The sequence below is a fragment of the Leptonychotes weddellii genome, chromosome 13 (assembly GCF_054177405.1).
Source record: "Leptonychotes weddellii isolate Sample4059 chromosome 13, ASM5417740v2, whole genome shotgun sequence".
NCBI classification, from domain to species: Eukaryota; Metazoa; Chordata; class Mammalia; order Carnivora; family Phocidae; genus Leptonychotes; species Leptonychotes weddellii.
In genome coordinates this window covers 49,818,644-49,890,732 of record NC_138381.1, presented here as the reverse complement: position 1 = coordinate 49,890,732, position 72,089 = coordinate 49,818,644, and the positions used below count along the sequence as shown (strand labels likewise).

The window sequence follows — 72,089 nt, the reverse complement described above, 5'->3', positions numbered from 1 at the left end:
GGCCAAAAAATGTTCTAAATTTTATAACTGTATCAAATGACAGATCTAAGAATCCCCACAAACCCCAAACAGAGTAAGTACAAAGAAAACACTATTCAGGCAAATGGTCAAACTACTAACATCCAAACATGAGGAGAAAATCTTGACAGCAGGCAGAGAAAAATGATAACGAGGGAACAATGATAAGAATCATACTGATTTATTATCAGCAACAATGGAGGTCAGAAATGATGGAAGGATACCTTTGAAGTATTGGAAGCAAAAAAAAGTCAACCCATAATTCTATATACAGCAAAACTATCTATCAAAAATGACTATGAAGTAGATATTTTTATATAAAAACTGAGAATTCATTACCAACGGACACCATTGCAAAACATACTGAAGAAATTTCTTCAGGCTACAGAAAAATGATACCAGATAGTGATGGAGATTTAAGGAAGGAATAAAGATCATTGTAAATTATCAATATGTGGGTAATAATAAAATACCATATCTCTATATATCTGTAGTGATACACACACATATACATTCTTATTTTTTGTTTCTTTAAAATACATATAAATATGTGCAGTAAGACTTGTGACATGACATGATTTGTTATTCTCTCAGTTGGCTAGATCCAAAGGCTCTTTCCATAAGGCTTTATAGCACATTAAATGGATGCCATGAAGTTTCTACCTCTAGGTGAGCATTTTGTACTTCCCAATTTGCCATTCATTTGATGTCCATATATATAGTAGGGTCTCTGAGAACTAATTCAATTTTTTGGCATAAAGAAATGATAGTAAATATTATAGTCTTGGTTCTACTTGGGAATTGGTAAAATTGTCAGAGAAATTCCTTATGTTTCCGGTCTTAATATAGAATTAGATGTTCCACATACCTAAGTTTTCAGTAACTGAAACTTCAATTACAAAACAGCAATGTTCCTAAAACATTTTTCTTATCATCCAGATAAGAATATAATGAACACATCTTAGTCTTTCCTTTATGACTTGTGTTCATCTTTAAGGACATCATGCCACTGAAGCTGATCAGGTATGTATGGTTTTTGATCCCTTCAAGTATGCCATCAGGCTGCTGTACTTTTTCAGTTTATAGATTTCATTCATTTATTCATCCCTTTATCTATCAATTCATTCACTGAACAAAAATCATTCACTCTGCTAGATGTTAAAAGATACAATAATTAATAAGACTTTCCTTGCCTTTGAAAAGCTCACAGTGGAATGAGGAAGATGAACAAGTGAAAAGACAGTTTTGCTAGACTTTGCATGATCTTCGCAATTAAAGAGTTGTGTTATTTTTAAATGTAGTTTTGTTCCTTCTTTGTTGTGTGGTCTTGGATAAGTTTCTTACCCTTTCTGAATCTAAGTTTCTTCCTCTCTGGAAACGGAGACTGATAGCTCCTTGTAGAATCCTTAGGAGGCAAAGGTTGGAGCCTGTAACATACAAGGCATTTAAAAATGTAGATATTATTATCAAGTATGATAATAACACAGAATACTATAAAAGTACTCATAAGAAACAGAAAATTTCTCAGAGATTGTGAAATTGTGTGTCTGTAGCATTAGATGAAATATCAGAATATTTTAATTTCTATTTCTGTGAAGCTTTAAGATGCACATTTACAATATCCATAAAGTAGTACATTTATGTAGTATATAAATCTACTTGCACAAATGTTTCACTGAGAGGGAACTTGTTCCCTAAGGTTGCGAGAACACTCCAGTTGCCACAAAAATAGAAATTAAAACATTCTGGTATTTCCTCCCTTCTCCTCAAAAGATCATCCTGAGGGGCCATAAGGTGCAAACCTGCCTCCCCTGTGGAGTCTCTAGGCCCTCCCTCATGTGGCCACTTCAGCTAACGCTGCCTGCTTTCTGTGTCAGTTTGTTGTGGGCCTCTAATTTGTCTTCTTAAAAAATATATTGTATGTTCTTAAGGGAAACAAACTCTGCTTTTGCTGGCTAAGATGGAATATCACAGAGTGAGTGCCCAATTCATTACTGATACAAGTTCATCGATGTTCACTGCACTCAGCTGACATGCTAAGCTTTCAAGGCTGCTGGTGATTGTTGGATCATAGCTCCTGGTCATTGTGTAAAACAAGATGGAAGTGGTTTAAGTTTCTCTAACTTCAAAGGAAAGCCTGACAGTTAATGGGTCTGGTGTCACTTGGCCAGTTCCTGCGAAACTAGAGATTTCCAAAAGAATAGTCCGACTTGCAGCCCAAGAGAGGATAAAATATTTCACCGAGTCTTGGCAAGTAGAAAATGGTGTGACTTTTTTGTTTCCTTCCCATCTTCCTTGCTTCTCTTCTTTTTAAATTTTTTTTCTCCCAGCTTTATTGAGATATAATTGACATATAACATTGTGTAAGTTTAAGACACATAAATATATGATACCATATTATAAGCTATAATCAGTCTGCTGTACCTTAGATCCCCAGATCTTGTTAATCTTATAACTAAAAGTTTGTGCCTTTTGACCAACAGCTCCCCATTTCCTCCATCCCCTAGCTCCTGGTAACCACCACTCTATTCTCTGTTTCTCTGAGCTCAGCTTTTTTAGATTCCATACATACGTGATATCATATAGTATTTGTCTTTTTCTGTCTGACTTGATTCACTTAGCATAATGCCCTCAAGATCCATCCAAGTTGTTGCAAAGGGCAGGATTTTTCTCTCTCTCGTGGCCGAATAATACTCCATTATGTATATATCACATCTTTATCCATTCATCCATCCATGAACACTTATGTCATTTCCATTTATTGACTATTGTGAATAATGCTGCAATGAACATAGGAATGCAGCTATCTTTAGAAGACTCTGATTTCAATTCCTTTGGATACATACTCAGGAGTAGGATTGTTGGATGATCATATGGTAGTTCTATTTTTAGGTTTTTGAGGAACCTCCATACTGTTTTCCATGGTGGCCACACTAACTTATACTCCTACCATCAGTGCATAAGTTCCTTTTTTCTCCACATCCTCATCAACACTGTTATCTCTTCCCTGCCTCTTTTTGAATCCTGTATAGATGTCCCTGGATTACTCAGAGGGCAGGCGGCATCCCCTGAAGCACCTAGCAAAGTGAAAGGTGACACCATGCACCCTGAGCAACAGTTAGTGAACAATACAATGTTTCAAAATCATTCTTTCTTTCTAATAAAAGTTTCAGTCTATCACTGCTCAGAATAATCACCTTGGTTGGGAAGGGTGGAGAATCCTATTACTAAGGTGTGGGTTTTTTTTTCTTAAATGTCAATTTCACAACTTTAAATGTAGTCTTATGTTATTAAAAACTTCTGAAACATGTCTCATCACCTTCTGTTCTCCCCTCATCTTTTACACCTTTGTTAATTATCTGAGAGATGGAGAAAGTAGCACATAAGTGAAATTTGCCAGTGCTGACAAATTAGATAGTTGCAAAGGGTTCAAAGAGAGGTAGGGAAGTTGGGTCGGACATAAAAAGTCACACCATTCTTAATAAATAATGAGAAAATGTCTAGCCATTGCCATGAGTGATTCATCTGAAGCATTAATACTCTAACTTACATATGCAATAATACTGGCAGGGAAGACAAAACTCATCAGCAAACCTATTTTCCATATTCCTTAGTATAAAATGCCAGCAGGATTGCCATGGTTCACTTTCAGTGGAAGGCAATGGATGCTTTTATTGACCTTTGATGAAAGAAATTTACCAACCACTACTGTGATCTTGCATATGATTTTGGAAAGCAGAGTCTGGCTAGGAAAGAACCATGCTCCTGGCCCCTGGGAAGCTGATCTTGGAGTAATTCCACAGTGTGAGCTCTCCCTGATGATCCTCCAGTCAGATGTCCGCTAAGCATGGAACTCAGCTGCACCTGCAGGATAATGGGAGGATCTCAGGAGGTCAAGGCCAAACTGGAGACTTAGCTGGCAGAAAAGTTGCTGATGTTCTCCTTTCCCTTAGACCTTGGGGGGTCCATGGGGCACAGAGTGTGCAATCATCCTCATTGTAGTTATCGTGATGTGACTTTTCGCTTCCTAACTATCTTCTCTGCTATCACTTATTAATCAACTACATGTGCAGAAACTACTATGTCACCTCCTCATGATCACCTGGCAAAGCAGGTATTAGAATACTGCTCCCCAGATGAGAAAATACATTCAGAGAGATGAAGTCATTTGCCCAGATTCGCACAATTAGTAGTAAGTAGACGTCAAGACTGCCCGACTTCTAAACCCAGCCTTTTCCACTTCATTGGGCTACTTCTTGCCTGCCTTGCAGGGTGACTACTAATTATTATATGCTCACTGTGTATAAATATAGCTCTATGCACATATCTCCCCAAATGCTAGCCCAACCCCTCTCATTCTTAAATCATGACCTTTCCTTTCCGTTTTGTTTTTGTTCCTGTGACAGTTCAGTCTCTTCTGGTTCCCTGTGGTTTCCCCTAGAATCTCCAGCAGCAAGTAGCTTTGATAGCATTTTCCAGAAATGTCATCAATGTCCCCCCACCCCCACCCCCACCCCCATACCCATTTCTTACAGAATGAGCGTCCGAGGGAGGCGTTTTTTTGTCCTTATTTTAATTGCATTTCAAACACAGGGCTCAAAGAGCCACAAAGTCCGTTAACTGAACTTCAACACAGTTGTTGAAAGTTTAGTTTTATATGCATTTTTATCTATTTCTATACTAGAATTCTTTAACTACAACTGTAGATTCTAGTCTTGACAGAGGACTAACTTTGTGAGATGTAGGAGGTGGGAAAAAATAGACTTAATCTAACTATGAGGAAAGTATCTCAGAGTTTAAAAAAAAATCTTTTTTTCCAAGTACCTTTCCCACCTACATTCCAAGTCAAGAAGAATGCTACCAAATATCTTTTCCTAAAATACGTCCTTTGGGTTCTGTGTAATAGTAATGTGTTAAAGATCTTCTTTAGAAGATCTTTAAGAAAGATTTCTTCTAGGACAATAGTTCTCAAGGTGTGGTCCTGGGAGCCCTGGACAGTACATGAGACCCTTGCAGGGGTGCTGCAAAGTGAAAAACTATTTTCACAACCAAATTAAGACACTATTGCCTTTTTACATCTTACTCTGTCATGAGAATACAGTGGAGTTTTCCAGAGGCTATGTAGCACGTAATGATATAATTGCTCTGACACTTTTATTCTGATATTTTAAAAATCTCGCTTTTACTTTTTAATACGATAAATATTAATATAATCTACATGAGCAAAAGCTCTATGCCCCAATAACTTTTCAGGATGTAAAAAAGATCATGAAATCAGAAAGTCTGAGAGCTTCTATTCCAAGAAATACTTGGTATTTAGTATCTCATGATTCATTAGTATCTCATGAAATATGCAGAAAGAAGGTCCCACATTACCATGATGGTGATGGTAATGGAGGAGGTAACAAGAGGAAAAAAAATGAGTTCCACTATCCCCAAAGACTGCTCTGAGGACATCAGTCTAGGGCACACATCTGCAAACTCTGCATGTACAGTAGCAAAACGAAGGGACAGTAAAAAAAGAGCAGTGGCCAAGCCATGCTTTGCGCACTCATTCAGGATGAACACAGCAAAACTGAGTGGATCTAGGTGGGGAATTCAAAAGAAAAATTCAAGCAGAATTGGTGTTCCCACATTGGGTTACCTGCTCGGGTTCGTCTGGCCAAGCACAAGTACATGGATGGCGATCTAAGACATGCTGGTCTAATCTACAATGTCTGCCTGCACTCCTTGAAGAGTACAGAAAGGAAATCAGAGGCAGATGCCATGTCTGCTTAGCATGGACTCTCCTTGGAGCCAAATGACAGAGGCAGAGGAATGTGGGCTTTACAGAGAGCACACCTGTTCAATCTTGTCAAGGATGGAACTCCTAGAACCAGTGACTGGGTGCAGTCTCAAAGCTGCCTCATTGTGGGCCTTGCAAAAGCAGTCTGATTAGTTATTCTTTGTGTAATCAAACCACACAAATACCATGTTGTGTGGTTTTCTCTGCATCCAAGGTTGCAATTATCTGATACAATAAGAAGTAGCACTGATATCCTTCAGAACTTTGGGAAGTTGAGAAGAATGAAGTGTCCACTTTCGAAGGCCAGGTTCTGAGAAAGTCATGTCCCGGTATTGATTACTATACTTAATACTAGCAGATTTATACAAAGCTCTGTACTTTTAAGTAACAGCTAAAAAAACTCGAAATCATTCTAAACAGTCATTCAAGACAATATCAGGAAGCACTTTATGTAGAATAAAATTTCAAGTACCCAGAAATTCCAGGTACTTCTGATTAGCTATAGGTTCTCATCATTCACTGCTGAACAGAGAAGGGCATCCAAAGAAAAGTATAGTCTATCTTGCTGTTTAGCTCCAAAGAGCTCAAGCAATGGTTGCCCAACAATGTGTATGTACTTAATGCCACTGACCTGTACATTTAAATATGGTTAAGATGGTAACTTTTATGTTATGTACAGGCATACTTTGGAGATATTGAGGGTTTGGTTCCAGACTACCATAATAAAGTAAATATCACAACACAGTGAGTCAAATGAATTTTTTGGTGTCCCAGTGCATATAAAAGTTATGTTTACACTATCCTGTAATCTAGTAAGTATGCAAGAGGATTATGCCTAAGAAATGTACATATCTTAATTTTAAAAATGCCTTATTGCTAAAAAATGCTAACCATCATCTGAACTTTTGGTGAGTTGTACTCTTTTTGCTGGGGGAGGGTCTTGCCTTAGTGGCTGCTGACTGATCGGGGTGGTGGTTGCTGAAGGCTAGGTGGCTGTGGCAATTTCTTAAGAGAAGACAACATCAAATTTGCCCCATCCATTGACTCTTCCTTTCACGAATGATTTCTCTGTAGCATGAATGCTGTTTGATAGCATTTTGCACACCATAGAACTTCTTTCAGTATTGGAGTCAATCCTCTCAAACCCTGCTGCTGCTTTCTCAACCAAGTTTAGGGAATCTTCTAAATACTTTGCTGTCATTTCAACAATGTCCATAGCATTTTCAGCAGGAGTAGCTTCCATCTCAAGAAACTGCTTTCTTTGCTCATCCATAAGAAGCAACTCCTCATCTGTTAAAGTTTTATCATGAAATTACTGCAATTCAGTCACATCTTCAGGCTCCACTTCTAATTCTAGTTCTTTTGCTATTCCCACCACATCTGCAGTGACTTCTTCCACTGAAGTCCTGAACCCCTCAAAGTCAACCGTAAGGGTTAGAACCAACTTCTTCTGAACTCCTCTTCATGGTGATATTTTGACCTCATCCCATGAATCATGAATGTTCTTAATAGCGTCTAGAATGGCAAATCCTTTCTGGAAGCTTTTCTTTTATTTTCTTTTTAAAGATTTATTTATTTGGGGTGCCTGGATGGCGCAATCAGTTAAGCCTCTGACTCTTGGTTTTGGCGCAGGTCATGATCTCAGGGTTCTGGGATTGAGCCCCTCATGGGGCTCTGTGCTTGGTGCAGAGTTTACTTGAGATTCTCTTTCCTTCTCCCTCTGCCCCTCCCGCTCATGCTCATCCTAGTTAGATCTGCATAATTTGTTGCACCTTCTACATCAACACTTGCTGCTTGACCTTGCACTTTGATGTCATGGAGACAGCTTCTTTCCTTAAAGCTTATGAAGCTTCATAGAGTTGAAGAGAGTTAGGGCTTTGCTCTGTATTAGGCGTTGGCTTAAGGGAATGTTGTGGCTGGTTTGATCTTGTATCCAAACCACTAAACTTTCTCCATACAGCAATGAGGCTGTTTTGCTTTCTTATCATTCATGTATTCACTGGAGTAGCACTTTTAATTTCTTTAGAACTTTTCCTTTGCATTCACAACTTGGCTATTTGGCGCAAGAGGCGTCGCTTTCAGCCTCTCTTGGCTTTCGACATGCCTTCCTTACTGAGCTTAATAATCATTTCTAGCTTTTTTTTTTTTTAGCTTTTGATTGAAAGTGAGAGACATGTGACTCTTCTTTTCGCTTGAACACTTAGAGGCCATTGTAAGGTTATTAACTGGACTAATTTCAATAGTCTTGCGTCTCAAGAGGGAAGGAGGCCTGTGGAGAGGGGAGATAGGAGAGCGGCTGGTTGGTAGAGCAGTCAGAACACACAGGTGTATCGATTAAGTTTGCAGTCTTATATGGGCAGTGCCACAAAATAACTACAATAGTGACATCCAAGATCACTGATCACAGATGACTTTAACAGGTGTAATAACGGAAACTTTTCAAATATTGCAAGAATTACCAAAATGTGACCCAGAGACAAGAAGTGAGTAAATGCTGTTGGAAAAATGGCACCTATAAACTTGCTCAATGCAGAGTTGCCTCAAATCTTCAATTTGTTAAAAAAATATATATATATATATATATTACACACACACATACAATATCTGTGAAGCACAATAACATGAAGCACAATAAAACAAGATATGCCTGTATATAATATCAGAATAAAAAAGTAGGGTTGGGAGGGTGTTCAAGCTGAAGTAAAGAAAAACCACTCCAACCTTGCTCTCCAAATCAAGATAATTTCCAGGGTTAGGCAGACAGAATGTGCCAAACTACATTTGATATGGCCTGATCTCAGCAAGTGGGAATCTATACTTGGGCAGTAAAATGAATATACATCTGTACTTTGAACACAAAGATTATTTTAATCACTATATGTGTAGGTGTTATAAAACTGATCAAATTATGAACAGACTTTTGCACCCTGGACTGCCCTTGGCTACTGGGGAGCTATTTGTAAAACCTAGCACTTTGCAAGACTAATACTTAATATCCATGTTTGACTGCCACATTTGTGCAGCTGTTTGAACTGTTTGGACTCATACCTAGATATTAATTTGCGGAGTCAGTATTTTAGCACTTGGGCCCTTGAGAAATATGACCTCAGAAACAGGGCTATAGTTTTAAAAAATAAGTAAAAATTGTACTTATTGAGTGGCACGATTTTCACGATACTTATTAAGTGAAAAGAACCAGGTTATCGAGCAGTGTATGCAATAAGACTCTATTTTTATATTTAAAAATATATATACAAGCATAAGCTTGTCAGAAATTTACAACAGTGAATTAGTAGGGTAACCTGGGAATGAGGAGTGGGAAGCTGTATAAAGATATACAGGCTTATTTTATTTTTTATTTTTTAAAAGATTTTATTTATTTATTAGAGAGAGAGAGAGAGAGAAACACAACTGGGGGTGGGAAGCACGCTGAGGAAGCAGAAGAAGCGGGCTCCCCGCTGAACAGGAAACTGCCCAAGGCTCCATCCCAGGACCCTGAGATCATGACCTGGCCCTGAGCCTAAGGAAGATGTTTAACTGACTGAGTCACCCAGGTGCCCCCAGGATATACAGGCTCATTTTAAATAAGAAATGGAACTTATCAAATAGCAAATAAAATGGCCTTTAGTATAAAATGGTTCTATGCACCTAAATTTAGTCTGCCAAGGATAAACCAGCCAACAACTCAAGACATTAATTATGTTCCAATCTTCTCACCAAAATAGGTATGGGTTTGATTCACTAAATTAAGGTGTAATTTTATGTACAAAAGCCTTTTTAAAACTCAGTAAAGCAGGCAACTAACTCATGCCCTGAGAGAATTTGTAAACTATTTGCATTCTAAACCAGAGGATATTTTTCTTCAATGTTCAGTGCAAAGTCTACACAGGTATGGTTTTTATAAAATAATAAAAAGAATCTAGGATATGGTATACTCGCATTTACAAAATTCTCTATTATTTTGTCCAATTCTAAGGTAATAATTAAATATCCAAATCATGGCTCAGTATATTATTAGAAAAGCCATTCTAACATAATAGGCTATATTAGCATCAGGGTCACAATTATTTTTCTAAACTTTGTGAAGCACAAAATGATAAATCTGTTGTGATGAATGTTAGGCTAGTATGGAAAATAACCATAAAGATGCAGTGAGCTTAAAAAAAGGTATTACAACCACAGAGAGGTAAGGTTTGAATAGAAACAAACATTATTTGTCACTGTTCTTTCAATTCATGTTATAGGTGTATTCATTTAAATAAAAAGAGAGACCAAACATATAGGTAGCTAATATTACTTGAGGCAAGTTTTCCTGACACCAGTCAAGATGTTGGCAACTCTTACATTTTCTCTATGGCCATATCCCTAATAAATACATTGTGATTACAACAAAAATTACTGGAAAATAGAACAAAATATCTCTTTATTAACAGAGATTTTCCAGATTTTTCTTCAATTATTCCTTCAAAAGAAGTGCCAAGTTTGGCTTACTGATTTCAAACTTGATTACAAATCTATAATTATCAAAACAACATGGTTATTATCATAAAAACAGACCATAGACCAATGGGGCAAAACTGAGAGCCCAGAAATAAACCTACACTTACATGGCCAACTAATATTTGACTAGGAATGCAAGAACACTCAATGGGGAAAGGGTAATCTCATCAATAAATGGTGGGGAAACTGGATATCCACATGCAAAAGAGTGAAACTGTACCCCTTAGACCACTCACAAAAATTAACTCGAAATAGATTAAGGACATGAATTTAAGACCTGAAACCAGAAAACTCCTAGAATAAAAAAAGGAAAAACTCTTCTTGACATCAGTCTTGGCAATGATTTTTTGGATTCTGATACTAAAAGCAAAGACAATAAGCAAAAATCAATAAGTGGGACCACATCAAACTAAAAAGCTTCTGCACAGAAAAAAAAAAAGTCAACAAAAATGAGAAAGCAACCTATGGAATGGGAGTATTTGCAAACCATACATCTTATAAAGGGTTAATATCCAAACTATACAAAGAACTCCTACAACTCAAAAGCAAAAAAAAAAATTCTGATTAAAATATGAGCAGAGGACTTGAATTGACCTTTCTACAAAGAAGACAACAAATGGCCAACAAGTACATAAAGAAGTGCTAAACATCACTCATCATCAGGGAAACTCACATGTTAAAATGGTTATTATCAAAAAGATGAGAGATAACAAATGTCAGCTGGGATGTGGAAAAAAGGGAGCCCTCGTACACTGCTAGTAAGAATGTAAGTTGGTGCAGCCACTGTGGAAAACAGTATGGAGGCTTCCCAAAAAATTTAAAAATAAAATCTACCATACTATCCAGCAATCTTACTTCAAGGTATATATTCAAAGAAAGTGAAATTATTATCTTGAAGAGCTATCTGCCCTCCCATGTTCATTGCAGTATTATTCACAATAACCAAAACGGAGAAACAACCTAAGTGTCCATTGACGGATGGATAAAGAAATAAATATATATAATATTATATATATAATATCTTATAAATATATGCACATTTCATTGTATTCCATATTTACTGACATTGAAATATTCTACTAATTTAAAAAGAAGGAAATCCTCTTATTTGTGACAACACGGATGGACTATGAGGGCATTATGCCAAGTGAAATAAATCAGACAGAAAGACAAATACTGTATGATCTCACTTATATGTGGACTCTTAAAAGATTGAACTAAGAGAATATAGAAACAGAGAGCAGAATGAGGGTTGCCAGGAGCTGAGGGGTGGGGGAAATGGGGAGATGTTGGACAAAGGTTAAAAACTTTCAGTTATAAGGTGAATAAGTTTCAGGGATTTAAGGCACTGCATGGTGACTATAGTTAGCTGTACTGTGTTGTATACTTGAAAGCGGCTATGAGGGTAGACTTTTAATGTTCTCACCATGACAACAACAAATGGTAATTCTGTGAGGTGAAGGATATGTTAACTAATCTTATTGTGGTAAGTATTTCACAGTATGTACATGTATCACACCATCACGTTATATACCCTAAATTTGCACAATGTAATATGTCAATTATATTTCGATAAAACTTGGGGGAGAAAAAAGAAGTGCCAAATTTGGGATCCTGCATGGGTCATCATTATGGGCCTGGATCGTGAAGGAAAGGCAAAGAAAGTATCAAAAAATATCCATTTCAACTTCTGAATATGCATATGTTGCAGATTTGGCACTTTCAATATTGTTTGTGATATCTTTCTTGATGAAGGGAAAGTTGTCATTCTTAATTATGTTAAGCGAGAGCATTTTATTTTCTCGGTATTGTTTTATATCATTTAAATCAAGGAAGAATTGTCCCAAAGTGAGAAGGAAATCTGTGACCAAAGCTTTATGAATGAATTAATTCTATCAAAAATATTAATCGAGTGCCTGCTAAAATAATTAACATTGTTTTTTAAAATTATTATTAATTTTTTAAGATCTTATTATTTGTCAGAGAGAGAGAGACAGAGTGAGCACAAGCAGGGGCAATGGCAGGCAGAGGGAGAAGCAAGCTGTCCACTAAGCAGGGAGCCACCCAGGCGTCCCTAACGTTGTTTATCATAGAATTTTTCTGGCACTTTACACATGTGAACTAAGTAAAGCCTCACGATTTCCCACTATGGAAAGAACCTACCAGAATTCCCATTTACAGATAAGGAAATCCAATGGAGTCGGTACTTCAGTGGCCCCTTTTTGCTGACAAGGAAGTTGACAAACGAGGGTGCTAGGTCACTTATCCCAGGTCAGAAGGACAGAGCTGGAATTCACCCCAGGCAATCTGGCTCCAGATCTGGGCAACAGAACCACACAGGATAGCTTCTTTCTAGGTTGTGGATAGAGTCAAGAAAACCCTCCCAGTCCTTGTCTTCAGGGACAGGGAGGAGTGTCCCGAAGATAGTGTGGAATCTAATTCGAATGGAGCGGTACAAAGAAAGGCAAGTCTTCTCAGAGAAAGTACATCTTAAGTTGGATCTTGCAGGATAAATAAACTTTAGCTAGATGAAGAGCTGGGAAAAACCCCTCTGGGAAGTAAAACAGCATGTGAGGAAGGCCTGGAGGTGGGAGCGCTCATGGCAATCCTGAAACGCAAAGCGAGGCCACCACTGGGGCAAAGCGAGGTGGGAGGGGGTGCAGTTGCTAGGTAGGCAGTGGCAATCCCAGATGGGGTTCCCTGAGGCATTTTAAAATTTTATCTGAGGTGAATGGAAGGTCATTGAAAAGTATTAAGCAAAGGAGAGATTCCTCAAGCTGGTATGAGAGGAATGTGCTGGAAGGCAGCAGGGCTGGAAACAAAGCAGGACAGCATTTAGGAGGCTCTGATAGCCTGGCAAGGGCAGATGGAGGTGTGGAAACTAGAGGTGATGGAAGAGGTGGGTGCATTCAAGGTGTATCTGGAAGTGGATCTGGTCACACCTGACAGGTCTCCAGGTGACTCAAGATCCCACAGGAATCCTTGCTGTATGTGCGGAATCCTTGCTGTATGTGCGTCAACACGGGTTTATAAAAGTTGAAACGCTGGAAGCAATGTCCTTTTCTTACACATTTTAAATCCTGGGTTACACTTTAAAATAAGCATGGTTCTTTTTATGGCTCAGTGACATGGGAAACGAGGTAACACTAACAAGTTTGCTTAAAAACTGATGATGGAGGGTGCCTGGGTGGCTCAGATGGTTAAGCGTCTGCCTTCGGCTCAGGTCATGATCCCAGGGTCCTGGGATCGAGTCCCGCATCGGGCTCTCTGCTCCTTGGGAGCCTGCTTCTCCCTCTGCCTCTCTCTCTCTCTGTCTCTCATGAATAAATAAATAAAATCTTTAAAAAAAAAAAAAACTGATGATGGAGCAAATCCTTCCTTTTGAAATATCACTTGTACAGTACCTATGTAGGAACTGCTCATAACTTAGGTCCTTACAGTTCCAAAGAATCCCTTCATATTTCAGAGATGTCTGAGCCATCCCTCTATCAGATCCCTTCTCGTGACAGCTCAGGTCTGGCAAAGTTCTGTGTGAGCCCGAGCCAGGGCTAGGCCAGAGACAGAGACTAGCAAGATCCTAGAGCCACAAGGTCAAGGTTATAGAATTCTGTCCTATCAACACTGGCCAGTCATTTGCCTTGGTTTGAATGGACCACAACTGATTCCATGAGAGTATTCTAGATATGCATTGAACGGGTAATAATTCTACCCGTAGAATATCTGTTTTTGATCTACACAAAGTCTATCCAACCACAAAGCCCTTTTCTAGCCCATTCTACTTTGCCAAGCTTTTCCTCTTCTCTCTCTTCCCTGAACATGACTTGAGGTAGAGGAAGTTCAAGCTGCTGCTACCACAGACGAACTCAGGGGCTATTAGCCAGGATGGAGTTCCTGAAGGCAATCAAAGCAGAGACCTGTCAAGCATAATTCATTTCTTTTAGATTTCAGTAGGACATGAACATACAGATACTAACCTTTCAAGCCCCGAGCAGCACAAGTTGGCCAGTGAGTGCTGGGATTCAGCCAAGTTCTTGCCCTGGTACAAGAGAGCTGTGTGCTTGCCAGGATGTGTTCTGCTGGAAGGATTGTCTTTTCCTAGATTTTAGGAAAGGCAGCCTTTGGGTTAGCAGTGGCCTTGCACTTAAACCTCAAATACAATAGACGATAAGATCATTACCCATCACCTTAACAAAATGGAGCCAATAGACTCCAAATTAATTGAAGAAAGGGTTACTTTCTTTAGAAACTAGGACTCTGCTCCTAGTGTTCAGCTGACTGAAAGATATTTAGTGATCTCTTATAGTAAAAATAAAAATTCACTAAATCTCAGTTAATGAAAATAAATATCACTAACCAGCCCCAATATATGCATCTTCATAGCAGAGAATGTGGCTCTGATTTTAAAGAAAAAATAGAAATCAGATTAATATTCAGTCCAGTTATCAGCATTGGCTTAAGGTGATATAGATGTTAACAGCCAACTTTAAATCAGTCTTATACTGTATTTTGAAAACTTCTTGCTTTATAAAATTTGGCAAAGAATTCACTTTTCAGATAATTAACTTCTGCTTATTGCTGAGTTTGCATGCTTCGCCCCAGATCAGAAAATAACCTAAACATTTTCTGCATCTAGAGTGTTCTTTTTCACGGGCTGGCATGCATCAAGCAAAGAACAAGGAAACATCAAGCCCTAAATCTTTACAATGAGTTTATGATCTGCAGTTATGTGGAAGGTTTATTGATCAGTCACTGTGGTTTGATATTTTGCTGCAAAGGGCAGAGCTTACTCTGGAACTTTCTGCTCTCAGCAACTTGGTTAAACTTTTATTATAATTTAGAGATACTTAAAAAAGAAGGAAAGAAAGAAAATCATTCTGGGGCTAGTTCATGCCATGGCAACTCTAACAAGTTCTGGAGTACCGAGAAATCACTGAAGATTCAATAGTTTTAAGTATTAGAATAGGGCTTCACTTAGGAGAAAGCTGGTTAGAAATATACGAGTATCTGAATATATATATAAAAAAAAGAAAAGAAAAAAGAAAAGGACAGGCTTCACATCAACACCATTTTTAAACTTCTGCCATCATGCTATGTAAGTAGCTTGATGAGGAGAAGGATGGTGGCCTTGTCGTTCTTATGGCTCTTTATCGTTTTTAAAGCCCTTCTGTCAAATTATTTCATTTAATCCGGCCTAGTCGATGCCATTCCCAATTTATATAAGGAAATTGAGATTCAGAGAGGTTAATGTTGAGATCACACAGCGAGTAAAGAAACAGCACTGGAGAGGAACTTGGAAGGCATTTCAAGAAATCATAACTTTCCTTGACTTTTTGCTTAACATTTTGAAGTTTTAGCTGCAGAAGAGCAGCATCAGGAAGAGAAAATTTATGCCTGCAAAGAGAAGTCTCCAGGTCGTGCATCAGTAGGCATGGGATGCCAGTGATGGGTTTTGTCAGCCATTGTGTTAGCAATGATGGCTCCTTCGAGAAAACATGGAAAGGTCTTCCTTTCAAAAGAAACTTAATGCATAAACCAGATAGCTATTTTTGCAGAGTCCAAAAATTCATTTTGAAAGCTACACACTAATGAGATAAATTTAAAAGAAATAACTCTCTTTCCAACTATCTCCTTTTTCCATTCAGGATGTGCTGAAAACTTTTAAAAATTAGAACACCTAACATTTCTATCAGAGTTATATATTTCATTCAACTCACTGAGTCTTATGGAAATATTTACCTAGAAATGTGGAGGGGAATTTATGGAAAATGAAAACAATTATTTCTGCAACTCCAAATATAAATCACTATATCTTTTTTTTTTTAAGATTTTATTTATTTATTTGAGAGAGGGAATAAGATAGAGCATGAGAGGGGGGAGGGTCAGAGAGAGAAGCAGACTCCCCGCTGAGCAGGGAACCTGATGCGGGACTCGATTCCGGGACTCCAGGATCATGACCTGAGCCAAAGGCAGTTGATTAACCAACTGAGCCACCCAGGCGCCCCTAAATCACTATATCTTATGTGTTGTCTCCAAGCTCAGTCATTAAATAATTGTAGGACTGGCCTTGGTGAAACTTGCTTCCTAAACAGTTCTCAAATGTGCACTGAGTCTTCTAAAGTATGCAGAACAAGGTACATTAAAAATACGATGACAAATCGATGCTGAAAGTTTGTCCCATGTGTATGGGATTCCATTTCATTTTGCATAAACGTTTTCTAAGGACTTTTGGCTTATCAAGGACCAAGCTGGACACAGGGTTTCAATAATACAAGAAGGGGATTAATTTCCCTTGTGAGCCAAATTGCCACCGTAAAAAAAAAAAAAAAAGGTGCTCTGTTTGAACTATTGTGAGCTCCTTTAACTAGTTCTTTTTGCTTCAAGAGGCTTCTGTTTCACAAGAGGAAGTGTCTAAAATCCTTTTACTAGACTAACTGATTTTAAAGAATATATTTGGAAATATTTGTAGGACTTTTAATTTTAAGGCCTAGTGGTATGTAATCTAGTCATTTGCTCAAGAAATGGTCAATTGAAACCTAACAACACTTTTTTTCCAGATTGCCTACTCTACTTCATATTCATCAAACCCAGAGTCTTTTCTCTGTCTTTATATTTTTGATAACCTCTTGCTACACTCCACCTTTAATGACTGTGAGACATTTTAAGTTAAGCTCCCTGGCTTCGATCTCATCAGTTACATTGGCAACCTTTTAGCATGTGGGCGTGTCTGTAGTTGGTCGTAAATATATTTATGTGTTTTTGTCATTTCATCCATTCATTTAACAAATATTTGTTGACACTCTGTTGTTTACCAGTTCTGATATAGGTACTGGAGACGGAGCATTAAACTAAAGAGGTGAACCCCCTTCCATGGAGCTTCTAGTCAAGGCAGCGGGAAGGGGAAGACTGTATACAAATAAAGACAACAAATATGATGTTGGATTGTATGTAATACATGCCATAGAGAAAAACCAAGCAGTGAGAGAGAGAATGTGGGTGGGAACAAGGAAGTGCAATTTTAACTATGGTACCCAAAGAAGTCCTAATGGAGGAAGACAGGTTTGAGCAGAGACCTGGAAGTGGTGGGTGTTACAGGGATACCTGAGGAAGACTGGCTCAGGTAGAGGGAGGGGGATGCCTGGCGTGTTCCAGGAGCAGCATGGAGTGGGGGCTGAAGGTAGAGAGCAGCAGATGAGGAAAGGGAGGTATCAAGGCCAACGGGGCAGATCTGTTAGGATTTGGGCTTTTTATTTCTACAAGGTAGAAACCATTGAGCAAGGAAACAAAATATGACTTATATTTTGAAAGTTATTATGGAGGCTGGTGGGCTGACAGTAGTCTTTGGGAAAGCCAGGACCAACGCAGGGGAGGCGGTTAGGGAGCTATTACAGTAATCAAGACAGAGATAAGGCTGACCTGAGCCAGGGTAGTCATGGCAGAGGTGGTGAAAAGGAGTTGGATTTTGGACCTAGCTGAAGGTAGAACCAATAGAATTTACCACAGATTAGATATGTGATGTGAGAGAAGGGGTATTATTAAGGCTGACTTTGGGGTTTGACCTGAACAACTGCGAGGAAAGAAATGTCATTGTCCTGGGGAGTTGTAGTCAGGAGCTGCCAGCAGCAGCAGGGACCTGGAGACCAAGAAAGCAGAGGCTGCTGTGGGTCCAGCAGCCCAGGTGGCAGCAAGTCCAGTGGGGCAGCAGCTAGGGCAGGGGCTGGAGGTGGCCGATGTGGCCAGAAGAGTGTTATAGAAGGCGAGCTGGAGCAAATAAGTCAATATTCTGAGGGTGCTGGGAGTCAGGTTTCTCTCTATCAGAGAAGAGATTTATAAATATAGAAAGGACAAGGGCTATAAAGAATCCTGATGTGTTGGGTTAGAATTGGAGGTATTGGTGTGAACTCATGATATAGATGTAGATATGGGTATAGACACAGATATAGAGATGAAGATATATCTCTGTGTGTTCACATGGATATATATTTATAGATGGATCCATAAAAAAAGAATACACAGAGGTACACAGATAAATAGACATAAGTGTGTGTGTGTGTGCTTGTGTGTGAACATGCATTATTTATTTCCTTGTTCTATCCACTGAGAGAGCCTAGAGGTTATGACAGGCTGGTAGCAGTGAGCATGTTGGGTGCCCAGATCTTGTTTCTAAATGTCATCCTCCATTAAAAGGAGCCCGGGCTCCTTGGAGATCGGGCTGATTCCAGGGCTGGGGCAGGGAGAGTACAAAATGAGCCTGGAACATTTGGATGTGCCAGAAAGTAAAAAGGTGCCCAAGAATAATGGGGACAGAGGGACCTAAGAGCCAGGCTATAGAGACACCCTCTGGCCAAATCAGGGACGCTTTGAACATCAATATAAATAATGAAAGTAGCTGAATACAACTCTGAATAAAATAGGATTGATGAGTCTGCACTGACATAACTAAATAAATGAAGAGAAGGGAAAGATTTCTACAGAAGAATGCCAATTCATAAATGCAGAGGGAATGATGCAAATGGAAGACTGTCATTTGACAATCATCATAGTGGAGGCTGATTCAGGTGGGAGTCATCAATGTCTCCTAAGACAGCTCAGTGAAGATTCGATGAGGAACAGAATATTGGTGTAGCCTTGGAGTATATTCCTACAAAATGCCAAGGACACTGATTGCCAAGGAGGAAAATGGTGGCTTGATACAGGAGAATTCCAGTGCCCACCAATCCAGGTGATCAAGGTTAACATTACAATGGTGGGATGGTTTGACATCATTTGCCTTTTAATGGAAATGTACTGTGAGCACAGCATCATTGTTTCTTTGATATTCCTGACAAGAATGCATGACCTGCTCTGGACATGAAGAACCATCAGGTGGATCGAGCTTGAGATCCATGAAATCTATAGAATGAAGGTCATATGGTGTTTAAAGCTGTCAAGGAAGGGCAAGGAAGACAGGGAAAGAGACATGTCAACTAAATGTAATGTGTGATCTTGGATTGCATTCTGAACCAGAAATGAAAAAGAAAGATCTTGGGGAAAGTTTGTGAAATCTGAATGGGTTCTACGGATTGGTTGCACACATTGTGCTTATGTGGGAGAGAATCCTGGTTTGGGAGAAATATATACACTGGAGTATTTAAAAATGATGGGAATCATGTCTACACTTGCTCCTAAATGGCTTAGTAAAAGAATATAGATCATGAGTATCTCTCTGTCTGTCTGTCTACTTATCGAGAGAAAGTGAGAGATGTCAAATGTAAAATGATAACAATTGGGGAAACTAGAAGAGAAGGACATAGGAGTTCTTTACACTGTTTTCCCATATATTTGTAGGTTTGGATTTATTTCAAGACAAACCATTAAAAAGTGACTTCATTGGTCATTGAGTCTAATCCTATCCTACAGAGAGGAAAAAGTGAACAGCAACACCATGACCCCAAAGTTCTGAACAAACAGTAACATCTGAAAAAGATTTATGAGTTTTAGTTAACAGGCATCTCAGTATGTCTCAAGAGTTAATCGCCCATTCAAAATGTGTACAACAATGTGGGCTGCACTACCAGCAGCACATGGAAAAAGAGGTTTTTTTGGTTGTTTTGTTTTTTTTTTTGCTGGAAGGACTGGGCTGGAGAGTGGTGTTCTTATTTTAAAGAGGTCACAGGCAATTTGTGGGGTAAGATGGTGAAAAATTGTGAAACCACAGCACTGTGGAGGGGCTGAAGAGCAGGACATGTTTGGCTCAGACAAAAGAAGTCACAGAGGGGATCTATTATTTGTCTTAAGCAATTTGGAGGGCTTTCTTATGAAATAGGTTTTAGACATTTGTATGACAACCCTGGATAAAAACAGAACCAACCAGTGGAAAAAAAAGGTAGTGTCACTCATCTCATCTTCAAGTAAGGAAAATGAAATGGACTTGGGGTTAGTGAGGTTCTTATCACAGGGAATGCACAAGCAGGAGGAGCACTTGATAGAAATATTCTATCAGAAACAAATATCAAAGGGATTAGAGGATCATTGAGCTCTTTTAAAACACTGTTTACAATAATAGCTACTATTTATTGAATGCTTACTACATGCAAAACATTGTGCCAAACATTACAGATGCATGATCTCAGTTCATCTTTACCATGGCTCTGTTGGGTAGGCATCCTTATCTCTTGGTTACAGATGAGGAAAATGAAGCTCAAACCATGTGTCCCACATGCAAAGCAGACACATCACACACAGAAGTGCTGGGACCAGGGTTCAGCCCTCTGTTTGCTGAAACCATAAAACTACTCCAGGATTCTCAGCTTCTACACTTACCACCTGTCAGTCTCAGCAATTCTCTTATCTCCCCCTTCAGAATCTTGAAGTATGCCCATTGATTTCTCTCACTGTCCATAGATGCTCCAATTTTCTCTTTCAATTCTTTCTAATTCCTCTCCTCTTTCCTACATAATGCTTTCTCATTCACTTGAGTCATAGCTCCTTCCCTACTCTTAGGAAAATGCACCTTGTCCAGTTGTTTGTGCTTCACCTGGCTGACAATACATCAGAAGCATATCTGGGTTAAGGACCACTACTGGTCCCGCTCTTCATCACCCCCCCCCAATCTTGATCAAGTACTCCTCCAGTTATTGAGTCAACCTGCATTCAAATCTGAGTGAGCCACACCTCCATTCTACTCCTTGTTTCACCCAGTCCAGGTCAAAGTACAATTCATTCAGCAAGCACTTAATCTGGAGTACTGAAATATCTCCGTGAATGCTTTGCCTCTGAACTGTGCTACCTGGCTACAAAGGGGGGGAAAAAAAAAGATTTGCTATTCGTCCCCAAAGTGGACTCAAGGTGTTAGGATCTGGACAGGTACTATAAAGCAGCATCCCAAGTTACTTAGCAACCATTGACAGGGAATGGCCTCTTTACTGGTTGCAACTGTCCCCAGTATGCTCTGTGAAGAGCCACCTTCAGACTTCCTTTAGGAAAGTCCCTTTCCTCCTGCCTTACCCTGCTGAGGATTCTACAAAGCACAGTAAGACGTTAAGTTTGCGTATGCATGCTTTGTCACACTTAACAGTGCCACCCCTGCACTCACAAAACATAGATGTTTCCCTAATGGGCTATAAAATGTGCTATTTGGGCAGTTAATCTTGAAATGTTGTCAAACAAATAGGTACTTGGCAATGTACCTCTTTCACATAGATTCACCAGGAGTGAGACGTTTCTGGGTGATTGGATGGCTTTCCAGACTGGTACTTTTCGTATTTTTATAGTTTTTCTCCTAAGGAAGACTTTGCCAAAGCTTTCAGAAAGCATGACTTCAGGTGGTACTCAGAGGCAGAGGGAAGAGTGCGCTTGAAAACGAGAGGAAGGAGAAAGAAAAATAATGTTTCCTTTGTTTACTTAAAAGGCCAAGAGTTGTGCAAAACAGAGGCTTCATATATGCTCCAGCGTGAGTTTTCATGGCCTGAACTCGCAACCTCAGGATCGTGCAAGCACGTCGCTGGCACACTGGCCCTTCAGGACTGCAGGCAACAGCAGGGGTAGATGGCTTCTTAGGTGCTGGAATCCGACGGGACTCCAGGACTTATCTCCACATTTTAGCGCTTCGGGTGAACTTTGTGTAAAGCTTATGCGAAAACAATCCCCAAGCCACTTTCTAGCTCACATCCCCGCACACTGATTGCCGCTATGAGGTTAACTCTTTTCGGAGATTGCACAAATTTCATACCAGCAAAAACCAAAACCAAAAAACAAACCACCAAGTAACCAGGTCCCCTTAAGGCACACAAAGGGCATTTCTCTTATCTTCTCTCTTTCCTCCAATACGCAACCTACACAAAATTGTGTGTGTGTGTTCGTTCGTGTGACGGATTCTTCCCCTGCTTGCAAAGCCTGAGCAGCTCCCCAAACTCGCTGGCTCTAAAGCCCGGTTAGGCCTGGAAGGAGACCCACTCAGCGAACTGGCCGCGCGGCGGCGGGGAGCGGGGCGGAGCCGAGCGCCGGGACCGCCCAGGAGCGGGGCGCAGCCAACCAGCGGGCGGGGAGGGCCGGCCGGAGCGGGCCGAGTGGCACGGGCTGTCACAGGCGCCGGACGCGCGCTGCAGGTGGCAACTTGGCGGTGCGGCCGCGGCCGCTGCGGGAGGAGCCCGGGTCTGGCGGCCCCTTCCAGCCTCCGACAGCCCTTTCCCGCCGCCGAACCCGAGACCGGACCCGTGAGATTCCGAAGGAAAAAGCCGCTGCGCAGGGACCTGTGAGCCGCACTACCTCTCTTCTGCCCTTGCGCTACTTTTTTTCTTCGAGGAAGGTTGTGCCTGGAGGCTGCGGGCAGGTTCCTGGAGGGGCTGGAGAGGAAGGCTTCGGGTGACCCAGGTGAGCGCTCCTCCTTTCCGGTGCCCCATCCCTCTTCGCAGCCGTACGAAGGCCGGGACACCGGCTCGCCCAGGGGGCAGGGGCCGGGGCGCGGGCGCCTGCCCTTGGCTCGAGGTCGATGAGGGAGAAAGCGGGGAAGGGGTGAGGCTGGCCCGGCCGGGGGGCTGCCTTCCCCGGGCCCGCCTAGATCTGCAGGGACTCTCGGGCGGGCACCCCAAGGAGAGGAACAGGCGGCGAGGTGCTCTGAGAGGGCCAGAGGGCTTGCACCCCTGGTTCAAGCTGGCCGGGATCGCCCCCACGCGCGCAGTTCGGGAGCCGCAGCCGAGCCGGGCGCGGCGCCTCTGCGAAGCCCTGGAGAGAGCGCGTTGGGCCAGGCGAGAGCAGGAATCTTCAGTCCCTGCGAGCCTGAGGCGCTGGAGGACGTCATCCCTCTCGGCCCCGGCAACTCCTCCTCCGCCCTTCGCGCCTCCACCCCTCCGCGCCCGCGGTTCAGCCTATTCGGAGATTCCGTGCCTTTGCCAACGCGCGAAGTGGCTGCTGCTGTCGCTACGCTCCCTGCCGTCGCCGGAGTTGGAGCGCCCCGGGGTCCGACTGTCCGGCCTTGGGCGCCTAGTTGTGCTCCAGAGGCGAGTGGGGCTGGCCAGTTCTCCGCGCGGAGGGCGGAGGTGAGCGCGGGCTCGCTTTCCAGTGCTCCCTCTATCCCTCCCCGCCCCCCTGCAGCTTGAACCGCTAGCTCAGGGAGCGGAATCTCAGAAACCAGACCTTTCTTGCTCTGGGAAATTGGGGGTGCTTGTGGTGGCGGTGGAGGGGAGTTCCTAGGATGGTGAAAGCTTGGAGGAGAGGGGAGAGCCTCTGCCTCTATCTGGGCGTTTCAGCCCCTGCCTTAAAGTGACCAATGGCTCCGACCTCCGTGTCCGGGCTCGCGGGGTGAGGGTGCTGGCGGCAGTGCGTGCGTGTGTGTGTGTGTATGAGGGTAAGCGTGTGCGATCCTCCGCGAGGCAGAGGCGCAGGAGGGGCCCGCTCCCCCTGCTCAGTCTAGCCGGGGGCCCTCAGCCCCTCGCCGCGAGAGGCGCGCAGCTGCATCCCAGCAACTCAGCGCTGCTGCCTCCTTTGCTCCCGCCCCAGTTCCCAGGCCCCTCCACCTGGGCGCGTCCCAGGGTGAAAATCATCTGGCAAGAGGTTGAGGGTGGAGGATCAAGGCGCTCTCGGGGCGAATGAAGCGGTTTTTCAAAATCCGGGGGAGCGCCCCTTGCAGGGCATTTCATTTTCCCGCTGCTGGACTGTAAGGACCTCGGGTGGAGGCTGGCGGAGGCTGGCGGCGCTCGAGGGAGGGAGGGCGTCGTGTCACTTGGGAAGCCGAAGTTGGGGCTGCTGAGCAGCCGAACTCCCTGGGGCGCGTTTTGCTCCGAGGCTGGGGAGCTAGGCCGGCGGGCCAGCTGGAGGCGCGCTGCGCGGGAGGTGGGGTGGCCGGGGACCCGCTGCGGGCGGGGGGGCGCCACTGGGCCGCGGAGCCAGAGGGCTCTGGGCCGGCAGGGGAGGGCGCGGCGGGGCTGCGGCGGCCTCCGGTGTACCCGACTTGAGCTGAAAGTTGAGGACGGAGTCCTCACTGTGCCGTGACAGCTCTCGCGGCCACTGCGGATCCAGGAGCACCAGGCACGCGGCACGTTCGGCCGCCTCCTCGGCCCGCCTGCCACGGCTTTCGCTTTTCATTCTGCCTTTGCGCGGGGAAAGCCTGGGGTGCTGATGGCGAAATCCTCTCGGGAGAGAGGGGCGGCGTCCAATAAACGCGAGAAAGGGAAACGCCGGGATCCCGCGGATAGTGCAGTCGCTTGTAGGGTGGCGGGGAGCACCAAAGATCCCTAGGCAAGTCAAGACTGACCCAGTCGGGAGGTTTTCGGAGGGGCTCAGGCGTTAGAGCCCCCCACCCCGCCCCCAGGCTCCTGTGTAATTCCTTCCGAAGTGCATTGGATTAAAACTAGGCCGAGAGAGGAGGACTGGAATCCACGAAATGAATGAAAGTCGAAATGACTGTAAATCCCAAATCTAATTCCGGTTTAAACCTAAATTCCATTTGATTAGAAACAGACTCTAATCTGGTAGAACAGGGTCTAAGTGGAGGCCCCTATATTGCATTTCTCCAAATGACAGTTACTAAGGGGCCCAGCAAGGTTTGACCTTCCTACCGCCGGGATTATGCTGTGTGTGGAGGTGGGAGTGGAGGTGGGGGTGAGGGTGAAGGTGTATATATGTCTACACTTAATTTATAGCAAGGAAGCTTCAAGTTCAGGTTGGTTTTGAAGTGACCTTGCAGGCCTCCTTCTTCCCCTTCCTTTTTCTGCCATAGGCATTTCCCAGCTGGATTAATTACAGTAGAGACTTGAGTGACATCAGAGGTTAAAGATCCTCTCTCCTAACATAAGTTTCCAAAGAGGACTTTACATAGGCTTCTTAGAACCCATAGTAACCCCTGGAAAACATTCTCTGTTCTGAGGAGCAGAGGTACAACATGAAATTATATAACTAGATTGTGACCCCTCAGTCCCAGTAATGGAGACCTCCCCCTCACTAGAATGTAAATTATTGAGGGCAGGCTCTGTGTTTCACATCCTTTTATCCATGGGGTCTGGCATATAGTAGGTGTTCAATTAGCATTTATAGACTGGTGCTTGTAATTAAAAACAATGGCCTGAAGACATTTAATAATTTCTAGGATCAATCATTATTAAAATCAGAATATTAAACTAATTGTAATAGTCACTTGAGGACTAGTATGCATTGTTTAGTCACATCTGTTTTTAAACTATTTGGGATTGGTGCAATCTCTTTGAATAAGAATGCCCTTAAAATATAGGAAACTTAGAAATAACAGAATGACAGCTGCGTGGCCAAAGTTCCTCCATACTAGTCTGGTTGAATACCTCTAGAAACAGGTATCTCACTACTTTAACAAGTATTCTATCTATTTTAGATACATTCATTATTTGAATGTTAGGATCACACAGGCGAACATAACATGGCCTCTGCCTACATATTCTATTTAGTGGGCCAAAAAGAAAACATGGATTTTGTTGCTATTGTATAGGCAGGTGAGAAAGGTAAGAGGTCTTGGCAAAGTGAGCCCCAGCTTTGAGCAGCAACAGCAAAAGAAACTTCATTAAAGAAGGGTCCTGTGGTTTGGATTTGAAGGAGAAGTTCTCCCCCAGGACTATATATAAACAGACCAATAGCAAGTTCCCTGAAGGTCACCCTGCCTAGCTACTCATTCCTTCCAGTTCCATCTCTCCCACATGCCCACCATTCTTATTTAAGAAGTCTGTATGTCTCTCTGTTTCTTCTCTTCTTGAGGCCAGGGCAGTTGGCTGTGAATGGTTCATTAAAAAGATCCAGGGAGCCGAATGAGTCACAGTCCACTCTGGGCAGCCACTTCCTCATCTGGAAGAAGAAGAAGAATTTTCACCTGCCACACTGTGAGAATTCATTTATGACTTCAGGGTTATCAGAGGTACTGGGAAGAAAGTGTGAGACCTAGCACATGGAGCGTAGAATTTTCTGATTCAGAACTAGTTAACCAAGAATCACAATTAGGTAACCAATTAATCACATGATTAATCAATGGAGAGCTAGAGGCTAGAAATTGAAAAGCCACTTTAGCATGATCTCCATAGTAAAGATGGAGAAATATAGATAGCTGTTAGAAAGTTTATGACTTGTCATTTTGCCAGAGAGTCAAAGAAATTGCAATATAGAAATCAAGGGTAGCCACCAAATTGCTGAAGAGAAGAAAATTATTTCTTTTTAGTTGAGTAGCATGTGAGGCTTTTGTTTGGGAGTATTTGGTGCCATGATGACATGTCCCATTAGAAAAAGCAGTTGTGCTAGATGCCCAGCATGTGTTCTAAAGTGCTGTGGGTCACATAGCCCAAAGCTTACCAAAGGATCGTACCCTGGTGGGATTGTGGACAGAATTCATGAACATAGGAGCTGAAATTATACTATCTTGGAATCCTCTATAATGAGCAAGTGAGCAGCTAACTAGGTTAAGAGCAGTGATGGGATAGGGAATGGCACTGAATATAATTGGGGCTGAACAGGAGAGATTTGAGTCAAGTAGAATGAATGAAGATCAGAAGAGGAGAATAGATATTAATGGACAAAGGAATGCATGTAGTACTTATATTGGGAGCCCTGAAATAAAAGGAGGGTAAGAGCTATCCTTTCTTAGTGTGGATGTGAAACGTGCAGACAAGGATGCCAATCAAAACTTGGCCACTTCACTGCTGACTCCATCTTATGTAAAGTCTCTGAGCTGCAACATCCCCACTAGTAAAATAGGGATGGGAATGCTTCCTGGGGAGAAATCAGGAACAGGTAAACTCTTAGCATGCAGACTGGCTTTTAGGTTAGCTGCCCTGGCACCAAGCTTCTGTTTTCTAGAAGTAGGAGTGGAGGTTGATTGAATGGAGTATTACCAGATCTTAACTTTTCAGCATCCGTTAGAAATCTAGTCTTGCATTTCTACCTGCCAAGTGGATATCTACCCAGCTGTTCCATGGTCACCTTAATCTCAAGATGTCTAAAACTCATCCATCTGTTTCATACTTTCCTCCCTTATCTTGGGGCAACATATCCTGAGTCACCCGGGGCGGGAGGCGGGGGGGCTGGGTCTCCATTTGTTTATGCTTTCCTTTACTCACATTGCTCCCCCACAGACACACATCATGGATGTCAGAGACCGTGTTGTGGTGGCTTCTACTGTCACTTCCCACCCTTCAGATTGCTACCCATTCTGTCCCAGGCCCTTGCCACCTCCTGCTCTTTGGACCATTGTGCTAATCAGCCTAGCCCTCCTCCCTTGGACCTCCCACTTCCCCTAACTTCTGCATGCACTTCAATCCTTTCATAGTACAGCTTTGATTATATCACTCCCCAGCTCCAAACCTCAGGTCTTTCCTATTTCCTAAAACCTTTAGATCTGCATTCAGAACCCCTGGTTCTCTCTCCTCACTTTACACGTTCAGTGTTATATCCCACTGGCTCCAACAGGAAACCCATAACACCTGTCACCATTTCTGATGCATCTATAGATTTTATTTTTGTGTTTTTTGCTCACCCAATTCCTTCAACTAAAATGCCCCTCCTCACCCTAGACCTTGAAATCCTACCAGTGTTTCAAGACCCAGCTCAAAGATCACCTTCCTCAGGAAGTTTTCTTGGTCATGCTCAGAAGGTCTCTCTGCCTCACCTTTCCTTCTGTAGCTCTTTTGCTTATCCCATATATTTCTTCTCCAGTGCATTCCTATTGATTGAGAACTTATTCATCTTTGTATTCACCGCTAAGGGGTGCCCAAAGTGGGGGCTCTGTAACTTTTCACTGAGTGAACCATCACATAGGGATTCCTGAGAAGGGCAGAGACAGGGGAAAGATGTTCTAAACCCAAGTCAAGGCAGTATAGCAAGTACCCAACCCTTGAGCTGGCTTTTATAGGTGATGTAGGAAAGAAGCAGTTATCTGGAAACTTCACGAACCACCCTCTACCTCATTTTTGTTTAATTACACAAATAATTTAAGCCTTGGTAGCTGGAAGGATTCATATAATTCTTAATATTCTTCATAGTAGAGGTGAGAAAATGATGAGACAAAGCAGACTTGCATGTGGAGAGCCAAGCCCGTAGTAATTGGGCTGAAAGAAAAATGAGGCTTGCTGGGCAAGACGCCCCTCAAGTGCTGAAGCATCCAGAAATATGTGCGAGAATTCTTGGTTCTGGGCTCCTGAGTTTGTCTGATCTAGAATCTCTTGTAGGAAGCTTTTCATCTGATTCCTATCATGGCACCTTGATTCACAAACTATAATCATGCCTTGTTAATTAGCATGGGTAGTTGTTCCAATGTTTCTGATCCAGAAGAATGAAAAGACAGCCATTCCTCTTGTGTATACGACATGTTTGAGGACAGGTGGAGAAACAAATTATTGTAAAAAGCTTGCCAGCTTCTGTATTCCAGGAATGGAAATGCTTCCAAACAGTCTTAAATATACAACCTTCAAACTTGAGAGTATAAATCCCGCCTCATCAAGTAGTTATAAAGTACCCGTTGCCCATGAGGAATGAGCCAGTAGAACAAAACCGGGCATGATCAGGTACCAAGGTTTTGAATAGTTGGGAATTACACACTTTATTAGGATGTTAGAATTATATACTCAGATCTCTTCTGGAAAATGCGAAATTAGATGGATCTAAGTGAACAAGAGCTGTTGGGTCTATGTTATATAGATTTTGACACATCATGTTTATAAAGTTTACGTAAATATGTTTCAAACTGGAAAAGACATTGGTCATCCACTATGTGAAAACATTTGGCCACACACATGCGAGTCCTATCAGGACAGTTTTCCAAACCCAGCTCCCCTGACAGCTTGTTCAGCCTTTCTCCACCGCAGCTTCCTCACTGGGAAATGGACATAATAGAGAATTATTATCTCTACATTCCACAGAGGATAAAAAAACTGAATAACATCATAAAGTGAGACACAATATTTTCATTACTAGCCTGATAGTTTTTTTAAAAATCTGCAAATCTCTCCATCTCTGTAACCTTTTCAATATAAAAGTACATTGTGGAAGATTCACGAGAACAAATTCAAATACAAGCAAATATTTAACCAGAGACTCATATTCACCTTTTCCTAGAGAACTTATTTCTCTCCCCCAATAGCCACAAAATTCTGCAGAGCTAAATCATCAAACCAGGAGTCCATGTGGGCAAAGACCACTTGGATAAGCTAGAGGTCTGATGTAAAAGAGAATAAGATATATTTGCATTCCACCTAAAATAGTTGTTTCTTTGGATGCTGGCGCCCTTTTTAATTCACATTGTAAATAAAAATACCTATACAACATGAGAATATTTAAAACCCTAAAGAGCAGAACAAACATGATGATAGATACACAATGAGCGCAGTGGCCTGCTATTATGTTCAGTACCCATCCCAACATGTAAGGAGTCTAAGGGAAGTATCTTTTGGAGCAAAGAGGAAAATGTTCATATGTGGGTAGCTGCAAATAAAACGTGCCACCTTTTGCCTATTTCTTTTCTATGTCTCAGTGTTTTGCTTTCATGCCAATTTCACAAATTCCCTTTCATCTCAGTTGTAACAATGATTTTTAACCTGGATCCTTAAAAAATTGTTGAAAGATTGTCATTTTGGGAGAGTGTTCTCCCTGCCTTCACCTACCTTTGCGTTCCTCTGAGCTAAGCTTCTGTTCCCCACCCGTACACACACGTTGGTGTCTGTGTTATTTTAGTCTGGATTCTCTTGGAAACAGACCCTGAGATAAGGATTTGGGAGCAAGTAGGAGGCAGTCACACTGCCACAATCATCCAACTGCCAGTGGGTTCTCGCTGAGAGTCTGGGGACAAATCACCTAAGTTTTCTGAGCCTTAGTTTCTTCTTCTGCAAAATGAGTTTAGTAATACTTCCCTAGCAGCGTTGTTATAAAAAGTGGAAATAATATTTACAGAATGTCTGGCACATAGTAAGTGCTCAAACAAATACACCCATCCCTTTGTATCATATGATGCATATTTCTTAACACTTAATTCAGTGTGAAAATTTATATTTAACCAGTTGACTTTTACTGTCAATATTTATGTCTCACGCTTTTGGTCCTGACTATGTTCACTTATTTTTTAATCATTTAAAAAAATAAACCTTAACCCTGAGGATATTTAAATGCAATTTTCTCTTTGCCACTTTTCAAGTTGTTGGGTTTTCAGTTTTTGTTTTTTGTTTTTTTGATAGCAACCAAAGCAACATGCAATTAGGAAGATAAACCTGATAATCCTACTGCAAAATGTTTCTGCATTTCAAAATCAAATAGAAATTATTATTTTGTTAGGCTACCCTTCTGTAGCTGCATCACTCATGTTGGAAAAATAGTGAGTATCAGGGACATTTATCTCTGTCTACACTAAAATAATCTGTGGCAAATTCATTTAGGCCCCTTGATCTTGAAGTCATCTACATTGCTCATTTAATTACCAAGATAATTAGGTAAAACTGCTGTACTTCATTTTTTTCAAATGGACAGAGCTGATCTGATTTTTTTTAAGAGCACTTTAATTTATAGTGGATACAAGAGTAACCCATGTTGCCAAGGCCAAACGGCTTAATAACTGTAGCACAACTCTATTTCTTTGACTTTGTTACCGCCTGCATCAATGGTAATTCTAAACATAGTCAAATTTCTCCTGACCGGCCTTTAGAAACCCTTGGGAATCCCCTGCTTGCAAAACCAAGCCTTCTCTCTGCAGCCTGAACCCTACTATTTTTATTTGCTTTTTTTTTTAATGATTTTATTTATTTGAGAGAGAGAGAGAGAGAGAGAGCATGAGGTGAGGTACAGAGGGAGAGGGAGAAATAGACTTCTTGCTGAGCAGGGAGCCCAATGCAGGGCTGGATCCTAAGATCCCGTGATCATGACCTGAGCCGAGGGCAGCCACTTACCCGACTGAGCCACCCAGGCACCCTTTTTACTTGCTCTTATTCCGGCCACCATACTGACATTGAACATCAAAGATCCCAAAGGCACCAATGGATGCTGCTAAACTCGCTGTGGCCCGAACCTAATATGGAGTCACCAGGACTGCCAGTGAGTGATGTGTGCCTTGGCCTTCCTCAAGTCTGGACTGGGTGCAGGTTGTGGGTCACTGCTTAAGGCACTGTTACCCTTTGGCCCCATGAGGTCCAGGATTCACCTCTCGCCTTAGGGACACCACCACACAATGATGCCACATAGTGGATTTTGTGATTGCAGACAAGTAGCTCTTTCACCCGGGACTCAGACACAAGCATCTGGGTGCTTGGATGGAGGATGGCACAAGACATACTCTGTATCATACTCCAAGTCTGTTACCACTTCTGTGTTTTCATATAAAATGCTGGGTGCATGGTAAGTGCTTGCACAAGTATACCCAACTTGTAAGCATATGAAATTTTGGAATTTATCAGATAGGCATTGGGGAAGCAAGGAGGGATTTTATGCAGAAGAGGGATATGAGGAGGTTAGACATAAAAAGATTACCATGGCTGCGAGTGGACAAAGTTTAATGGCACAAGAGGACGGGAAGTTAGATGGGCAGCTGGGAGGCTTTTCATCTACCAGTGCAACCACACTGATCTTAGACCAAGGTTTGTACCTTGATTCTTTCCTCCCTTGACCTGGGTCCTTTCTCAGGAGACTTCACTTTTCCTCTTATGGTTAGATACTGGAAAAACAAAAGATGCTATTTTTTAAAAGGTTGTATGACTTAGATACTTTTCTGTCACCAAATTTATGAATCCCAGGTAATATTATCGTGTTACAACATCATCTGCATTGTATTTATAAAGGATGAGTAGTTTGTGCTATTCTTAGCTATTTGAAAAACATATTAAAGATGAAAATGAATTAGGTAATGCAACAATGAGTAATGCTGTATGTGTGACCCAGTTGTCAGACCTTCTAAGTAAAAAAGTATCATGATGTCTTGTTTTGTTTTTTGTTTTATGTCCTGTACTTTTAACATATGAATATACTCTCTTTTTTTAAGATTTTATTTATTTATTTGAGAGAGAAAGAGAGCATGAGCAGGGGTGGGGGAGGTAGAGAGGGAGAGGGAGACTCAGACTCCCCACTGAGCAGGGAGCCAGATGGGAGGCTCGATCCCAGGAGCCCGAGATCACGACCTGAGCCGAAGGCAGATGTTTAACTGACTGAGACACCCAGGCGCCTCACATATGATTATACTCTTATGTTTCAGGTTACTTCATGTTTTATTTTGTCTCATTTTCTTTAATCATTTATTATTATTATTTTTTATTTAGAGAGAGAGCATGCACACGTTGGGGAGGGGCAGAGGGCGAGAGAGAGAGAGAGAATCTTAAGCAGGCTTCAAGCTCAGTGCAGAGCCCTATGCGCAGGGCTCAATGTGGCGCTCAATCTCATGACCCTGAGATCAGGACCTGAGCCAAAATCAACAGTTGAACGCTCAACTGACTGAGCCACCCTGTGGTGTCCTATTTTGTCTTCAGTGTAGCTTTGCTCTCCCTAGAATACGGTTAGGGGATAACCAAATGTGTTTCAGGAAAAATAAGCACTGGTATAATTTTCCAGATTGTAGGTTCATTGTCACTTAATTTCCCTGGATGACAGTTTACTCATCTTTATGATGGAGTTACAGCTGCTTCAGCTTTCAAATCTACAATCCTAAAGCATCAGGATAGATTAAAAACCTTTTGTTTTTTAAACCTAATAACACAAACCTGATAAACCTGCATAAGCACCATGATAGTTCTTACAGGTCAGTGTTATTGAAACACAATTTGACACAAGGAAATGAAAAGAGCGCTTTGCTGTATAAACATCCTACAGAATTCTTTAACGAGAATGGTTCATTATTATTAGCACAAGTAATATAATTTTAATTCTCTAGATAATTGATAATATTAGCCTGATGACAGTTAACCTGTTTTTTCTGAACTGGCTCAGCATTTTCCCTGTTTGACCACATTACCTAGAATTTCATTTTATTTTCCTCTTTTCCTCTTCTTTACCTCTCCTCACCAATTTGGGTGATTTTAAAGATATTCTGGGTAGGTCTTTGTCCCACTCTGTCAGAAAAATCCCAGGGTTGGAAACAGGAGGCCAAAGAGTGCAAGGTGGGATGAAGGGTGCAGGGCCTGTAATTTGGGTACTCGAGAGGGCTGTGGGGAGCAGCAGTGGCCAAGGAATCAGCCACAGGATCAAACCCTCCTTCTGGTTTTTTCTCCTCTGCTGTTTGCTTGACAGCATTTTTCAGATTGCTGGCTATTAGCAGACAGAGCACGTGCAGAAGAGGTAGAGCCTCTTGAGGGGAAACGCTCCAGGGGCTGGGGGTCAACTCCAGGCACAGGAGGGGAAGGGCAGGTGGTTTTTAAATACATACATACATACATACATACATAAATACATAATAAATAAATAAAATTAAAAAAAAAATAAAGTTACTCTGAGTCATCTTTACAAAACCTAACAAGATGCTTTCTCTGTGTAGTTTCCATTAAAATCTATTGATAACATAAATACGGGCTAATGTATAGCCCATCTTTCATAATGCTTCCTCCTGGCCTCCATTTGGCATAGGGAAAGGGAGTGTCGGTTATATCTGACTAGCTGTTTGCCTAGTGGAAGATAAAAGTCCACCAGGAAGGGCTGGAATGTAGCGAATGGCTTTCACTGTGAGCTGCTTACATGATCCTACAAAGAACAGCTGGACTGAACGACCAGTAGCTCTCCATGGAAATGCAAGTAACTTACTACTTGGAAATGAGTTGACTTGAAAAGAAGTGATTGACCCCTAAAATTATCGCTTTGACCAAAAGTATAATTTCAGCAAGATTGAGGAAAAGAGTTGAGAATTTAAAAATGAAAAAGGGAAAAGCATCATTTCCTCACGTTACACTTCACTGTGCCGGATGTGGATGAAAGTGAATGCCGAGTACCATGGGCTCGAGAGGGCAGGTTGTGTTGTGTTCACAGAAAATTAATCAGAGTCAGATAAATGTGCTCTTCCTCTTTTTCTACCCATTGCCCCTGAACATCATCCTAGCACCCCTCCCCGCCCCGCCCCACAAAACCCCAAACTCTCTTAATAGCCAAGAGCCAGATTTTTTGACATAGTAGGTGTTTAGTGGCTTAGCGTTGTGAACTAGGATGGAAATTAAAACACATCTGTTTGTGGATTTTTGAAAACAGTTTAAGTGTCAGAGTTAATCAGAGTAATATTTTAAAGACTTCTGTCTCTATTAAACTTCTCCCTGTAACTTCAGGAAGCATTGGTTATCCCTTTAAACACCAAACAGAGTGCTGTGGGCATATGCCTTCTACCTGGGCTGAAAACACCGAGTTCTGTACCAGATGCATTCTCTTTTTGATGGTTGGATGGTTTTGTTGTTGTAGAGACAAGCTGAATTTGTCCATGCGGGGTTACTTGCTTGAGATTTATGGTGTAGTTCTTACCCATTTTTTGTTGACTCCTCTCTATTCGCAAAGAGACACGCTGAATTCAGGAATTTGTTTTTAGGCATTGACCTACTAAAGAATCAGTTTGCACGTGATGTGAAAGCCAGCATCAGAGATGCGGGCAGGACCAGGTCAATGACCTCTGAATGTTTTGAAGCCTTTTATTTTCAACTGTAATCATGTGGGGGGTTGCAGGAGTGTCTTGTGCCCTTTAGACACAGGTTGAGCAATGTTGCTGACATAGTCTTCCTCTTTTTTGAGCCAGTGGTCTTCTTTTAAACTTCTTACATCTCCCCCCATAAGGAATGCCTGCCTTTCTCAGACTTTGGGAGGTTTGGGCACCCCTTTTCTGAGTTGTTTTTCAAAGCGGAAGACAAGCAATGATCAAAGAGTAGTTTAATGGATGTTGTGTATTTTGTTTTTAAGAGCATGGAAATGCTTTTCTTTAGCCTCTGGCTTTTCAGCCCTAGGGGTGGAAAGATTGGAGTGATAAAAGGCAGAGACCTACTTTCTGAACATAGGTATTCCCCATTTTACAGATGAGTCATTTTTCCAAGAGTGTATTCATCAGTAGTTGTTTAGAATTTTGAGTTCTTTACCCTGAGAGAAAATGTTAAAAATTATGGCTAGATTCCAGACTAGCCCAGACAACTATATTCAACCTATATGATAAAAAAAAAATTTTTTTTTGGAACTACTAGCATCAGTAGTGAGACTTTGGAGCAGGAAGCCCCATAGAAAGCCTAAGTTGAAAATCTTTGGACAAGTATCAAATGGTTTGTGATCCCCTTCCTAAATCTCTTATTTATCTTCCAGTGCCCACATCCTGAGTCACACTTTTATGCTTATAGTCAGGCTTTCTTCTCTCCTTGCCTCAAATTTATTACCTTCTCTCTTTCTCAAACAAAACTATCATTTTCTTCATTCTGCTGATCTAATAGGAAAGCAATCCGATTGAATTAATAATTTTTGCACAAAGGAGTGATAACACTGTAATCCTTCCATGCTATTTGCATTAAAAGGCAGAAAATCTTATAACTCAAACCAAATAGAAGTTGTATTTATTTCAGTTTGGTATTCATTTATCATTTTTATAAGCATTTTTAAATAACTGATGTAGGCCATGGGAATAAACAGGTGAATCAAATATGTTTATCATCTTATCATCGGGAGATGAGTATTTAAATACCAATAAACATGGTACAAAGTGTGATAATGATGAGTTTCAAAAGAGAATTTTATGAAAATGTCAAATCTTATACATGGGGAAAGTGGGTAAACTGATACAACAGTATTGAAAAATAATTATGCATTATCTTATAAAGATATGCACACTGTCCAACATAGAACTCCTGCTTATCATTAAATATGATATTAATTTAATTTAATATTAAATTGATATGACATTAAATATCTCAATAAACCATGGAAAAATTGTCACACATATGCACCGTGAAATGTTTCAAAAATATCCCTGATAGCAAGAGATTGAAAAACAACACAAATGTCTATGGGCAAGAGATAATATGGATAAATAAATGATGGCATATTCACAAAATAAGATATTATGCAGCCACAAAAATGAATGAACTTCAGGTTCCAGCCAACCACCTGGATGAATCTTTAACACAGCTGATAAAAAAAAAAGTTACAGGAGATTGAATGATATAATACCACTTTTATAAGGCTTGAAACCATGCAAAACTTAACAGCATTCTTTAGGAAAACCTAGGGGGGAGGCAGGAGGACCGAATAAGTAGATGCAATGATATTGGTAGTATTCTTGTTATTAAGATAGGTGATGGGTTCACAGATATGCATTTTATTATTGTGCTTCAGAGCTGACACTATGTATGAAATGATTGCATAATAAAACATTTTATGCACATTTTTTAAGTGGCCACCCCAGTTATGCGGAAACACTGAAGAGGAGCAGTTAATTGTGACAGGGAGACTGGGAAGCCTTCACAGGGGAGGTGGTGTTTACCCTGGACATGAAGGAATAGTAAGGCTTCAGGGGTCAGACAAATGTTGAGAGCTGGAAAGTGATAAGGGAGAGAGGGAGGGAGAGGTACACACATACATGGTGGGCTTGGGTCTGAGCCACATGGGTGGGCTGTGTGGGAATTATGGGTATAAAAGCTGATGTTACGAGAGGATGGGGTGAGGAAGGGGCTATGTCACAGTATTTCTATGCAAGGCAACCAGGTGACCAGGATGCCTATCACCCTCCTCAAGAACCTATGAGATTACCCATGCCTGGAATGAAAAAAGAAGCCACAGGTAGAACAGGGGGTAGGAGAGGGTGGTGTGGAGAAGGCAGGAAACCCAGGTAAAGAAAACCAGGAAGACCTCTCGAAGGAAGGGTTGAGATCCTGGGGGAGAACCAGAGGGCGCAGAACCAGGACATCCCAGGCAGAAGGGGATTTGACCCATGGAGGGAAGGATTCCATAGCACAGAAAAGAGGTTGTCTTTTGGCAAAAAGAGAATAAGGAAAAGTCATCAGAAGAGGGGGGTGTATGGGGTGTCTGGGTGGCTCAGTTGGTTAAGCATCTATTTACCTTCGGCTCAGGTCATGATTTCCAGGGTCCTGGGATCAAGCGCCACATCGGGCTCCCTGCTCCGCGGAGAACCTGCTTCTCCCTCTGCCTCTGCTGCTCCCCCTCCCCCTGCTTGTGCTTTCTGTCTCTGTCAAATAAATAAATAAAATCTTAAAAAAAAAGAAGAGAAAGGTGTATGAAATTTCAGAAAGATTCTAGACAAACATTAACATTAAAGAAGTCTATAGAATCTACACCTATCCAGTTACCACACCCAGTGTCAGACGTCAGTGGATACAGGATTCTATTTTTAATATATTTATTAACTACAGGCATCCATCTTCCCAATATATACATTTGCTCTCTTTCTGTTTTTCTGTCTGTTAGAAAATATCTTTGTGTATACATATACATCATAGTTACCTTGGATGTCAGCTGAGATAGGAAGAAAAAAAAAGGGAAGATATAAGGAAAAAGAACGGCCATTTACTGAGCACCTACATGTGTGCCAAGTGTTCTGCTGCAAGGGCTGGTAGTGTCTTTATTTCTGGCTTTCGCCACACCTCTGCAGAATGTAACGTGAAGAGAAGCAAAATCAAAGCTTACACAGGGGGAATGACTCACCCAAAAACCAAGTTGATTCAAAAAACACAGACTATCTCTGTGAAATCATAGTTTCCCTCCTTCTTCACAAGTCCCCCCCAAAAAAAGAAAAAAAGGGGGAAAAAAGAGAGAGAAACAAAGGAAATAAAAAAAGAAGCATCTTTAAAAATTTGTTTGCGATTAGATACACTGCAAAGTTTAATCCCATGCATTTTGTGCTCAGATGGCTAACATTTTTAAAGATTCGCCCCCCGTCTCGATGATTTCCTGTCCCAGTCTTGATGGAAGTTCTAACACCTTATCAGTTGCTTCCTTTAAGGTACAGGCTGCCCCTTCAGTCATGCTGTTCTAACAGAGGTCCCTGGAGAATGTACTTTGATAAAATGTTTTGCTGTAACGAGCCTTGTCCCCTGGCTACATTCCATGGTCCCTCTTACCTTGACATGGCTCAGATCTGTCTTTTCTCTCTGATTTTACTAATCTACAGTTATTTTCTTGTTATTGTAAATCATAATCACACTTTCTGTTGCTATTTATTTCTGGAAACTGCATATTAAGATAATTATTTTTATCTTCCCGACAGTAAAGTTACAACTCATAAATTTTATAGTCATTGTGCATGGGTATTAACTCCATAGCGTCCTGCCTGTAGCTTCTCAGTGAAGAGAGTTGTGAGGTTGTTTCCGAAGAGTGAACGGAATGCAGAAGGGACTTGACAATGGATAAAGTTTGCAACAACTTCTGAGGGGGAAGGGACAAAACAGCCCATGAGGCAGAGCAGAGAGGGTTGCAAGCAGCACGGGAGGGCCTCACCATGTTAGAAAGGGCTGCCTACCCCGGCCCCACGCAGCATCCCCAGAATGCAAGCTCTGTCCCTGATTCTCACTCCACTGGAATGTAGGTTACCTGCCGATACTGGGAGATAAAAGTAAGCTGGTCTATTAACATTTCCCACTTCCAGATGAACCATAAAGTTGGTTTTAAATGATAAGCACAGCACAGACACTGCATCTGATGACCATGTAGGAGAAACAGTTATTCTTTCAGAAAACAACCTGGAGATTCGTTATAGGGTGATGAAGCTTTCTGCTGGGGCTTTATAAATTCATTTTTTACAGCGAATCATCATAGGGTGGCAAAGTAATTTGAAAAATGAGTAATTCCGTACAACTATCCCATACAGAGAAAGGGACGTCAACTGCAGCCTCTAGTATGTATGGAATAGCCTGACATTGTTCTGACATAAAGACCAGAATCCTGCACATGGCCACTAGGGTCTGTTCCTTGCTCCTTGGTCTACTTCTCCATCCTTCTGCAGCCTGCCTCATATCATTTGCCCTCCTGCTGTCTGCTCTGGACACAGAGATGCTCAAACAGTTCCATCTCAGGACTTATGTACATTCTTTAAAATGACTGAAGAATGCAAAGAACTTCTATTTATGCATGTTATACCTATTGACATGTATTACATGAGAAATAACAACTGAGACACTTTTAAATACTTACTTTAATGTCCTTAAAAAGAACAATAAAATTAGTCCATTCCATGTTAACATAAATATTTTTATGAAAGTTAACTATATTTTCCAAAGCAAAAGTAACTTAAGGTAGGGGCGCCTGGGTGGCTCAGTCAGTTAAGCGTCTGACTATTGGTTTCAGCTCAGGTCATGATCTAATGGGTTGTGAGACTGAGCCCCATGTAGGGCTCCATGCTCAGCAGGGAGTCTGCTTGAGATTCTCTCTCTCCCTCTCCCTCTGCCCCTCCCTCTCCTCGTATGCATGTGTGCACACACGGGCACTCTCTCTCTAAAATAAATAAATCTTTTTAAAAAAATGAAAAAAAAACTTAGGGTAGAGTGCCACTGCAAACCTATTTGATGTCTGGCTTAAGACAAGAGAGTGGATTCTTAAGTCTACTTCTATATAAGAAACTGAGGGTGTGATATACATCATGTAGCTTCTGGAAACTTCTACTGTTCACTCCTGAGAGAATGAGAGTGAAAAGGCCAATAATGTCTTGGTATGACTAGGTAAAGATTTTAACCTCATCAGCCTCCTGTAAGAGTCTTAGAGGCCTCCCGGGGACCCTGGACTACACTTTAAGAACCACAACTCCAAACTCATGGGCCTTCATTTGGTTGGAGATAAGTCGATAGGGTGACTGCCATATAACAGAAAATAAGGTTAAAGAATTGAGTTGAGGCTAAAGCATATCCTACCTTATTTGGATATTCCCCATCTTCTGGGAAGGAACTGAGCATTCCTGCCCAAGAGGCAGACAACAATTAGGGACATCCCAAAGGCACCCCCCCCAAATTTACATAGCTTTGTATTTCCTAAAGGTCTTTTTCAGGCATCATTTTGTTTGATCTCTACCATAACTCTGTGAGGAAACCAATACAACTGTTAATCTCCTCTTCCACCCAAGGAAAGAGATGTTTAGTAGCTTTCTTAACGTCATCCAGTTCCTTCAAGGACGACCAAACCCACTCCTTGATTCCCTAAGGCCTTCCCTGTGCAAGTTGTCTTTCCTTATTGCGAGGTCTACCCATGTACACAGAAATCATGGATAGAAAGTGATCCAAAGCAGATATTTAAGCTTACTTCAATTGTAGTGACTCACAGATACCAGTGTATTCTCTTTTCTGATTCTTCAGCAAACAAAAATAGTTAATGTATGCGAGAGGATCAACTAGATCCTTTGGTCAGTACTATTAAAGTGTGCATGTCTATGATGAGAAGAAAATTCACCATTCATTACCAGGACCAGTGAGAGCAGATTAAACAAATGCTATCCACAAGCCAAGTTACTAAACTTTTAAAATATCCAAAGAACATTAGGAAGACCTTGTATGGACTCTTTTCAAGGTGTCCTGGACTTGGATGCTAAGGAAGGGTGCTGTGGACTGAGTGCTGACTGGCTGGCTCATCTCTGGTCTTTGCAGGCCTATCTGCCATGATTTCTACCATAACCCTGAGAAAACCAGTGCCCTTTAAGTAACTACGCTCATCCTACCATCTGCTGGGAGGAAGACCAAATTTCTTCAGGAAACATTTCTTCAGCAAGCTAGGCTGCTTTTGTTCTACTACAAACTGCAATCTTTTTAACACTTGACATGGAGAGTTGACTTATATCCTTATATTCATTCTTTCCTTTGAAGATTAGGTCTACACAGGGTGGCCAAGTGGTTCCAAAGAACCGTTCTGACACTAGCTTTTTTGTTTTGAATTGTAGTAAAATGCACATCACCTAAAATGTGCCGTCTTAACCATTTTTAAGTGTGAGTTCAGTAGTGTTGCACACATTCACGTTGTGGTGCAACCAACCCCCAGAACTCTTTTCATCTTCTCACCGAACAATAGCCCCCAATTTCTCCATCACCCCCAATGCCTGGCAACCACCGTTCTACTTTCTGTCTCTATGAACTTCCCTACTCTAAGTACTTCATATAAGTGTAATCATACAGTATTTGTCGTCTTCTGTCTGGTCTATTTTATTTAGCATGATGCCCTCAAGATTCATCCATGTTGTGGCACGTGTCAGAATTTCATTCTTTTTAAAGGCTGAATAGTATTCCACTACATGGAAATATCCCATTCTGTTTATCCATTTATGCATCAGCGTACTTTCGGGTTGCTTCCACTTCTTGGCTGTTGTATACAATACTGCTATGAACACGGTTGTACAAATAACTCTTTGAGATCTTGCTTTCAGTTCTTTTGAGTTAACAGTAGCTTTTGATGGAATGGATTAGTAGTGTAAGGCAGCGGCCCAGGAGGCCCCAGAATACCCAAGGATCACAGAATTCCTCCAGCATGACCTTGGCACAGCCTGGTTTTCCAAGGTGACTGCTCATGTGGAAAGCCTGTGACAGATGAGCTGTTTTCAATGAAGGCTCAGTTTGGGGAGTTCCATCTACTTGAAACGATGTTTTATGTGATTTTATACTGTAAAATTTCTTCCCTAATAAAGCAACTATCATGGCTTATAGGATTGAAAAACAATGTATGCTAGAATTTTTATGCCATGTAAAAAATTTTTTCTGCGTCTTTATAAAAAGAAAGGAAGAACTTATTTCCTTGGCCCTTTCTCTGAAGAATTCAAATTCTGGTCTATGGCTCTGACCTGTAGCACGTTTAAAATGGGTTATAATTGATATTCTTTGAAAATGTATAATCAGAATGATTTTAGTCAAATGCTTGTTGGGATGTGTAAATAATTTTACTGGGTTTCTGATTATAATTTTGAGTCAGCTAAGTCTTTACCTTGTAGCAGTCCTCCCCGCCCCCCTCCGCATTCTAGTTCAGACTTGCTTTAATTATTTTTATGTCCCTATATGTTCATACAACTCTTTCATAGTCTTTTTCTGGAAACATCTATTACATATTCAAAAGTGGCTTGCATGTGTTTTCTCTTATTTGCAACTGCTAAATGAAAATGTTAATGAGAGATCCCTTTGGCTCTCTCATCAATTATCTACCTTGTTTTTCTGCAGCAACTTTCTCCTTAATCCACAGCATCTTGGCAGTGGGGCAGTTTCAGGAAAGGAGGGAACTCTAATTATCATGCTTAGTATGGGGGTAAGTTACCAGCAGTTTTTGAATTATTCCTAAACAATTTTTCTTCTTTTTTCTGCCCACCCTTCCTGTCTCACTGCCTCTTGGAACATGGAATGTGGATCTGGCCATCATCTGGAAAAATGTTATCTCGGCGCCATGGGACATTGATTATGTGGGTGAGTCCTGAAATTAATGTTTAAGTTGTTGGTTTCTCTGTTTGTAGAAGAAGAAAACTGCCAAATGAAATTGTTTGGTGGGAAAATACCTTCAGCTTCCCAGTGCCCATGTGTGTGTACCTCCATGTGCCTGCAGTTAGAGTTAATCTTTCTGCATTAAAGGGGAGAAATCCTGATGTGTATTATTAGGAGCACCCAAATTCAAATGAAACAAGGATCAATCATATTCAGTGACAAAAGTTGGTATTTAAACTTTTGTGTTGGAATTCTTTTTTTGCGGGATTAATATAATCTTGAATAATAGTTCTTTATAACAAAGCAATTCAAAAAGATCACATGTAGTTTGACATGGAATTTTCTAAGGCTCTTGTCCAGTTGTCTCTATAAATCACACACCTCAAATATTCATTGGTACCAGTTATGGCAGATAGAAGTGTATTTATTTTTGCGGTGCTGGCATTGTTTCTAATGTAAATGCATTGGAAAACAACACAGTGGAAATTGTTCACTGTTGATGTATTTACATTAAATGATTGATGAATCTTGACGTGAAAACTTCCCACTTGAGTTGGTCCTTAGTAGATGGACAAAGTCAAGGTAGCAAAACTGTTAAATATCAAACTTCATCTTCGTTGTTCCAAAACTGGGTGATAAGAATATAACAGGCACTCAGCTTTTCTGCATGTAGGACCAGGGCTGGGAGAGAGGGTTTAAGTCCACTGGTGGATTTCTTGCTATGGAATGGAGACTAAAAAGCAGGCAGATTTTAAATACAAATAATAGATTCTTAAATAATTTTTTTTTCCTACTTCTCAAGCATGTAGGAAGCAGGATTCCGAGAAAAGTCTTTGATTAGCATGATATTATAGAAGTGGCTGGTCCAATAGCTTCTACACCTTTCTTAAAGTACTTAGCATGGCTGATTCCTGGAAAAAAGAAATCAGTTGAGGTATACCTCCATAGGAAAATCATTATCTTGGTTATTATCAATTCCACTTTTATATTGAGTCTCCCACTAAGCAAATTTCAAACTGCCATGTCATTGTCTTAGCCAGTTGAAGTAGCAGGATTTCACTTGCTGGGAGCAAACACATTTGTTGTTGCAATCTGTTATTTCTGAAATTTCTAAAATTATATTGAGTGTTAGCATGAAATTTGGCATCCAGGTTTGTAAGATTTTCTATTCTGGTGTAAGTAATTTGTGAATCTTTATCTTAGATGATTTAGTTGCCCATAAATATCCTTAGGAATATGTGTCATTTGAGTTTAATCTGTGAGCTGTGAGTAGTTGATTTGACACAATTACCACCTAATCAGCTGTTTTGCCTATTGGGTTATGTTATGATTCTTTGCTCCATATTAAAATCTCTTTCCAGGGGAGCCTGTGTGGCTCAGTCAGTTAAACGTCTGACTCTTGGTTTTGACTCAGGTCATGATCTCAGGGTCATGAGATTGAGCCCTGAGTGGGTTTGTGCTCAGCGGGGAGTCTGCTTGAGATTCTCCTCCTCTGCCCCTCCCTGCACTCACTCACTCTCTCTCAAATAAATAAATAAATCTTTTTAAAAATATCTCCTTCCAGGATTCACATTATATGTTTTCCTCTTTGTATCTTTCCAGGTCTTTTCATCTCTCTCCTTCTCAGAAACAATAACCAGCTAGACAATCATCCTTCAAATCTCATTTTCTTTTCCAGTAATGAATGATCAGTAGCCAAAACCTCCTTATTTTAAATTGGTCATGATCTAAATATTGTGAATTCTTTTGTCTGGGACCTTGAAAGCCTTCTGAAGATAATGCTTTATTTGTGAGAGGCTCAGAAAATCTTCATAAATCTCTGATCCTAAAAGTAGCAAAGTACAAGCAAGGCTGTTTTCCTATTACTTTTCAACTGACTCTGTAGCAGTACATGCATGTTCTCCCCACCAGACTCTTTTGACTTGGGGGGTTATTCGAGGGTTTTTTATTTGTTTTTGTTACAGGGAGGGAGATAGGCTGGCTTTGCAGTCTGAAGGGTTACTGGTTTGGTCAATTAGGGACCATTCTCTAAGACAAAACAAAACAAAAACAAAAACAAAAACACACACAAAACAGCTGGTAGATTTGCACACTGACACAGTTCACTTCCCGTGCTTGGATGATATGCGCTCGATCACACATCATCACCACCTTCACACTGAGCAACACATTCTGACTTCTTCTCCCCGGATACTGGGCTAATGACTTCACATTGAGTCCCATTTAATTTTCGTAACAACCTTATGATACAGGGACATTCTATCACCTAATTTTATGGGTTGAACAAACCGAGGGACAACTTAACCTGCCAAAAACCACCGGGGTCATTAATTCATAAAATGTTTTCACTAGACACGTTGTCTTTTAACCAGTTTAATATACTTCTTGACTCTTCTGTGCCCCTGAAGATGGAATTTTGATGCATCTCAGACAATAATTTGTCATGTACAACTAAATGTGTCTTTTCTCTGGCAGTTATATAAAGCTCTTTCCTGAGTTAAAAGTGACAATCCTGTGGTGGCAGGGCCCCGGGGGGCAAGAGTGATTATAGTAAAAGACATCTTAGTATGGTGATTTGCCCTGTGAAAGTGATTTCTTTTTCTAGAGAAGTTGATACTTTTGCATCTGACAGGATAATCGTATTTTAATAGAACTAGGAGTAGTTTTGGAGGAAAATCGGAGGCTAACACTTTTCCAAATTCACATAAACCTTGTACCTGCAAATTCCATTTGGATTTCCAACTCTTGTTTTTGAGTGTTATTGAACACCCTAATCCAATCATGAGTACGTCTCTAATAGCTAATTTTCTGCTTTATTAGTTGGGGTAATAAGGCCTTCTCAAAATCAGAGAGACATGAAAAGCAAAAAGTTATCTTGGTCAGCTAGTTCACCTTGCTTGTGTCTTTCAAGGTATCCATTGACAATGCAGGAGTTAATGGAGCCAAGCTATGGAAATGTTTGGCTGGAATGCTGATATTTCCGGTTGCTCCCATCCTATCTTACTTGGGTTTTGCAACAGCTTGCTAAGCCCTCCTTTTCATCTTTATTCTCTCCTCAATCTGGCTTCAGAGAGACATATCCAAACTATAAATTTCTTGTTTGAAATACTCCAGTGGTTCCATATTGCTTCTCATAGAGCTTCTCCATAGGATTTCCACACCCTGCTCAGTATTGACCACTTGTGTGGGTGACACAGGTAAGGTGTGACTCATAAATCAGGTATTAAAGTTTAAAAGGTATATATATGTTTTCAAGATTTTCTTCAAATTCAAGTTAGTTAACATAGAGTGTAGTATTAGTTTCAGGGGTAGAATTCAGTGATTCCTGGATTACATGTAACACCCAGTGCTCATTAAGACAAGTACCCTCCTTAGTGCCCATTACCCACCCAGTTACCCCATCCCCACACCCACCTCCCCTCCAGCAACCCTCAGTTTGTTTCCTATAGTTGAGTCTCTGATGATTTGCCTCCCTCTCTGTTTTTATCTTATTTTATTTTTCCTTCCCCTCCCCTGCGTTCATCTGTTTTGTTTCTTAATTTCCACATATCAGTGAAATCATATGGTATATGTCTTTCTCTAACTGACTTATTTTGCTCAGCATAATACACTCCAGTTCCATCCACGTCGTTGCCAATGGCACGATTTCATTCTTTTTGACGGTTGAGTAATATTCCATTGTATATATATATACCACATCTTCTTTATCCATTCATCAGTCTATGGACATCTGGGCTCTTTCCATAGTTTGGTTATTGTGGACATCGCTGCTATAAACATCAGGGTGCACATACCCCTTCGGATCCCTACATTTGTATCTCTGGGGTAAATACCCAGTAGTGCAGTTGCTGGGTCATTGGGTAGTTCTATTTTCATCTTTTTGAGGAACCTCCATACTGTTTTCCAGAGTGGCTGCCCCATCTTGCATTTCCACCAACAGTGTAGGAGGGTTCCCCTTTCTCCCAGATCTGTGCCAACATCTGTCATTTCCTGACTTGTTAATTTTAGCCATTCTGACTGGTGTGAGGTGTTGTCTCATTGTGGTTTTGATTTGGATTTCCCTGATGCCGAGTGATGTTGAGCATTTTTTCATGTGTCTGTTAGCCGTGTGTATGTGTTCTTTGGAGAAATGTCTGTCCATGTCTTCTGCCCGTTTCTTAACTGGATTTTTTGTTTTTTGGGTGTTGAGTTTGATGAGTTCTTTATAGATTTTGTGTACCAGCCCTTTATCTGATATATCATTTGCAAATACCTTCTCCCATTCCTTAGGTTGCCTTTTAGTCTTGTTGATTGTTTCCTTTGCTTTGCAGAAGCTTTTTATCTTGATGAAGTCCCAGTGGCTCATTTCTGCTTTCATTTCCCTTGCCTCCAGAGACGTATCTAGTAAGAAGTTGCTGCGGCCGAGGTCAAGGAGGTTGCTGACTGTGTTCTCCTCTAGGGTTTTGATGGTTTCCTATCTCACATTTAGGTCTTTCATCCATTTTTAATTTATTTTTGTGTATGGTGTAAGGAAGTGGTCTAGTTTCATTCTTCTGCATATGGCTGTCCAATTTTCCCAACACCATTTGCTGAAGAGACTGTCTTTTTTCCATTGGATATTCTTTCCTGATTTGTTGATGATTAGTTGACCATAGAGTTGAGGGTCCATTTCTGGGTTTTCTGTTCTGTTGCATTGATCTATGTGTCTGTTTTTGTGCCAGTACTGTCCTGTCTTGATGATTACAGCTTTGTAATACAGCTTGAAGTCTGGAATTGTGATGCCTCCAGTTTTGGTTTTCTATTTCATTACTTTGGCTATTCAGGGTCTTTTCTGGTTCCATTCAAATTTTAGAATTGTTTGTTCTAGCTCTGTGAAAAATGCTAGTGTTATTTTGATAGGGATTGCATTGAGTGTGTAGATTGCTTTGGGTAGTATAGACATTTTAACAATACTTTTTCTTCCAATCCACGAGCATGGAATGTTTTTCCATTTCTTTGTGTCATCTTCAATTTCTTTCATAAGCGTTCTATAGTTTTCAGAGTAGAAATCTTTTACCTTTTTGGCTAGGTTTATTCCTAGGTATCTCACGGTTTTTGGTGCAATTGTAAATGGGATCGATTCCTTGATTTCTTTTTCTGCTGCTTCATTATTGGTGTATAGAAATTCACAAAAGGTATATATTTTTAAAAGTAAAATAGACTAGATTCAAGTTTACCTCTACGACAATATTGTTTTCACTTGCCCTTTATTCTGTATTATTTTTTGTGGGTGGGAGGGGGCAAAGAGGAAGGATGCCCTGACTGACTAGTCCTGGGGGTTGTGTAAAATCATCAGCCTTGCTTATCAGTCCCATCACCTAATGGTTCCTGGTGTACAGCTAATAATTCTGTTTATCAAGAGTTTCTGTAGCACTTGTGAGTTGTGATTTTATAGTTATTAACTTTGTCTATGTAATTTTACTCATGGGTAATTTCTAGGTAAGAAAGAAGGCAGGGACAGATGAGGAAAGCTCCAACATTTGTATAATATGTAATGATGTTATGAATATTCTTACCTATAATGACAATAGTTTGTGATTATGAAATAAGCAGCAAAATGATGATAAATGTAAAACTTGCAATAGGATGAGTCATATAAATAAAAAGTTAAAATATGTACAGTTCATTTGTTTTAATAACAATAAATAACATTTATTCTTCAATGGTCCATATTTATTTACCTTTTTGATATTACCCATGTAATGGAGGTCTGAAAAAACGTTTTCAAAATAAAGCAAAATATTTTGAAACATTTTATGCATTGAAGATTTTTCTTATAAAATGACTGATTTAGTGTATCATAGATAATGTTGTTACTTATGTATTGACATGAAGGTGTTATCGGTATTGTGCTTATTCTCCCAAAATGTCTATGCTGCTTTTTGCTTTAGTTTCCCAAATAATCTTGGTAGAGATGAGGATTTGGAAAAATCTGGAAGTGTAACTTACATGGAAAAGACATCTGTCTTGTGTCTCAGTCTGAAAAGAGAAAGTCAAAACTGAAGTTAGGATTATTGGCAAGTTCTTCCCTGATCCAGTTACTGCTGCATTTGCTATTTCACTTGTGACCCCACCCTTGTCACTTCTGCCATGCTAGCTGGTGTGGCCTGCCTTTAGCATCCCAGAAACCCTCAGGTATCCGTGATTTTTCTCATATCTTCTTCCTGACTCGAACTCTTTACCTCATTTTTATGTAGTACCTCCTGCTTCTCTTTTACTCACAGCTGTATAAGAGGGCTATCCTGATAACTTTCCTCTCCCTTACCTTACTGGGTGTAAGAACCCTTCGAACTCAGACAGCGCCCTGCATGTGCCTCCCTCATATCTTTGCATATTGTCAGGGAGTGATAGATTTACCTTCATATCTCCCCTGATGTTTTCTAAAATCAGAAAGAACTGGGACTTCATTCTCTTAGCAATTTCTTTATGCCTAACAGCTGAAATTTGGTAGGTTGTCACAGGTTGTATTTCTTGAGAAGTAGACTGTGAAATGGACATTGGTTGACCAGTGTGTTTCTTCACAAGTACTCCTGGGACCAACACCACACAAGAAAGCAAGACTGGTCAGAGGGCGAAGTTGGGCTTGGTTGTGTTTCCCACAAAGGCATCAGCCCACCCTGTTGGGAAATCTGGAGTTGGGGTGACCGTCGGGTTGTTTCTAGTTAGAGCAAGAGGGCCTTAGCATTTTTGCCTCCACACTGACTGGACATTTGGGATTTGGGCTGCTCCTGGTAGAAGGTGTGACATGGGCCAGGCAGTTGTCTTCAGTAGAGACAGTCCCCAAAGAGGACCCTCTGGCAGCACTTCCAGAGGCTGGAGGATTATAAATTCTTCATCCCTGGAAGGGAATCTAGGCAGTACACCATAGTGTCCACCATATTACAAAATTTTTATCCTAATATCAGGTCCTAATAATAGGAAACCATAACTATTTTTGTGAAATTAACTGAAGAGCAGAATGCCTGTGAATTAGGGGAATTGGGGATGAGAGAAGGAAATTAAACAGTGGATAACTTCTATCTGCCCTATTAATAGAAATGGTTTTAATAAAATGGATTTCTCTCTGGACTGTAGTTAATAACAATGTATCATCATTGGTTCATTAATTATAATGATTTAGTATAATAATAGAGGTGGTATTAAGATTGGAAACTGATCTGGTCTACTTGTGAAATCCTGTACCATCTTTGCAGATTTTCTAAAAAATCTGAAACTATTTCAAAATAAAAATATATGAAACCCCACTTTATATTTTTAATACATATTATTTTTAAATTGTCTACTAAAAATTACTATTGATTTCCCAGCCACCTAGTTCCATTTATTTATTTTTTAAAGATAGTATTTATGACACAGAGATGTAAATAACCCAGGATAATACATAATTTCCAATAACACCTATTTTATATATTTCATGTAAAATTAATGCACACATGTATTTATATATTATAAATTATGTTATTTGAGAGTAATTTTTTAGTTGTTGTCATTTTATTGGTATGGCTGTGACCTGGGTTCATTTTCTCAAAAGCTTGTCATCATAGATACAGATCAAGATTTAGATTTTAGTGAGTCTATTATTTCACCTTATGGGTAAACATATTCAAAAGATTGGCTTGTAAAAAAAATAATAACAAAAAGACTACTGATTTTAAAAAATGGATTTCTTTCTGAATAAGGAGATAGGATTTTTAAAGACCCCTTAAACTTTAAGCCTTCCGACCTTAAAGCAGCAAATGCATTGTTTGTGACTATTCCAAGTATTTCAACTCCGGCTACTCTTTCTGTAAACGTTTATTGACTCCCCAAAAAGCACACAGCCCTGTGGTAGTTGGTGTGGGACCAGAAAATTTTTTAAAAAGACAGCTATCAAGGAGATTTCAAACCATTGGTAGGATGAGGACATGGAGGCAATTGATCATAATACAAAGTCGAAGGCAACTTTGGAATGAGATGGCATATGAGCTGAGCTTTGAAACCTCCAGAGACTTGAGGCCGACTCTTCCAGGAAGTATTAGCTTTTACTTTTCTGCCCGAAATAATATCTCATTTAACTTTTATAGGCCTGCAACCGCTGACCTCTATGTAATGGAGGGAGGAGCACTCTTATCAAACCCAACTGTGGCCACTGAAATCAGAGTCATGGCTGTTCCTTCTCTATTTCATGCCCAGACTCCAAATAAAATGACCCTTGTGCCTTTCAGGTTTGGTTCCTGTTGGGGAACAACGTCCCCAAACATGGCGCTCTATTTCAATTCCAGGATTGGGCTACAGTCTCCCATAGGTCTTGCCTTCTGACACAATCTTGTCATCAGTTCCCCAGGCCCACTATGGGCCTTTGTCCCCTGTGTGACTCAGAGCTTTGTGCAGCCTGGAGGTGTGTCTCAGCTCATTTCCACTCTATCTGTAAGAAAGCACCTTTGTTCACTTTCCTCTCGCTTGAGGAGGGCTCCTCATTCCTTTTAGTGGCTTCTATATATACATAGTTCCTTTGTTTTCTCTACCTTATCTTTTTTTTTTAAATGTAATTTAATTTTTTTGGACATACAAATTTTAAATGCTATATATTTACAGAACAATGGGGGCTAGCTGAAGATAGATACCATTCAAATGGGTGAAACCAACTCAAACTTGCATTCAAGAAAGGAACCTAAAGAATTGCCAAGATGATGACAAGTGCTGATCAGTAAGACATTATGTCTTCCTCTCTCTCTCACAGGTTTAGTAAAAAGGGAAAAAAATGAAACATACTGAATTACAATAGCAAAGTTCTCAATTATGCTTATGAGGCAGGGTTGATGATAAGGAAGTGGTTAAACATTACTTTGCTTAAAAGGAATTGTTCTCAGGACCAATACTGAGTGTCAGCAAAAGGAAAAACAATTGATTCATCAAGTTCCTTTCTCCCTGGCATATAGAGAATGAGATTATTAGCTAGACAGAGTTATTCTAAAATCTATTTTGGTTGATCGCTTTCTTTATCAACCATTTTTCCTGTCAGTCCTAAAGTCCTATTTAAAAAAATTTTTAAAACCTCACTTACGCATTCTCCTCGTCTGACTCTTCTGAGGTGGTTACTCTGGAGATAAAGAGGGGAGGGCAGAGAACTATAAATCTGGTGGGTCTGCACTGAACCTTCCCACTAGATTTGACATCACCTCTCTTGCATCATGCCAGGAGTAGATAGGTGGTACCTGGCTCCCCTTTGTCTGTTAGAGAACAATTTGAATATAAGCTTTACTCTGGAAGACTCTATTACCATATTATTGATGCTGGCTACAAGGCTGACAGGAGGGATGGAGAAAGTGCAGTGTTGAGGGGAAAATGTGTAAATGTGTATTTTCTATGCCACAGGACAGGTGCCAGCCCCCACCGCACTACCCCCACTCCCACCCCCCATTTGAAAAACTAATTGGAAAACTCCATTATAGCATAGCCAAAGGACAAACTGCTTTACCTTGAGAAACTGGTATGAAAATATATAAAGTTTAATGACTAATTTTATATGAAAAGATATTAAAGATATTAAAGATATTCACCAAGGGTATCTTTTAAATATAGTTTGCCCAGTTTGCCTGGTCTTTGTTTTAGCCAAATGGCTTGAGGACCCAAAGCTCAGTTTCTTTTCTTTTGAAAAAATTACCTCTGTCATCAAAGAAGATTATCCACTCCTAAGTGTTACTCTTCTTTACCCCTACTAGTTTTGTTTCTAGAAATAATTTATGGTAGCAGAGCAGTAATTTGAGTTTAATGAAAGCTCACAAAGGGAAAAAAAATCAGCTTGCCTATGGAAAATATGAGGCAAAACATCAAAGAATATTTGTTTTTTATAATTGTTTTGGTTAAACAGGTGTAAATTGCACTATGTTAGAACTGGATTGCCTTCATACCTACCTGACCCTGACTAAACCAGTTTCTTGGACTTTCTGGGAAGAATTTATGTGAGGTCAATGATTTGTACTTGTTCAAAGGTTACTCTGCTACATAATTCAGCTGTCAGCAGAACTATGTCTTGCCTGGTCCAAGATTTTGTATAAATCTAAAGGGAAAAAAAAGAGTCCCCAAAATTTATTGTCCAGGAAACTGACAGATCCCTGTGGCTCTGTCAGCACAAGCATTTGGGAATTAGGCAAGTGTTCTCCTTGTTGCTGATCTGAACTTTGCATTTCAAGCATTTTGGGGTTGGAAGGACAAACCCTGAGAGCACAGAAGGAGCCAAGCTAGCAACGGTGGAGGGAGATAGTAGTAGGCAGATAGTGGTGCTTTTATCCTGCAGCAAAGAGGGATCACTAAGTTTGGCGGTTATCTCACAAGGCTTATCTCCCCTTGCTAGAGTCCACTGTGAGGCTCAAGAGTACAGTTAGAGACTATTTTTAACTGCAAGTCCTATGAACCCATAATTAAACATGCAGTTTGTTCAGTTCAGAAACCCCTCCCTCTGCAGGCACCCTGAAATATCTGATTAGGGCTTCCTATATTTCTGCCTCATGGAAAACTTCAAGGTTGCAACGTATTTTGGATGTTTTGTCTGGCGTTTTTAAGCCTTTTGCTTGCTTTTAATAACAATGTATCTCTAATTGGAATGTCATGAATTATTTGAGTAACGTGTCTGCTTCAGACACAGGAGAACATTACCCTTGTTAAAATATCTCTACAGGTATCCAGAAAGGATTTGACTCCTCATTCCCTCCATACCTCCTTTCCAAATAAAATTTAATATTTGCATTGAATTCAGAAACTTATGGCTGTTGACTGTGTAGCAGCAGGTTTGCAACTAACTGGTGCTTCTCTGTAGCAAATGTTAATGGTCCTATCCATTGTCAAGGTTTTAATTATTAGAAAGAAACATTCTTTTCTGGTGGCACTGTAGATTTTGAGGATACATTTTAAAAATGAAAGGATAAGGGGTGCCTGGATAGCTCAGTCGGGTAAGCGGTGGACTCTTGATTTGGCTCAGGTCATGATCTCAGGGTTGTCAGATCGAGCCCAGCGTCTGGCTCTGTGCTCAGCACAGAGTTTGCTTGAGATTCTCTGTCTCTGCCCCTCACCCTGCTTGTGCTCTTGCTCTCTCTCTTTCTCTCTCTCTCTCTCTCTCAAATAAATAAATAAAATCCTTAAAAGAAATGAAAGGATAAAAATGCCTTTTTGGTTTAGCTTTCAATTGGTAATTTTTTTCCTTTCCTTTTTCAAAAATCACTCCAAATCTTGGACAAGGGGCTCCACCTAGTGTAAGTTTTAGGTTAAAAAAGTAGGATGGATCTAAAGAAAGGGCAAAAATTACTGCTTTTAAAAAGAATATACTCCTTTATAAAAAGAATGCAAAACAAAAGAATGATAGTTCATAAAATGCTTTTGTGGCTCAGATGCTTCATGTAACTCTCATCTTCCACAAGTTCTTACTTTTAAACCTTTTAAAAGGCAAATTTACATTACATATGTGTGTAAATACAGTTTTAGATTGTAAACATTTTCTCGGCCTATGGTAGATGGATTTAGAGCCAATTTTCTGGTGGTGTAACAAAACAAGAATCTTAAATGAAATGGTTTGGGATGCCTTCACAGTTAATAAACCTAGAGTTACTGCCTGAAATGGCATTTTTAAAAATTTTTTTGTTTTTTGCCTGTTTGTTTTGCTAAACAGGGGCTTAAATTTTAGATAGACATTTTTACTTAATACTTTTCATAACATCCTCTAATCACATTTTTGAAAATGTTTATATTGCTTCCAACTTGAAGAGGCAGATTTTCTACTCAGCAGCCACTAAGTGGAGTTGTACTACTGTTGATAATGTAATTTTTTTTACAACTTTGAAAATATCACTATAGTGTGGTATTCAATTTCTTTATTTTTTTTTCTCATAGAGGGGATATTTCCAGTACTTACATCTATTGCCAATGAGTTCCAAGAACAGAATGTATGTGTATCTCTAAAGGACTAAATACTAGACTGAAGTGACACATACAGGAAAATGAGTGAATTTAATGATGACATCAGTAGCCAGGAGATGCAGAGAGTTGAGAAATTCACTTGAGAAAAGTGTCCCCTCAAGCATTTGGATTTTTGGATGTGCAGCCTTTGAGCTGGAACTGACCCGTCATCGTCATCGTTCCATCTGGAGTCATATTTCTTGTATGCCTACTGCGTGACGGTTGTTGTACGTATATGATATGTTTACTCCTCCTAACACCCCTGAATTAGGGACTCTGAGATAAGGAAACTGAGGCTCAGAGAAATCCAGTAGATTATCAACATTGTGTTTGGATTTGAACTAAGTCTGTCTCTCCATTATATGTGCTTTGCCCCCTCTACATTGTATTACTCACCTACATAAGACTTCTCCTTCATGATACCAAATCTTCTTTACTTTTCCTTAATCACTATTTTTATTCAAGACTCAATCTGTGCTAGATTCCAAGGGAGTTAGTACTATTGATGTCCTCAAGAAACTTTCAGTTTAACTGAGGAGACTGAACACAAGTGTCTTTTCTAAAATCATATATTCACTTATACATTTAGCTAAGTGCCACGTGTGTGGTATAAATAATAGGTACAATAAGAGTTCTGCTTTCTGAGAGCAAGGGGTGTTCCTTTCCACCTGCCTATCTCCAGCAAGGAGAACTTTCCTTCTGGAATGGAGGTGATACAGTGAATCAAAGTTGTAATACCTAAGAACAGCAGTTGAGGTTGTGATAGTCCTTTGCGCTGAAGATCCACAAAGAGCTTTTTTTAGGTAAGCTATATCTATGGGTATTTACCATTTTAGAAATCAAAACCAGTAATATTTTAAAATATGTATTAATCCTTTTAAAAATAATATTAGTAAACCCATTATATGTTAACATAAATGACATATTTTGTATTAAAAAAAAAAAAACCACGTTTTCCAAAACAGAACAATTTAGTGAGAAGAGTAACATTGCTTTACTTTTTTTTTTTCAAATCTCCTTAATGTCTGACTGAATAGAAGACAGCTGGATTCTCCTCTGTGTCTGCTTTCAGTTTGTGGTCATATGTTGTTTTGGTTGGAATACAGTAAGAAAATCCAGCTGTATGGCTCAGTTGGTTGGGTGTCTGCCTTCAGCTCAGGTCATAATTGCAGGGTCCCGGGATTGAGTCCCACATCGGGCTCCTTGCTCAGCGGGGAGCCTGCTTCTCCCTCTGTCTGCCGCTTCCCCTGCTAGTGCTCTCTCTCTCTCACTCTGACAAATAAATAAATAAATAAAATCTTAAAAAAAAAGAAAGTCCAGCTTTACACCAAAATATTGTTGGAAAAAGGAGTAACATTTCAGTCTCCTTTTCAGATAATTCTTTGACCTTACTGACCCATGAAAGAGGTTTGAGGAACCTCAGGGGTTCCTGGACCTCACTTTGAGAACTGCTAGACTATAATCTGAGACCCAGTTTCAAATCTCAGCTCTTTCATTTCCCAAGTTGTGAAGCCCTGGGAAGTTACTAAACCTTTGGCAAAACTGTTGCAAAAATCAGAAAGAATGCTCATGCAGGACCTGGCACAGAGAAGGGCCTCAAATAAACACTTTTATGATGCTGCTGTGGTTATCAGCGATAAAATGCTGCTGTTCCATTGGTCTTAGGTGGTGTGAAGGTCAGAGTGAGAAAATGAAGTCCCATCCAGCTTGAGGGTGTCTAGGAGTAAAACTGTTAACAAGGCGAGATTCATCTCCTTCCTAGTTTACATGGCTTGAGTCCATCAGGTCTTCCGTCCTTCCCACCCAGAATCAAGTGGATTTTCAGGATTTGTACAACCTTCCTCAGTTTTGACTACACTATACTAGAGAACCAATTATAGTGGTTATTATAGGAAGAAATGTAATAGCTATGGGGTTTTATATTTTATATTTATATTTAATATGAAACCTGTTGTTTAAAGTATAATCGATAATGGCAATCTTTCATTAAAAAAGTAGAAAATTATTTCCATGATATTGAAAAAAGTAAAAGAAAAACACAAATTCTAGGAAGTCTTTTTAAATGCTTTTAAGTAATTTAATGCATTGTGATGTTGAGTAAACACATATCATCTATAACCTGTGTTGTGCTCACTTTTTCTATAATACTTTGGCCACAGTTCGGTCAGTCTGATATGTGACATGAAAGGCATGTAGGCAGGATGAAGTAGGAGAATGGGGGCCCTTCCTAAGGGAGGGTCCTGAAGCCAAGTCATACTACAGGGTGATGAATTTTCATGTTTTGAGTCAGAAAGGAGGTTATGAGACAGGTCCAGAATATAGGTCAGAGATCTGAGAAGCAAGAAGATCAATGTGTGAAAACCCACACGTTGGGGGGAGCCTGATGCCATGAGAGGGGAGGTCAGGAACAGATAGGAGACTGAAGCTAGACCCTGAGTAGTCTGGGATGGGGCAAGGTAAGAGTATGAAAGGCTTTGGTTGAGGCCAAATCTTGTTGACCATGCTTTTATGTAGGGTTTTGCTACATAGAGCTAGCTGGGAGAGAGATTCCAAAATGCTGGAAAATATACTCTTTCAAAATAACTTTTAAAAACTTATTCAACATGTTTATGAAAAAAATATGTCTTTATTAGAACACTATGGACATGGCCCCATGAAAAGAATCTTCTTATTGCCTTGTCAGAAGGATGACATAATGTTTTTGTTTCAAAAGAACATTTTAGCCACAACAATAAAACTGCCAACAAGAGATTTATCATTTAGATGAAGGGAAAAAACAAAACAAAACAAAACCTCTTTCTCAACTCTCTGCTTGGGATGAGCAGAATGAGAGATTCCTTTCTCTTCATATCAGGTATCAGGTAAAACTAGTATTGCCAAGTAGTTTGAATGTCACCAGCTGTGACATTTTTGTGTCTGTGGCAGTCATCTACAAGTTTCAGAGACTCAGATGGGACCCACCTAAGAGGACCCTGCTGATCAGAGTGCAGTTAGAACCCAGGCTCTGACTCAGCTGTGTTGCTTTGGGTAAGCCACATCTACCTTCTGAAAGTCTCAGTCTACTCATTTATAACATGAGGAAATAATATTAGGGTAGTGATCCTCAAAGTGTGGTCTGTGGACCAGCAGCATCAACATCACCGGGAATTGCTTAGGAATATGTTCCTGGGCCCCATCTCAGACCTACAGAAGCATAAACGAACGGTAGGAGAGGGACCCAGCAGTTAGTGTCCTGATATGCCCTCCATGTGATTCTGTGTATTCTGCAGTCTGAGAGCCACTGGACTAGATGATCTCTGATCACCTTCTAGTTTAAATGCTTTCATATTCTGAGTCATGTGGCTCATTCTGGCTCTCAGGCAGGTTGTTGTCTGGAGCAATCAGAACAGAGAATTGCTGTTCTTTTGTAAATATCAAGAGGATAGAGGCTGCCTTAGGTGGCTCATTTCACTGTTTAACCATTTCAGGAAGCTCTTATACCTTATTGTTTATACAAAAATATATTCAGAGCAGTGAGTTTTTTCAAATTGAGTTTTATATTACAGTTACCTTAAAGACTTAAAAGGAGCTGTAAAGATTCTCCAGGGTCTGTGTAGTTGGCAGGGGGCAGGGGACATACTTTAAATTTATATACAATTTCAAGAGGTTCATAGATTCTGTAATGGTCCTCATGGACTTGGTTAAGAAGAATGAAGAAATTTGTTTGGTAAATTGTTAAAGAAAATAAGCACATTTCCAGGGGTTCCAAAGCATCCTATAAATTTTCTCCAGTTTCCATTTGTTCACACACTCACTGTTGGTGAAGGTGCTGTGTTAGGTCCCAGGGTGGGATATAGCCTACTTTCTGTGAGCTTTCACACAATTATTTGTGAAAGTGGACAGAACAAGTACCAAATGAGCCAGAAGATTTCTTTTGCCAGGGAATATTTTGGGGAAAATTCTCAAAAGAGATTGGTCTTTGGAGATGAGCTGGAGGAGCATTTGCAAGCCAAGAGGATGGTGTGAGGAAAGGTTAGAGGTGAAGGGCTGTTCAGGAAGCCCAAGTGATGGAGGAGCTTCCCATGAGGAACCTGTGTCTTCCTCCAGGCTTTCTTCAAGAGCCACACAGAAGTCTTTAGAAGGAGGTGAAGTGGATCCCTTTCTCCCACACTTATGCTAACATATGAAGTTCTCAGGTGTCTGCTTTATCTCCGAGGATTCTCTTGGAAATGAAAAATTTCTTCCAACTAAGGGTATTGAATCTTAAACAACTAGGCTGTTCTTACAGAGCAAGTTATAACTTTTTGCCCACAAGACGTTTCCTACTGTTCGAGCTATACTTTTTCTTCAACTCTAAAGAAGCCAAAGATGGGTCATTTTAGAGAGCTAGTAACAAGGTGGCATGCTCTCAATGTGTGTAGTGTGAATTGATTAATTCTGTAGACTTAGTAGGTGATCATAAGACACTGTCTTTTAGGGTTTTAACAAGATTCTAATTAATTCTTATAAAAAAGATAATTTTCTAGACCTTTCCAATTATAATTATAATAGTTCTGTCTTTACTTCATGTAACCTGACATTTTTTCTTGGTTGTTTAATTTCAGAAGAAAGAATGCCATGTGAAAGCATTTTCTGATCCTATAGAATCTTTTCTTCATATTCATTGCTAGACTGTATCAGGACATCACTACCAACAGAGACTGCTTCTGTTCACTGTGAGGGGAACCAACAATTTACAAGCTGGTTTTTGAGGCTACCTTCTAAAAAGTTGGGTGAAGGAAAATGAGGCTATTGCCTAGTCTGAAGGTAGAAGATACACAATCCATGATCAGAATTCAGGATGACATAATCAACAGTTAAATAGCCCATGTTAAAATCACCTATGAAATGAACTTTTATGAAAAATACAAATTACATCTTTTTGTACATTTTATGACAGTATAAAGCCTAAAGAGAAAATGTTTTCCTCTCTGCTTGATAGTACTAGGTCAGACAGAACGCACGCAGGAAGTCCAACAGTCTTCCTTTGTGTGCATTAAAGGGTAATCAAAAGGTCTTCCCTAGTGAAGAATTAGCACCAACTAGGAACAGTGGGTAACAGATGTTTAAAATGTAGTGGGGGTAAATTATGCCTTGAAGCCATATCTATACAATGCTGAAATGTCAGCTAAACAGTAAAAGGTCTGTGGTGTTGTCAGTGGTTTCTATCATTATAGTCACCAGGAGAGTTACTAGTATTGCTGCTGGACTACCTCAGCCAAGTCCATATCTCTGGAAAATGGGCCGTAGTGTTGGTTTTCGAAGGCTCCCAGGTGATTCTCAAGTGCAATTAGAATTGAGGTGCCCTGGCCTTCATGACACCTGCATGGTTGTGACATTTGGCAGTGACATGATTGATGAAAAGATGCCAACAGATAGAGCTAGAAGATATAGATGTAGATCTTTCCAGAGACATGACTTTCCAGGCCCCCAAAGTTGCCCATGGTGATTTACAGCTGTGGTTGATGACATCTGTGTGGCGTGAGGGTCTCCCAGGGGGCAGGTGGCAGGCATCACTGGACACTCTGAACTCTGTCTGTGCTCCTGCCTCCTCATCCCTCTGCCTGCCACCCTGCCTCTCTTCTGAGGAGCCTCGTTACTTGTTTGCTACTCACAGGGAGCAAATAGCCTATGTGACACCATGACACCCCCCCACCGCCCTGCCCCAACACATTCCTGCGTGTGTATTGCTGGATTGAGGGAGGAACTCCTGGAGGCATCCCTCAGCCAGCCCAGCCAGGATCCCCAACCACATAAGGACCCTTCCTACAAAGGCCAATTAGTGGTTTATCTAACTTCTATTTTAAGGCTTTGGATAATTTTTCTAATTAGTTTTTTTTGTGGCATAAGTTTTTAGGTAAGTTATTTATCATAATTGTTGATTAGCTCATTGTTTTTTCCTGTTTTTCAAAGATGAGAGACACTAAGAGAATTCACCATTGTCGAAAGCACTTTTTTCTAAGTCCAGAGCATGCTTAGCTTAGTGTTCTTTCGTAGGAAAGAAATCCAGAGTGCCCTTCAGACAGCAGTGGGCCTGGTGATTATTTGACAACTCTTTTCTTTTTCTGGGAAGAGCGTGGCTGTAAAGGATTACATCACACATCCATCTATTCTGTGATGGTCCCCCTTTCCTGGCAACCATATATTGAAATACTTTGAAAGTTTTTTTGTTTGATTTTGCTTTTCTTTCACTCCTGAAATTTTTTTTTTCACCCTATACTCAGGGGTCAGAATAAAGGTGAGTTCCCACACAAGTTTTACAAAAGAAAAATGACACACCCCAAATTTTAGCCATTGTTGCATTGCTGTTGGAAATTTTATTTTCCTCATATTTCTTCCTTCTAACCCCACCCTAGCAAATGATATTTCCCTCTCCTAAGCCTGAAAAGTAAGGTATTAGAGTGTAGAGATTCCATGAATGTTTATGGAATGGAAAGGAGAGAGAAAAGGATGGATGGATAGTGTTTTCATTTTTGATTTTTTATTGATTCCAGGCAGGGATTTTCTCTCTCTCTGTTTCTCTGTCTTCCTCTCTCTCTGTCTTTAAAGCTCCTTTTATTTTTTATTTTTTAAAGTATCATACAATAAATTTGAATTTTTGTATGTACTCTTTGAGTATGTATAGATTCATGTAACCAACATCACAATCAGGATATGGAACGGTGCCACCACTATAAAAAAAACTCCCTTGTGCTATCCCTTTGTAGTCACATTCTTCCCCCACCCATTGCCCTGGCAACCTCTGATCTTTTCCCCATCACTCTATTTTTGTGTTTTCTAGAATGTCATATAAATGGAGTCATTTATATGACATCCTATGTAACCATAGGAGAGTGGCTTCTTTCACTCGGCATAATGTCTTTGAAATTCATCCAAGTTGTTGCATGTTGTTTTTTATTGCTGAGTATTATTTCATTGTGTGGATATAATTCATACAATACAATTTCATTTTCTAGATAAACCACAGTGTGTTTATTCATTTTCCCCTGGAAGGATATTTAAATTGTTTCTAGCTTTTGGTGATTATAAGCATTCATGTATAATTTTTTTGGTATGTGAACATAAATTTTCACTTCTTAAGGTAAATATACAGGAGTCTAAGATTGCTGGGTCATACGGTAAAAACTTTGTAAGAAACTGTCAAACTTCCAGAGAGGCTCTATCATTTTGCATCCCCACCAGCGATGCATGAGAGTTCCAGTTGCTCCGAATCTTTGTCAGCCTCGGTATGGTAGGTACTTTTGATTTAGCCATTCCAATAGACATGAGGTAATCCAGCTGTAGGTTTTATGGGGGGAGGTGTGGGCCCTTGGTACTGCCTGAGCTCTGCATCACTCTGCAGAGTCAGAGATGCATTGGGGTCCTCAAGCAATGTCCTTGGGAACTGTTCTCCTTCCATCAGGGATGCCAGCCCTGGTCTTTTCCTGACCCAGCTGGGTAAGCCCAAGAAGAATGAGAAAGAGAATGGGAGGGATAGTGTGAGAGGCAGCTTCAAAGGAATGGAGCAATTTGCGTTAGCCCTCCTCCTTCTCTGTACTTCTGTGCCTTCTTTCTGCTACTCCCCTACCTCCTTTCTCTGCAGTGGAAAATAAATGGGTCTTGCAAGTTGCTCCTTTTAATTCAAATTGATGCCTACCCCGAGGAAGACAAAACACATTTTACTTCAGTGAACAGTGACGGAAGAAAAAAATTCTAGCAAAAATAAATTGAAATAATCAAAGAATCTCTGTCTTTTTATCCAGATCACTGTGCCACCAGCTGTGAATCAATGTCCTTGAAGCATCAGAGAGTCACTCTCCTGGCAGAAATCCTCATTTAGAACAGCAGCAGCCCACCCAAAGCCCCCAAACCAAGCAAAGTGTACATAGACTTGAGGAGAGATATACCTATTTTGGAAAAACTTTTTTCTTAAACATTGGAAGAGGGACGCCTGGGTGGCTAAGCATCTGCCTTTGGCTCAGGTCATGGTCCCAGGGTCCTGGGATTGAGTCCCAGGTCGGGCTCCCTGTTCAGTGGGGAGCCTGCTTCTCTCTCTCCCTCTGTCCCTGCCCCCTGCTTGTGCTCTCTCACTCTCTCTCGCTCTTTCAAATAAGTAAATAAATAATCTAAAAAAACCCGAAAACATTGGCAAAATTTAGGATTTGGGAAATTGATAATTAAAACAGAGAAAACTGGGGAACATACAAACCCTAGAAAGGTTTTTGTTGCTGTTGTTCAAATACACTTTCTTTTTATAACAACTTCGGATGAGACTCCACAGAGCTAAAGAGTCATCTAAACATAATTAAATGTGCCTAATGGAGCTCTATATTTTTGTATGCTTTACAGCTACATGATCAAAAAAGATATATTACATTACTTGCTGTATAGCTATATTTTATGTTGTCAAGTCATGATCACCTCAAATAAGAGATAAATAACAATATTATTATAAACCAAACACCATTCTTACTAGTCTTTTACAAGAGACCCAAGTATGTTTATAGTAAGTTTTTTATGGGTGGGGGAGGCTGGGAGGGTTTGACAGGGAAGGAAGTCCGATATGGATTGATGAATATTTTAATGGTCTCCTAGAATCATTAACATTTGTAAGAGTGCACTGTGTAATGAGTTGACACCATAAAGACAGCTTTGAATTCTCCTCAATAGATAGAGGGAATTATGATCCATTCTCTTTATATCTTTAGCTATAGTACCCATTTAATTATTTATGGGAACATAGTGTGCCTACATCCCTCTAAGTGCAGTATAGCGCAAATATTTAAATACCCATCACTCAAATTAAATACACTTCTTGTCTACAGAGTAATACATTTTTTATTGAATAAAGAAGTCATAAATACTTGGGTGCCTAGAAGTACCTCTTGTAATGACTTTCCCATCCTTCATTTTTCTTCAAAAAATAAAGTCGTCATATTTGTTAATGAATTCTACTTTGCAAGTCTCAAGATTTTATTTGGCTAAATTGTTGTTTTTCTTTTTCCAACTCATCATAAAGCCTATGGAAATAGGAACCTATCGCTTTAATTCCAGTGGAGAGACAATATTTCGCTGTTAGAGGCTTAGTATCAGTAACAGACGCCTGACATTTGCTCACCACTAAAACCTTTGTGACCTTGGCCAGTGTACTTGGAAATGTTCATGATAAATGAACATGGGATGAGTACTTAAATCTCAGGGACGTGAGAAAGCAGTAAGCATTTAACAGATACTTATTGAATAAGTGAATGGCTCAATCATTTTATTTCTACTTTTTTCACTCAAGATTGCTTTAGAGATAACTTTTCTAACATGTACATAGTTTGTATATTTCAAATTTCAAAGTATTTTATTTGATCATAATACCGTATCATTTTTTGCTTACTCACTTATAGCTGGAAAAAGGCTATTTCCACATTATTGAAGGCATGTTAAAAAACATACATACAATTTGCACCTACGACTTTCTTTTCCTTTCGAGTTGCATCTGAGGGTCCTGACTCTAAAGTTGGAATTATTAGGTCTCAGGCTGTGATCAGTGTTTTGACTCTTGTTGACTATTGTGTGGTTGTTCTCCAAGTTCACTGCACTCATTCACAGGAATTTGTATGAATCCTTGTAACTCCTGCCAACACTAGATTATTTTCATTTGTGTTTCCTCGGTCAGTAAGTGTGAGATGGTAGTTTATATTTATTTAAATGTGTGTTCCGTTCATTATCTATAAAGCTGAATATTGTTTCAAAGTGTGTAATTTTAGTGCTCCTTTGTGGGAGCTGCATTTTACTCTTGTCAGGTTGAGGATGGGTATTTTCTTATGGTATTTCTTGCAGGCAGGTATTTCTAATAGGCTTGCATTCAGAATATGGGGAGAATTATTGTGATAATTGTAGCTGTTTTTCTTTTCATCTTTGTTCTCATTTTCATGTCATATGGAAATTTATTTCAGAGATTTATTTCATTACATTAAGGGCATTAATAGATTATAAGAGCCTAGCTCCTCTCCAGAATTAAAATTCCCTGTGTCTCTCCCATTTTCTCTCTCTCTCTCATCCTTTGAAGCTTTTTTTGGTTGCTTTTACATCATATGGAAATTTCTGTGGATGTCATGAGGAAACAGAAGCAGGAAGGGACAGGAATAGAATACTGTGTCTGTTCTAGGTCTGTGTCGCCAGTGTACTTTGTCTGGGATGGTCTTTTTCCAATTACAAGGCCCGTGGTCATGTAATTAATTCCTACCCTTTCCTGCTTCTTCCTGATCATTGCTATTTCCTCAAAGTTGCATGAAATTATTCTCCTTAATTAATTTCTGACAGGGATAGTGACTTATATGGGTTAAATTTCATTTCCAAGATATATATCAAAACCTATTTTAATGAATTTTTTAAGTGTTATAAACTGAAATATGTAATGTATTCATATTCACTCAGGATATTTTAATGAGTTAAGGTCATACTGCTGCTTCATGTGCAGGTAGAGGACAAAATCATTGTGAGGGTTCAGAACAGATTACAAAATGATGACTATAACTACCTGTGACACCAAGAGTTTGAATATCAGCTCTGTTTTTCCAACACCTGCCTGTAAATGTGTCATGTTGTCAGGCTTCATGGAGCACACCGAATAACCAAGCTGCCAAATCATTATCTTTGGAAATAATTTAAATTACCATACACAACATCCTGTTTATCGGAAACAGTGCCACACACAGGAAAACAAAATGCAATAAAATTTGTTGATTTTTTTTTTTAAAGATTTCATTTATTTATTTGACAGAGAGAGAGACAGTGAGAGAGGGAACACAAGCTGGGGGAGTGGAAGAGGGAGAAGCAGGCTTCCTGCCGAGCAGAGAGCCCGATGTGGGGCTCGATCCCAGGACCCTGGGATCATGACCTGAGCCGAAGGCAGATGCTCAATGACTGAGCCACCCAGGTGCCCCAATATTTTTAAAATATGTAGACAACTTACCCATACTATATGATCCTTCAGTCTTTCCACTTCTCTGTCTAGTGTGGCTTGGTCAAATAAATGAATTTAAAAAAAGAAACCCAGCATATGCTAAAATATAGAATTTTGCTTTAACTGAATTATTGGAAGCAAGGAACAAATTTTAATACCTATTAGCTTACTTGTGGACATATCAGTCAGAACCATCACAGAAAGCAGGAGGCATGTTCAGCTGTGAGTTTTGGAAAATGTAAGGCAGGGAATGTTACAGAATGTTGAGTCACTAGGACCAGAATAGCAGGAAGCCGTCACCACTCCTAGGCTGAAATGGTAAGGGGAGGAAACTGTTAACAGAGCCCACAGTGAGCTGAAATAGGAGGAGGGAGACCATCTAACAGGAATTGTCCTGGAGACAGATGCGGCTAGTGGCAGACACTAAAGCAGGGAGGAAGCCTGGGGAAAATACCCCCACCTCCCTCTCTTTCCTCTGCTTCTTCCCTCCTAATGGCCAAAGCCAACCCAAGTGAGAGGGTCGGGCAGCCTGAATGATGTGGTTCATAGGGGTAGACCCTCCCATCCAACTCCCTAGGACAGAGCAGAGCAAAGCAAAGTGGAAAAAGGATCTGGGTTCCTAATGGACAATAGCAGCATGGCAGAATTGTGAGGTTCTCTTTGAGGATAAACACGGTCAGAGGAGTATACCACAGACTCATTTATATTTTAAATAGATCTGTATTTGCATTACTTGTTTCAAAAATATGTATTCAATACCTTTCTGTATGATTTCAGTAGCAGGAATAAGTAGAGAGATGATCACAGGTTGGTGATACTTTCACCACAACCAACATGCAGAGTCTCCTTTCTGTAACTGACAACTGCATGCTCCAATCAGGCGAAATTATTAGGAGCTCAAAAAGAAGGAAAAAAACTAAAATGTAACCACCGCATCTAGCCTATGTACTTATTTTCCTCTTTTAATTTCCATTGGTGAGTCTTGTTTCTTGAAAAGTTACACACAATTCCTGAAGGCATGAAAGGATCATTCTATTAATTTGGGGAAATCTCACCCTTCCCTACACAAGGCAGCCGTTGACTGGTACGGTAAGAGTCCACATGGTAGTGGAGTCCAGTTTTCTGAGGCATCGTCTCATGCTGGACTTAGCATTATATTAACTTTTTTTTCCCATTCAAATCAGCCTTCTCTTTGAAGCTGTGTACCTCTTGTTTTAATTCACTACAGATTTTCACTTTACAGCTTTTGAAGCAGATGAAATACTTTGGTATTTTGGGGTGTCTCACCATTGGTGGTTGCAAGTTATTTTCATATATGTATTGATTAGAGTGATGAGATTCTCCTCTTTATGATAGGGAGAAGCATAAAATATTACTCAGGGAAGGTAACTAACACTTACTGACCATCTATTACATGCCACAATCTTTTTTACTTTTCATTTTATTTCACAAAGAGGTTTGGAATAATTTTTATTAACAGGCAACAGTCTTTATAGTACCTATCTGCTCTTGGTGTTATTAATTCTACTTTATAGATGAGAAAGATCCAGAGATCTTGATTTTGTAAAACTATGAAGTGAACCCAATATTTAAGTTAAACTTTGATGACTCCCTAGAGAAAATTAGATTATCTGCTAATCTTAAACTCAATACCATGACAACAAAGTATGCCTCGCCCCCCATATTGGATGCCTTCAGATCGCAGCTGTATCAAATGCAATGACATTCTGCTGCATCCGAGCCCTTCAAGGAATTTTGGATCTGCCACAGATAGGCCCAAGCTGATCCTTAGTGACCGAGTCTAGGAAAGAAAGACCCCAGATTTTCAGCGCCTTTTGCTGGACCCTCATTCCCAGTTGCATTGTAGATAGAAAGCTTATATAAAGAAGGCACAGTTCAGGCCAGCAACATGTTAGGTAAGCATTTAAGAATTACTTTCTAGGACCACACCCCTTACAATGGTTCATCTGAGATTTTCAAGGGCATTTATCCCCTAAAAATAAATAAGATCACTCTTCGAGTCTCAGGTGCTGTTACCCCACCAATTTATAATAACAGCTTTTCAGGGGAGAAAACACGATCACATTGAATATATGAATCAGTTTCACATCCCGATTTCAGAAATGTTAAAATGTTCAGAGAAAAGCTTGGGACATGATTTTCTTGAAATAAACTTTTTTCCTCCTATGTCGGCTGTATCCAGATGATGTTCTGAAAACAAGGAGGAAGGAAAATGCCTGTTGATTTTGAACTGTGCTATTTTGGATGACCCATTTAGATAGTGATTTGGGAAAATGGGTCATGACGGGGCCAGTGACTCTCCCAGGGTGGCTCCCGAGTTAGTAGACCCAGAATAAAACTGTAACGCTACCACGGGTCTCGGAACTTCTCCGGGCTTCTCTGATGCGGTGGGTACATGAAGGCCTAGCGAGTGAGGCTGGTGGAAGTTCCTAAGAACTTACCTGTGCGGGCTGCCTTCCCCTGTGTCAGGAGCGGGTCAAGACTATTACTATGTGTTTGCTACAGTGGTTGTATGACCTGCTGGTCTCAGCCATCCTGCCTGGGAGTTAAACAGTGTATAAAAATAGCCCAAAAATATTACTTCCCTGACTCTTCTCTCTGGCAGAATCTCGGGAATTCCAGAATCCTTCCAGGTTCTCCTCTATTCACCAGCTTGTCTCTGGAAGATGTCAGGTGCATCTCATTGGCTGGTGCTCTTCGCCTTCCTCTGTGCTGCTCTCTCTGCCAGGATGTCCACAGTGGCTCCCCATTCCTGGGAGAGGCCAGCGACTCCCGCGGGGAGCCCTTTCCTGGCCCTGCTGAAATTGCAGCATCAGTGCGGCCCAAGCTCATGACCTTCAGGGATCCCCGGGAAATGCTTTTAGTTGGCACTTACACCTTCTTAACAGCTCCTGTAATTCTATGGAACATGTACATTTTTATGAGCTTAAAATATTTAAAGTGAAAATCACCATTGAGGTCCTCCTTCCAGGTCAGTCGAAGACTATTTGTGTTGAATCAGTAAGTCGCTTAACTGTCTGGGACTCAGTTTCTTCCTTCCTAAAAAGGAGGGCGATGAGAGCTCATTTCTTTGGTCCTTTCTGGCACTAATATTCCCTGTTAGAACCATTTTAGCCCTTGTAAAAAATACCGAGTTGCATTTGTTGTATTTAGAAAACGTTAGGTTTAGAATATATTTAAGCATACATTATTTAGCATCTAAAAAGTAAGCATCTGTTTAGTGTTGGGAGAAATTAAATGGTGGACTCCAGATGTGAATCTGTTCTCTGTGGAAATAGATATTTCAATCGTAGCTCCCCTAGCTGCCATAAGGTAGCTGCCAAGACCCCCGCCCTCCCCACCTGCCCCTCTACCTGCTTTCTACTCTCTGTGGGATGAAGATTTGTGAAGTTGTTCCAGTCTCTTCTGTGTTTAGCACTTTTTCTAGCCTGGTATCACATTACAGCCTCCCACTGCATCTCCTTTCTGATGGATGAGCAAAATTTAGTGACTCTGGAGCCCCACTGCCTTGGGATTCAATTTGAGAGCCAATCCCGATGGCCCTTGGATTTGAAATCACTGGGGGGCTTTCCACCGAGACATCAAAAAAAGCAAATTTTCCTAGTTTGACATAAAATTTCAGCATTCTAAATCTTTATTTTGTTTCTCTTTTCCTTTTCTCCCTTTTATCGGAAAGGTATAGGTGAAACCACAATGTCTTCGTCTTTTAAAAAAGTGAAATTTTGCGCTTGGAAGACCTGAGTGGTGTTTGATGGGATGTGGCAGAACTAAATCATGGAATGTGTGTTTGAGGAGGGGAAAGGGAGCCCTGTTCACTTTTCCCCTAGTAATAGATACACCTGGGTCTCACGTATTTGAGAGGTTCAGTGGGTTCTGTATCCCATTTCCAACTCTTATATCTATCTCACTTATTTACATCAACAGAAAATGCTGAACATTGTAACCTATTTACTGTTCCATCATTCTCCAGAGTCCCTAGCCTCTTAAAGTCCAATTTGAGAGAATGTTCTTATAACTGAACCTAAACTCACTGCAGAACTTTGTATTTAGGCATTAAAAAGCCCCAGAATTAAAATATCAAAAGCCAAATTTAGGAAAACTTGATTCTTTATAAGTAATAATAGTGAGTCTTATTTTTTTATAATAGCAGTTGCTACCATTCATTAAGCACTGATTACACTCCAGACTCCATCCACTGTATATCAATCTAAGTAAAACTAGATTTTTGTTCACCTGGTTGTGTCACACCAAAAAGGCTTGGTGGATTTTTCTGAATTTAGAGAGATCTGATTACAAATATTGACAAGCTAGCTTCCACCTGGCTCATTCTGTGAGGCCAGTCTTCGATGTGGACATTTCCCTCCAGAGGAGTAGGAAGTGAGGTCCAGCCAGAGGCTCCTGTGCCTGCTAATGCAGAGGGACGGGCCATGCTGGGAAGCATATGCTGAGAAAGGGAACCAGGGCTATACCTAGGAGCCCCTGGATGAAAGTCAGGTGCTCAAGGGAAATAGATCTATTTGAAGTCAAGTTGCTTCTCACATGGACAACTGTATGGGATGGTGCTGATGGGAGAAGGGACAGGAAGGTTTTAACAATAGTTAATGAATCTCTCCAGCAGTGCTGGAAAAGCTAGGCAACATTTTGTGTGGGTGTGTTTGTACATTGTGTGTGTGTGTCTACATATATGTGTGCCTGAGTGTGTATCTCTATATTATGTGTCTATACATATGTGCATCTGTACCTGTGTGTTGGAGTATGTATGTCTGTATAGAGGTGTATGTATGAGTGTGGCTATGCATGTGTGTATGAATGTATCTATATACATGCATGTCTATACGCATGAGTATATATCATGTGTTTATCTAAGCATATTTATTCATATATGGGTTTTGTGGTTATATATGTGGTGTCTATATGTATGTGTATGTGTGTATATCTTAGCTCTTAAGAGCTTAGGTGACTGAGCAGGAAGAGCTGGGTTCAGTACTCTTCCATTATAGTTGTATGACCTTGGGGGAATTTCTCACTGTTTTGTTTTTTTTTTTTTAATTGAGATATAATGGATCTATGTGAGGAAATTTCTTAACCTATTTTTCTTCCAATCACTTCACCTTTAAATTGGGAATAATAATAATTCATGTCTCAGACTATAGTGAAGGTCATACTAAATGATGTTCGTAAAACTGTGGCTTATAAGCAACTAAAAGTATCAGTCATGATGATCTCACCTTTTTTGTCATCTCCAGTCCTCATTTGCGGAGGAACCTGAGGCTGGGAGGATGAAGCTCTCCCCTCTGGGGACATTGGCAGTACAGAGTAGGTCCAGGGTTCCAGCCTACGTCAGTCTGTATATTGCCCACAAGTATCTGTGAGACTGGTAATATATTTCCTGCCTTTCTACACTATCTGTCCAATTTTCCCATTGCCATTTGTTGAAGAGACTGTCTTTTTTCCACTGGACATTCTTTCCTGCTTTGCCGAAGATTAGTTGACCATAGAGTTGAGGGTCCATTTCTGGGCTCTCTATTCTGTTCCATTGATCTATGTGTCTGTTTTTGTGCCAGTACCATGCTGTCTTGATGATGACAGCTTTGTAATAGAGCTGGAAGTCCGGAATTGTGATGCCGCCAGCTTTGCTTTTCTTTTTCAACATTCCTCTGGCTATTCGGGATCTTTTCTGGTTCCATACAAATTTTAGGATGATTTTTTCCATTTCTTTGAAAAAAATTGATGGTATTTTGACAGGGATTGCATTAAATGTATAGATTGCACTAGGTAGCATCGAAATCTTTACAATATTTGTTCTTCCAATCTACGAGCATGGAACGTTTTTCCATTTCTTTGTGTCTTCCTCAATTTCTTTCATGAGTATTTTATAGTTTTCTGAGTACAGATCCTTTGCCTCTTTGGTTAGATTTATTCCCAGGTATCTTATGGTTTTGGGTGCAATTGTAAATGGGATCGACTCCTTAATTTCTCTTTCTTCTGTCTTGTTGTTGTTGGTGTATAGAAATGCAACTGATTTCTGTGCATTGATTTTATATCCTGCCACTTTACTGAGTTCCTTTATGAGTTCTAGCAGTTTAGGGGTGGAGTCTTCTGGGTTTTCCACATAAAGTATCATATCATCTGCAGAGAGTGAGAGTTTGACTTCTTTGCTGATTCGGATGCCTTTTATTTCTTTTTGTTGTCTGATTGCTGTGGCTAGGACTTATAGTACTATGTTGAACAATAGTGGTGAGAGTGGACATCCCTGCTGTGTTTCTGACCTTCGGAGAAAAGTTCTCAGTTTTTCTGCATTGAGAATGATATTCGCTGTGGGCTTTTTGTATATGGCTTTTATGATATTGAGGTATGTTTCCTCTATCCCTACACTGTAGAGAGTTTTAATCAAGAAAGGATGCTGTACTTTGTCAAATGCTTTTCTGTTGAGAGGATCATATGGTTCTTGTCTTTTCTATTAACGTAGTGTATCACATTGATTGATTTGTGGATGTTGAACCATGCTTGCAGCCCAGGAATATATCCCACCTCATCCTGGTGAATAATCCTTTTAATGTACTGTTGGATCCTATTGGCTAGT

At 40.4% G+C, this 72,089-nt stretch overlaps 1 long non-coding RNA gene across 1 annotated transcript; it reads left to right on the top strand.

The window, feature by feature from the left end:
- The first annotated feature begins 24,176 nt into the window (after positions 1-24,176).
- Positions 24,177-55,564, top strand: LOC145716797 (uncharacterized). Its single transcript, XR_014139700.1, has 2 exons — positions 24,177-42,570; positions 54,466-55,564. It is a non-coding gene; the product is annotated as an uncharacterized LOC145716797 (long non-coding RNA).
- Positions 55,565-72,089: the final 16,525 nt, after the last annotated feature.